This window comes from Neltuma alba, unplaced genomic scaffold (genome assembly GCF_004799145.2).
Source record: "Neltuma alba isolate B1F8T4 unplaced genomic scaffold, ASM479914v2 tig00001164_pilon, whole genome shotgun sequence".
NCBI classification, from domain to species: domain Eukaryota; kingdom Viridiplantae; phylum Streptophyta; class Magnoliopsida; order Fabales; family Fabaceae; genus Neltuma; species Neltuma alba.
In genome coordinates, this window is record NW_021632362.1 from 178 (window position 1) to 69093 (window position 68916).

Genomic DNA, 68916 nt, shown 5'->3' on the forward strand with positions numbered 1-68916 from the left:
TAATTTTTTTAATCTAATCAAATTAGTCAACTAACTTTTATACTAGTATTAAAGACCAAAAGTAATAATACATATTTCTAATTAAAAAACAATCAAGAATGTAGATTACAAAATGAAAGATAAAATAAGGACTAACTGTAGTGGATACTGTTCATTACACAAGACGCAACGTTGTTCTTTTCCTTTGAACCTTAAAAAGCATTTTAAAAAATAATTTTATATAAATTGAGATAACTTTTTTTTTCCACATACTTATATCGTACATGCCATAAAATTATAAAAAAATTGGTAAAAAAATCTCTATTTAAAATTTTAATTAGTCAGAAAAATCTGAATTGTATAAATATAAGTAGGACACGGGAATGCAACATATCAGTTATTGGATAAATTTTGAACCATTTGTCAAGAGAGAGAGATGGCCGTGTTTTATTTTCTTGGGCTTTTTCTGGAGTTGGATCAAATCATTTACCGATGGGTCCATCGAGTTACTATTCGGGTTGTTGGCTCCTTCACAGCCCTACTTTCGGCGCTTCCAAATCACATGAGCACGTAGCATCTCGAATTTCCGTCTGAACACTGTCACATTTACTTTTAGAATCAGTTCGAAATTATACAAGAGACTGCCCCCACAACCTCGTTCCATTTTCGAACATCATCGAAATTTAGATTTACAAAATCAATCTTTTTTTTTTCCCTGTTAAATTGTTTTTTCTGGATAGAACTCCTGATTCCCCATATCGCATTCAACAATCTCATTCTCCCAAATTCCCAGACTCTACTTCCGACCCAATAACATGCCTTCCTTCCGCATGGGTATGTCCCCAGCCATGTCACTACCCCCGTCATCGCCGTCGGTGGTTGCTCCGTCGCCGCCCTCATCCATCGACTTGCCGGTGCGGCCCGTTCCCGGAAGTTATGGCTGGCCGCTGCTCGGCCCTTTCAGCGACCGTTTAGACTACTTCTGGTTCCAGAAGCCGGAAGCCTTCTTCAGGAAGCGGATCGAAAAGTACAAGAGCACCGTGTTCCGTACCAATGTCCCTCCCTCCTTCCCTTTCTTTACCAACGTCAACCCAAGCGTCGTCGCTTTGCTCGACTGCAAATCCTTCGCTCATCTCTTCGACGTGGACCTGATTGACAAGAAGAACGTCCTCATCGGAGATTTCATGCCCAGCGTCGCTTTCACCGGCAACATGAGGGTCGGCGTTTATCAGGACACTTCTGAGCCTCAACACCCCAGGTTCGTATCATCTTTCTTCCTCCACTGTCCCAATTTTTCGTTCCAAACTACAATTTTCCCTTTTTGGCATGCAACTCGCAGAATTTACTTCAGAGTTCAATCCATTAACTGATCATAAAGGCTTAAATTCCAACGATGTAAAATTTTCTAGTTTAGTAGGCATGATTACTGAAGAGTAAATCCATCACAGTACAGAGCGTGTAGTGCTGGCAAGGATCAGGGGAATCAAAGGAATTATCATGATGTGGAGCTTAGAATGCAGAAAAGGGCAAAATAGGCATAACACTTTGGCCCTAAGAACAGAACAGTAGTCGTTTCGTAAATCCAATGTAATTAATGGATATTTAATGGACGCAGGAAGCTAAACTTGGTACTGCAGAGGGTGAGTTCTAGTAAAGACACTGCTGTGATGGGTGACAACTGACAATAATATGAAATGGAAAGTAGTCACGTGTCAGGTCTGGACCATCGTGTTTGCTTGATGAGGACCACGAAAACAATGATACAAATTATCATCTCCCAGTCTAGCCTAGATTTTATTTTCACAACAAATAAAATTATTTTTTTGAAAAAAGGCCAATGATTTAAAATTTTTAATAAATGAACATCAGTTTAGCGTGTGTCTTACGGTCCACTCTTGTGGGAGCTCGACATTTCCCATTAGCGGAATGACGTGCTCGTAACTTCTGGGAAGTGGAGAAGTTGATAAATATTTGACGGTGATCAAAATTCAGAGAAATCTGGGGTTGTCGTGTGATGGGTAAATGAACTGTTGACCTCCTTGAAAAATTGATCCTACGCGGTTAAGTAAGGTAATTACTCCTCCGGTTTTTAATATAGGACCTAATTTTTGGATTGGTCTTAGTTTTAAATATAAAACCCATTTTTCATATTTATCAATTTTCTCTAAATTACCTCTATGGATACTCCCTCAACTATAATCAAGTAGAAGAAAGAGGAGGTATTAAGTGATTAGTGTTTTAGGAAAAATGTGTCACTTTTCTTATAATTAACTAACTTATTTAACTTTCTTAATCTAATCAAATTAATTAAATGGGTGTTATATTAAAGATCGGAGGAGTAGTATTTACGGACTAAGTTTTACTCCGCAGCCAGCCAATGATATGGTGCCACGTGTGATCTGTGTCTGAGGTGAATTCGTGCAGGTGAAGAAGTTCATCATGGATGTCCTGAAACGGAGCTCCGGCATATGGGCAACCGAACTGGCATCCAATCTTGACGTGATGTGGGATGACATTGAATCAACGGTCTCCAAATCCAGCTCCGCCGGTTACATCTTCCCACTTCAGCGGTGCCTCTTCGCTTTCCTCTGCAAAGTGCTCGCCGGCGCCGATGCTTCATGCGACCCCGATATCGCCAAGTCCGGTCACGCAATGCTCGACCGGTGGCTCGCCCTCCAGATCCTCCCCACCGTCCCTATCGGCGTTCTTCAACCTTTAGAAGAGATTTTCCTCCACTCTTTTGCCTATCCTTTCTTCCTTGTTAGCGGGGACTACAATAAACTCTACCAATTCATCAAAAAAGAAGGTAACTTCGCATCAAATATCCAGAACACCATTTTCAACTTGATTTCTGAGCCAAACGAAAGCATGCTTTGATTGATTGTCCTATGCTGATGGTGTGTTTATGGAACACGAGAAACAGGTAAAGAAGTGATCACAAGGGGTGAGACTGAGTTCGGGTTGAGTCAAGACGAAGTGATTCACAACTTGCTGTTCGTGCTGGGTTTCAATGCGTTTGGTGGGTTTTCGGTTTTCCTACCCGGTTTGATAGACACAATAGCAAGTGACGAAACCGGGTTAGAGGAGAAGCTGAGGACCGAAGCGAGGGAGAAGGGCGGGCCCACCCTGAGCCTCGACTCGGTCAAAGAGATGCATCTCATTCAATCCGTAGTGTACGAAACTCTCCGGCTAAACCCGCCCGTTCCGCTTCAATACGGCCGAGCCAGGAAGGATTTCCGGCTGTGCTCGCATGACTCGGCGTTTGAGATCAAGAAGGGCGAGCTGCTCTGTGGGTACCAGAAGCTGGTTATGCGGGACCCGGTTGTGTTCGATGACCCGGAGAGCTTCAGACCGGACCGGTTCACAGGAGGGGGCGTGCAGTTGTTAGACTACTTGTATTGGTCGAACGGGCCTCAATCCGGGTCGCCCAGCGAGTCCAACAAACAGTGTGCCGGTAAAGATGTGGTCACCCTCACTGCGTCCTTCATTGTGGCCCACATGTTTCGCAGATACGATTCCATAAAGGGGAATGCAACTTCAATCACGGCCGTCCAGAAGGCCAAATGATGAAGGGTCAGGATTTGTTGGTTTGGGGTTAGTGTGATGACGTCCGAGATGCTGATGGTCAAGAGATCAGGCGCTGGCTGCTTGTTCTCAATTATAGCGGTTACTGCGAATTTTACAAGCATATGTATTCTTTATAATGGTTGCATTGGCTATACTTGCAATATCAGATTATTATAAATGAGGTGAAATATCATTAAAGGCCTTTGATAGAAGGCATCCTTTTATGGAAAGACGGTTGCTCGAGCTCCAGCCCTGTATATTACCCGCTTAATAAGAAATAAAGTTTCTGAGTATTTCTTTTCCCTCTAAAAATGGACGAGTATAATGTAATACTCCTCCGGTCTTTAATATAAGGTCCAATTCTTGAGTTAGTTTTGATCCTAAATATAAGATTCATTCCTCATATTTATCAATTTTTTCTAAATTACCCCTATGGATACTCCTTCAACCATAATTAAATATAAGAGAAAGGAAGGGTATTAAGAAAGATAACTATGGTATTTTAGGAAAAATATATTACTTTTCTTATAATTAACTAACTTACCTAACTTCCTTAATCTAATCAAATTAGTTAAATTGATCTTATATTAAGGACAGGAAGAGTACATATTTGACAAGGGATTGAGTGATTAATACGAACGAGAGATTTGAGGCTTGGAAGACAAAATAATATTGCAGTTTCAAAACCAGCTTCAATTTCCTATTCTTGAATGAATGAGTACACGGTTATTTACTTATTTGAACCAGTAGCCAATAAAGGGGACTTCAGAAATAAAAAAGAAGTTATAATAACTTATAAGTATACTTACGACGTAGTACCCTTTCATCCCACCTTTTTAACAATTTCCAGCTCACAACATCCAGAGGAGCAGAAGTAACCGAAAAACATCAGCACAAGCTTCTCACACTTGACATTTACGAGGAGCTTGCTTGTATATGGAATCTATCAAGACTTGTAACTAATCTCGTAGCGGAAAAGCTAGTATGCAACAATCATTCCATTGAAGACCATGTAATGTTTCTAAGCAGTCTGTACTTTTCCCTGAGACTGGTCGTTAGACTTGGAGATCCCTTCTTTCCATCCCTTCTGACGAGCCCTCAGTTCCCACAACACTGTCAACTTCTTTTGTGCCGCTAATGCTGCCTCAGCTTTCTCCCTGGCATCCTCGCATGTCTCCATCCCTGAATTACACTTGTCTGCTTCTTTTTGATATTGAGATGTAATTTTCTTAGCCTCAAGCAGAGCCATGTCAGCACGTCGGTGACTTTCCAGAGCTTCAGTTTCTCGTAATTTTAGCTCTTCTGACAATAACTCCGCAAAGTTCTTTTCCGTGTCTCCACTCACCTCTGGATCATGCTTTGCACAATCTGAACATTTCCAATCACGCAAAAACAGGAAACAGTACTTGGTAAAGGGAGTTGGATCAAGAGAATACCAATAAAGCCAAAATGAGAAATGCTCGATCTTTTGTGTCAAATTTCAGGAGACTGTAATCAGTAAATTTCTAAAGTCTAAAATTTCTGTATATTATGTGCATTAGGACAAACTCACTGTGAAGCAATGTGTAATCTGAGCAAGTCTAATTCAACTTCTAAATGATACAGAAATCCTTGCTGGTCTGATACCTTCATTCCCCCCCCCCCCACATTAGATGATTTACGTCTCACAGAGAAACTTTTGGGTCAGTCGTTTAGCACCAAAATATTGTTTAGCTTGTTACATGAGTACCTGATTGACAGACAGAGCTACTGGGCTACAGGCACTGTGTGATCAACAAATGAAGCATGATTATTTGTAGCTATGTTTTAAAAGGAAAACCATCAGTAAAAATGGGAGATTTATGATCCTAAAAGATGGTCCAAGCCCAGCTGGAGAAGAACTAGCACACCATCTTACACCATAAAGTTAGAGGAACTATGTTACTTGTGCTCCTTCCATCATGCATGGGTGAGTCAAACAGAAAAGTTTCAACAGTACCGATTGAGTTGTTTATGCACATTGTACACTGTATCAGTTTGAGAAACTTAAGTGGAGTTTATAAAGGAAAAGAAACCAACCTCCAAATGAAGCATTGCTAAGCCCTGCACAATTAACAGACAACGAGAAAGAAATAAGTACAAGTTCAATTAGCAGCATTACAGCATACCACAACTTGCATTAATAGCCAAAAAAAAAAAAGGAAGCTATAATTTAAGGTGTCATTGATTTGCAATTATAATTATTGAGAAGCAACGAATCAGAAATGAAAATTGATAGGTCAGGGATTTTAGGTTAATATTTCAAAGTAATCACAATTGGGAAAGTAACTGGTTGGTAATCGTTTTGGACACAAAAATGTTTCTCGGCACTTCATTAAGTATTTTCTCTTTCATTAATATCATAGTTCTAAGCTATGCCAACCAGTCTCCTCAAACTATTCGCGTGAAGTATGAAACTTTGAACAGATCAAATCTCACTGAAAAAGGCCGTATTTTTCTGATCCGTATAACATAGAGAAGCGAGCAGTTAGCAAAGTCATCAGCATACTCTTCAAATACTAAATAGATTCTTCTGGATACAGCCTTACTTTTTGGCCCAAAAAAAAAAAAGACACCAGCCTTACACTCTTGCATGATGACACATGATTGAAACCGTTGCGCACTTGACAGCTTTTCGCTTAACTCATAAATTCTTTAAGTGCTGGATATTGCATATTCAAACGGGGATGTTAAATTACAGTGGCTACATTGCCGATTATGCATGACTAAGCTTGCAGAAGACAAGGGTACATATAACAGATTTTCCCCCACGATTACTCATACTCTGTCAAGGATTACATGACGGGACCCGTGGCGCAGTGGGGATGAGCATTAGGTTATCACTTAAAGAAGTGAGACAGACGGCATTAGACAGCATAAGTTTAAGCTAAAGAGAGGCACGATAGTTCGGAAGACCCAAAAATGATTATTTCAATTGTAGTCCCAAAGTGAAAGTTTAAACTGGTCGTGCAACTAGATCTGCCCAAGTCAAAGGAATCTCGATCAATTGAAGCACGCATCCAAATAAGGAGACTTTATGCCCATAATTATATAGAAGTCCCTTAACGCTAGATCTCATAAATTTTATTTTTTAACACTCCTGAATTCGATCAAAACAGCACAGAATTGAATTACCAATGTGTGCCCTAATGTATGACTGAGATCTTCAATCTGCCCCATGATGGTTTATCCAGCAGACAAGAAAGTTACGAGAGCATATACATAATCAGGAAACGTAACTTTATGTAAACTCAAACTGTCGAGAGATAGTTAACAAGGCTAGGATTCAAAATTAACTCCAGCAAGACACAGAACCCCATATCGACAAGAGATCTGACCAGATCCAGAACCAAGAAAGCAAGGATAATATACCATGGAATAAAATTACCTTGGGGTATGGAGAGGGCGGGTTCAGAGGAGCAATCGCAGACGCAGGGCGCACAAGTGGAAGAGGAGTGCTTCAGTGCAGCAACACCTTCCATGAAATGCCAGTACAGAGGAGGACCCAGAATGTAGCCGGCGATGCAAAGCGCCACCACCCCTAAACCCATCTTCAACAGAACTGGACTACAAGATACCCGTGATTGATTCATAGCCATCTATCTGATTCACACACTCCCCTCCTCTTTGAGATGGGAAAAAAATACAAAGAAGAAAATAATAGTTCGGAGTGTGAAAATTGAACTGAAATCGATGCTATTGCAGGGAGCCGCGTGCAGTTTTCACCACCCCAGAAGCTACTTGCCTCCCCTTCGTTTGCTTCCCCCACGATCTCCCTCAATTTATGTCCATCTCTGACTCTAGCCCACTAGTTAATCTATTATTTATTTATACGAAGAGAGACACGCAGTGGAATTGACCCCGTCTCCGACTTGGGTCTCACTTTCCAGCCAACAATTTCAATCTCTGTTACAAATGCAATTAATACGGTGACTTTTATATTTATCTCGTACGTCATAGTTCATCATGACTTCGTTGACTAAACTAATTGATAGGTAATTATCCGTAAATTTTATTCTATAATTTCCTGAGATTTATCAACAATTCATGATAAAAAAAAATTTGCGTAAATCAACAATGAAGGAAACAATTGTAATACTTTAAAAAGAAAAAAAAAATAAAGACAACTAATCTTGAATTCGCTGTTGACGTAGCGGTTTTTTTTAATAAATACTTTGCATTGGAACCTTTTTTCCAAATTCTACCCATATCTATGAGCATTTGAATATTAAGCTTTGGTATAGGTTAAAAATATGCGCTCTCATGAGTTTCTTTAGTAGCGACAAATGATTCAAGACAATGAGAGAGTAATAGCAGGAAAATGTCATCTTTTTAAACAGGTCTTATTATTCTTATTTATCGAACTCACAAGACCCACATTAGTTTCATGAGCTAAGCATATCAAGCATAGTGACGGTAGGAGAGAGATCACAGGAAAAGATCACACTTCCATAGAAAATATACTGCTAAGCTAGTTTGAATTTTATTTTTATTCTAAATATAAAATCTCAATCTATTTTGTCTCTTATATTTTCTATTTTTTTATAGTAATCCTTATAATAATAATAGTTTTAATTAATACACTTTATTAATAAAAATATTTTAATAAAGATAACATCTATTTATTATAAGTAACTAACTTAATTAATCTTTTTAATCTATTCAAATTAGTCAACTAATTTTTAATTACCAGGTAGTATATATCTATTGATTTGAATTAAAAGATGCAACATATTGCTGACCGAGAGACAATGTCATTTGTGTTAGTTTTGATTTTGGGACATAATGTTATGATTTTTTACCTTTTTCTAACTGGATGCTGAATCACACACACACACTCGTTGACGCAAACTTTGAAAAACAAAAATACGCATTGGGCAAATATTGCATGAATTTTCCCGAGTTATTTATAATACATTAAGAATTGTCTCCCCATCCCCCCGGGACACGTTCGGGTATAGTGATTTCAAAACACTTGATATGCAATGAGGAAGCAGGATAGAAGAGAACGTTAATGGAGCAGGACATCAAGTGATGGTGGCAATGCTAGTTCTAGAACAGTGCACGAAGAGAAAAGCCAGAACTGCTGACTTGAAAATCGTCGACATGGGAATCCCATATTGTGCCCTCCCAAACAGCCCTTTCAAGAAAGGCCACAAGCAAACCACCAAGTACACACTGCATAACGCCTCCCCAACCCCACTCCCACTCCCACCCCCGCTCCCGCTCTTCTCTGCTGCTGGACCCAGCCTCCATAATTTCATCACCAGACCACTGAGTTGAACCACTAACATAGTGGTTCCTGGAACAAACATTGCAGACTCGTCAAAGATGAATCTTCCAGCGTTTGTATCAGAACCAGAACAAGCTGGTGCCTCCTTCTGTGTTATATCAAACACTGTTTCAGAAGCCCTCAACATCTCAACTATAGCACTTAGAGAACCCACAAACCAAGGACCCAAGGCCATTATTCTTCTCATTCTCTGATTGTTCCACCATGCTCGGACTGATAACCCGATTGCCAAGTATTCTATTAGACTGTAGATGTTGTATATCACGAAAACTGACACAAAAATCCATAGCCAAGGTTCCTGAAAATTCCATATGAATCTCCTTAATTATTCCTTGAAATTGAGGGATACTGAAATGTTTGGTAGTTAGTGTTGAAAAACTGACCTTGGGTAAGAAAGTGGAGTTGGTTATCAGGCAATATGCAGGCAAAGCAGCATAGGTTGTTTCAGGGAAGGCATATAAGCCCCAGTGGATGAGCCATAGATAGGCCAGACACTGTCTGAAATGCAGCTCACCGAAGAGGAAGCCCAAATAGGGGCTTTGGGGACCCAACAAGACTCTAAGCAGGCCAGAAGCCCATCTCTTTTGTTGGATCATTGCGGATGTAAAACCTCCAGGGGCCCGGCCTATGAAAGCAATTGGGTCGGGCGTGCAACACTCTGACCTCCAACCTCTACTATGAATGCTCAATCCAAGTTGTTGATCCTCGGCCACTGATCCATATAGCCATCCAACCTAAACTTCCATATAATAATTTAATAAAAATAGTAATAAACCAAGATAGCGTATATGATTATGCCGAGATGGAAAGCTTCTTAAGTAGGCTAGCTTTGATGTGAAATTGATTGAATTGATGCTGACCTGTTCCCCCCAGGCTGCGCCATATTCATATTCACAACTAGAAACATAAATAGCAGCCTCCAAGCACGTAGAAGGAGAAATAATATTACTGCTACTAAAATGTGTCTTGTCTTTCCAGGCTTGAGCTGCTAGTTTAATAAATTCAGTCGAAGTTCCAAATTTTGGTTCCAGTTCCTCGTCTGACAATTCCTCTACAAAAGATGCCAAATGATAAGCATTATGAAGTTTCTTGGTTAGAAGCCTGTAGGGAACAAATAATTACGATCTTCTGCAAACCTGATGAAGATATATAGTGAATCTGTAAGTGGTGTGTGTGTGTGTGTGTGTGTACAAGAGTTCAAATCAGACCTTGATTTTCATGCGGAGTGTGATCAGGGTAACGCCCGTAAATAACTTTTCTTCTATGGAAGCATCCGCTTCCGCAGTAAAAGGGTCCCTGAAGGCCTGCATATCCAACTAATATGTACTGCACTTCACAAAACAAGAAACAATACAGGTCCACTTAAAATAACTTATAAGCAGTTTTTCAATTATGATTTATGAAATATAGGATAAATATGTGAGATAAGTTTTATCTTGGCTTACATGCTTATATGAAACGTGCTCATATAATTGCCAACCCAAAGGAGCCCTAAGCTTTCTATAAGCCTCTTCAGTTCTTAAACTTGCTCATTTTAACCGGCAATAGTGCATGCCTCTAAAAAGACAGAAATTAAGGGGGGTTTGTTTCTTTAATGAAAGAGTGCAGTTGAATTTAAACTCACCGAAGAAGCGGCAGCCCACTGGTTTCCAAAAGGATCATCTTTTAAGCCATCATCAAATTGCTGAAAACATTGGACAAATGCGACTTCTTTGTGGCCCTTGGGATCCAAGAATATGCACATGGCGTGCTGAACAATCTGTGGATTGTTCACCATCATGTCACAGTCTACGTTCAGCATGTAGGGAGCATTGCTTATCAACCCTGACACTCTCGTCTACACATTATAATAGTTTATCATCAGGAGAAACCCAAGTTTGAGGATGTTTTATAAGACAAAACAAAAAGGCCGAGGTATTAAAAGACCAAAGAAAAGATGTTACCAAAACATTCAAGGCACCAGCTTTGTGATGATGAGGATGCTGTGGTCTCTTCTCTCTTGATACGTAGATTAAGCTGGGCAATCCATCAGATTGGCCTTCCCTTCTCTCCCATATAACCTACCGATCGATTCATAAATTAAAATGGAAAGAGCAGAGAAAATGATTCATGTATATTAGATGCTTTACTCGATGATACAAGTTTAGATACTTTAATTATGGCTCCGTGATTTCTCCGCTCTGCGTTCATGAAAGCTGCATACTCTCCCTCAAACTTAATCTGCTCTGGTTTCCTGCTCACATCTTCAATTTTACGGCTTAGTTTTTCATACTCTTTCTGCAAAACCGAACACAAGAAACCATTATTCAATACTTTTCCAACACTTAATTGACTCAAATTATGGGATTGTTCAAGTACGATCGATCATCAGTAAGCAATTCTGTGCAATCATACAGAGAGAGTGATAGAGACCTGATGTTCACCGCCCTGTGTTTCTGTTTAACATCATTTTAGCACCCTACCTTCATTTGTAAAAAATCTTGTGTGAATTCTGGAGAGTGTTGCTGGCTATTGGCACCAGTGGGCTCATCAGAAAAGAACTTAAGAGGAGCCCTGAGTTGGACATTGTATTTCTTACAGAAAGGTACCCACAGCTTAGCAAATCGGGCGGCTTCGGCAAGTGCAAAGAATGTAACAGGGGAACACCCATCATCGGAAACGTAACAAGCTAGCTTGTGAGATGGGTAATCAAGTGCCAACAGAGACAACACTGTGTTCGCCGTGATGATGGGTGGCTCCAGCACTGGGTCCGCCGTTGTAGCCAACAGGTCCACCGCCGGCAGATCCTCCCTGGGTACGCTATTCACAGGAGAAGAACTTGACAAATAAGAAAACAAGAATCAGCTAAATGAAGTGAGCGAGCTAATCCATGTATACCGTTGAGAGAGGGAGTGGAGGAACGTATTGACGCGTGCAGGAGTCCATTTGGTGCTCAGGATAATAAACCAGGTGAAGGTGAACCATGATTCGCATAGGAAGGCGAGAAAGCAAGGGGGAGTGAAGTAGGTGGAGAAGGCGATAAGCCTGTGAGCAAGAAGCAAGAGAAGGAGAAGGAAGATGAAGCTATCCATAACTCTCTGAAACCTGCGTTTCAGCCAAATCTTTTCATACAGTTGGACGTCTTCCATTGAATCTTATTCTGCAATGGTTTCGCAAATCTTACAATTGTCGTATGCCCAAATGGGTATACTCGCAGCTCACTAATGGAGAGTAGACAGAAATCAGAGTAGTGAAATTTGCCAAATTTCAAGTTAAAATGGGGAAGTCTGGAAGACGCTTCGGTATCTAATTCCGGGTCGGAATTTGGTTACATGATAAGGCATAAAAGAGGTTTACTGTTTGCGAAATTTGAGGTAAATTGTGGTAGTATATTTTTAATTGTACCATTTATTTTATAGACATTGGAATATTTTATTCCTTCGTCAACTTTCTGTCACGCGTCTTTATCAATAAAAAAGCAGACAAATGTATTTAAGTATTCAAAGATAATACTCAGGCGATTACAATGTGCTATTGCCCGGAGAAAAAGACAGATAATAAGGAAAATAAAGCTTTCATCCATAGAATAAAAAGAATTGAATATCAATCCTCTTTTGAGTAATCCATTCCATCTTGAATGTTTTTGAATCAGCAGTAACTGTAACATTAAGAGAAGGTTTCAAAGTCTTAGTGATTAACAGAAGATAATAGCAGCCAGAGTTGATAATACAAGAACTTTTCTGGGACTCATTCACAAGGAATTCATTGGTGATTTCCAAATCATTAACACTTAGCTGTTTTAGAGGATCCGGTGTATCAAAATAGAATCTGACCACGATCCATGAATGAGTGTTTAGTGACAATCTTTTCAGTGATCCTAGATCTGATATTCAAAGTTAAGAGTCATAACGTGGCTCGTTGTCCCTTGAGGATCATCATCTTCTTGGAATAAAGATTCAAAATCAGTTTCTTTATCTTTAAAGAAAGGAAGAACATATTGTGTTTTTTTATCCTGAGTATCTTGTTCTTCGATGACAGATTCAATATTTTCATCTCCATTGATCATTAAAACAATCTGGAAGTGTTAGAAAAGGTTAGTCATTGACTATAAACCTCTCAATATTTTCCTCCAAGACGACAAATTCCTTTTATCAAAGCCGAGTTCACTTACAGTTCATCTTAGACATGCAAAAATCTTTTCCAAGTTTGATCTTAAAGCTGGTTTTTGGCAATTGGGTATCCACTCAGAAGATCAACCCACAAAGCATTACTATAGAAAGTATAGGTAATATCAACTAGAGCAACTTTAGCAGTGGGTGGAAATCCTTTTCTCCCATGGAGTGTAATAATAAGGTATACAGCACCTATATAGAGATGGGTATAACCTTGAGCTATCCATTCATTAATCAAAGGTTGAAGTATGTCAATAGTGACATAATGTTCAGAGGAAGAGGCAGGAAGACCACAGTTTTGGGGAGCTATCCTTATTGAAGAAATAAATGGAAAGAGATTCTACTGTGGATATGCAAGCAGACAATTCAAGGAGCTAGAAAAGCATTATCATGCTAACTACAAGGAGATCCTTGCTAACCAGATTCTACAGTTGAAAATCTTTTTGATGAAGAACCATTTGTCCTTCATACGTCTAAGCCTAGAAGGACAGACTACAAACCTACTATGGGTCCATGGTTCACTTTTGATGACCTTCCTCCAGAATAATAGAGAGACAGACTTCATGAATTTGACGCATGGATTGACTTGCAGCTTGCTAGGTATGATACAAATCTTGAGAGTCATCACTGGCATTAGTCTGGAGGATCCGTAGTCCTTTGTCAGGGATCTTTAAAGAAAGTGGTTGCTGTGCAATTCTTTTGAGAGTTTTGACAGCTGAGATCTGCTCTGTCCCCCACTGAGAAGTTTGGATAGCTTGCTGGTGTGATTAGACATATGAGGGATAAAATCCCTAAGATAATTAATAATCCCTAAAAATTGTTGAATAGTCCTTACCACCATACTAATCGTGTCACTAAAAACGTTAGAAGTCTGATCTCCACCCAAAGACCTCATGTCAAAGAAATTGTTCAGTCTACTAATTTAGAAAACTGTGGTCCTCCTACCTCTTCCTCTAAACAATATATCATTATTGACATACTTCAACATTTGATTAATGAATGGATAGCTTAAGGTTATACTGGGGGGCAATAAAATACACTTAAAAATTAAAACAGTCACAACCCAAAAAAAAGGACAAATTTTCAGAAAATTTCAATCATTAAAATCTCATTTCATAAATTGAATAAAATGACCATATTGCCTCTCTTTGAGGGCAAGAAAAAAAAAACAGCCTCGCCCGTCAGCAGGGGCTGCCACCAATGGCGGCTAGGCAATTTGCGACAGAGGTCAATAAATGCAGGCTTTGATCCCATCATTTTAGTTTCTAAAAAATATATAACCTCACCAAAATATATACTCCTCCGGTCTTAAATATAAGACCTTTAGTATAATGGTCTTATATTTAAGACCAGAGGAGTATAAAACTATTAAGTCGCTAAAATTTTTCAATAAAATAGCACAAAATAGTATAAAAGATAATTGCAAACTTTGACCATAACCATAGGTTAGGTATGAAGCACAATATAATAGCTACTGAGCATAACATATTAAGTTATTAACACTTATTAATTACTATAATTATAAAAGTTAGTTGATTAATTTGAGAAAATTAAGAAAATAAGTTAAGTTAGTTATTTGTAATAAATAGGTGTTATCTTTCCTCAAATATCCTTGCTAATCCAGTATATTGGCTAGAACTGTCATTATTAAAAGGATTACTTTAGAAAAAATGTATAAATATTAGAGATAAAGTAGATTAAGATCTTATATTTCTGACCAAAATAATCGTTAAAGGAAAATTTTTGCCAATAAGATATTTTCAATAAAATTTATTAAAAAGACATTTTTAAAAAAATAACGCAAATTTTTTTATAGATAACTAGTTTAAATAATTTTTTAGATTTTGATGAACTTGTAATAAAATTTTAAACCTATTGGTAAAAAGAGCAACTAATGGGGGGGTTGTGATATGGTCAATAGCTATTGGATTGAAAAATATCTTATTGACAAAAATTTTCCTTTAATATGTGTCATAATAAGGATAGTTCAAGAAAAAAAAAATATAAACTTAAAAGAAAAGGTATGTTAAAATTTTATGCTTAGTACTAGAGGGAATGCGTACAAATATCTTGGGATCACGGGACAGTGCCGCTTTCTAGCCAAAAAGACGAAGCAAATCTGAATATTTTAAATTTTCCTTCTCAGTGCTTCTTACCATGTCATTATATATATTTTTTTTCTTTGTTGTGTGAAAACGGTGTGATCATTTTATTAACTAGTCATTCTATCTAACATATGCAGCAAGTGTGCTTAGTCTTCGATTAGCAATAAGCATTTCCATGTAAATGTTGTGCGATCAATAGACTTAGGATTACATTATATATTTTCCGGGATTGGATCCAAGAACCAACTCTTTTTTCTGTCATTATTATGAACCTCATCAAATTTACATCATATCTACATATGACACAAATTTATTAGTTGAATTAGGAGTATTTACTATTTACATAAATGCAAATTTATAACTGACGAGATATTTAATACTATTAGCTAAAGTATACATCTGGTCCTTTAACTTTGTACAATGTTTCAATTTGATCCATTAACTTTAAAAAACATATATTTAGTCCTTTAACCCTAAAATCATTAGGTTTTAATGATGATTTTTGGTAACAATCATGGATGTTTTGAAAATTAAACTTAATATGTTAGTATTTAAGAATATTTTATCAACATTTAAGATTTTAATATTATCATTTTTTGGGAAAAAAATTTTAGAGTTAAAAAACTAATAATTTAATTTCTAGCCTGATTATTCAATTAAAAATCAGCTGATTCAATATATTAAATTTAAATTTATCAAAATTAATTTGATCTTTCAAAATCATAAATTCTTATTGTTTTCAGAATCATTGTTAATCCGAATTCCGAACGAATCCTTGGTTAAGACATTTTCTATTTAAACGACTCGCCATTTCCATCTCTTGATATCTTTTGGGGTTATGCCTAGAAGCTCCCACCCCCAGTGGCTGGCCATCGATTGCCCCCATTCAAAATCCTGCACCCTGTGATTCTGTCCCCCACCGTATCAATCTTCATTACCAAACATACTCATTAAGATCCATAATGATTAAAATTCTATTACGTAGCATTGCCTTACATTGCACAGCAGATGAGATCCAAAATCGAGTGAAAAGGAGCTTTAGCTTTTATGAAGTAAAGTAAAATATACTGCTGAAAAAATGAAAGTGAAGAGATGAGAGAAGAGATTGAGATGAATAAGAGGGATCAGCAACACATAAAGTAGTGATGATAGAAGTACAAAGGACCACAAAGAACACGGCCAGAGTTGCAGACATTAAAACCCTTGATCATGGCATTCCATATTCTCTCTTTTCAGAAAAGGCCAATAACACACCACCATGCACGAACGACAAAACAACTCTCTCCATTTCCATTTCACTTTCTTCGCTGCTTCCAATAACAAGAAGGAAGTAGAACATAAACAAGAGATTGTCAATGGACCAACATATTAATTGATGGTGGCAGTGACGCTTATAGAACAGTGCACGAAGAGAAAAGCCAGAATAGCTGACTTAAAGATTGTTGACATGGGAATCCCATATTGTGCTTTCCTAAATAGTCCTTTCAAGAAGGGCCACAAGCAAACCACCAAGTACACACTGCACAATACCTCCCCAACCCCACTTCCATTCCCATTCTTCTCTGCCGATGGATCCAACCTCAATAATTTCATCGCCAAAGCAGTGAGTTGAACCAGCAACATAGTGGTTCCTGGCACAAACATTGGAGACTCGTCGAAGATGAACCTTCCTGCGTTTGTATCAGAAGCCGAACAAGTTGGTGGCTCCTTCTGTGTTATGTCAAACACTGTGTTAGAAGCCCCCAACATCTCAACTATGGCACTTAGAGAACCCACAAACCAAGCAGTCATGGCCATTACTCTTCTCATTCTCTGATTGTTCCACCATGTTCGGACTGATAACCCGATTGCCAAGTATTCTATTAGACTGTATACACAGTATATCACGAAAACTGAAACATAAATCCACAACCAAGGTTCCTGAAAATTTAATATGAATCTTCTTAATTATTCCTTGAAATTGAGGGATAAAAAATTGTTTGGCAGTTAGTGTCGAAAAGCTGACCTTGGGTAAGAAAGTGGAGTTGGTTATGAGGCAATACGCAGGCACAGCGGCATAGCATGTTTCAGGGAAAGCGTGGAGGCCCCAGTGGATAAGATATAAATAGCCCAGGCACTGCCTGAGTTGCAGCTTACCGAAGAGGAGGCCCAAATAGGGACTTTGGGGGCCCAAAAAGACTCTAAGCAGGCCGGAAGCCCATCTCTTTTGTTGTACCATTGAGGATATGAGATCTCCAGGGGCACAACCTGTGAAAGCAATAGGCTCAGGTGTGCAGCACTCTGACCTCCAACCTCTTCTATGGATGCTCAATCCAGTTTGTTGATCCTCTGCCAATGACCCATATAACCATCCCACCTGAACTTCCAAATAATTAAGTCATAATGCAGAGTATGATTCTTCTGAGACGATAGTTGTGTGATTCTCAGAAGAAAATTTCAACCTTTTTCTTTGTGTTGAGAGCTTCTTATGTAGCAATTGAAATTAAGTTAATTGGCATATTTATAATATGCTTTAATTGATGAATTTGATACTGACCTGTTTACCCCAAGCAGTGCCATATTCATATTCACAACTAGAAACTTGGATTGCAGCCTCTAGAGACGTGGAAGGAGTAATAACATTACTACAACTAGAACATGGGTTGTCTTCCCAGGCTTGGGCTGCTAATTTAAAAAATTCCTTCGAGCTTCCGAACTTCTGTTCCAGTTTCTTGTCTGACAATTTTGCTGCAAAAGATGTAAAATGATAACATGTCCGAGATTCTTAGACAGATGCCTATAAAAATTATTCCCTCTAATTCTTAATATAAAAACTTGTTTGACTTTTATTTTAGTTCTAAATATAAGATCCTAATTTATTTTGTCTCTCATATTTATCTTTTCTTTAAGGTAGTTCTTATAATAATAGTAGTTCTAACCAATACACTTAATTAGTAAGAATATTTTAGAAAAGATAATACCTATTTGTTAGAAATAATTAACTTAATTAGTTTTTTATTCTACTCAAATTAGTAAATTAGCTTGTATGTTAAAGATAAGATGTAGCAATTAATTAATCACGACTATCATGCATGTACTAGAGTTCAAATAATTAATGACCTTGATTTTGAAGCTGCGTGTTATCAGGGTAACGGCCGTAAATAACTTTTCTTCTGTGGAAGCAATTGGTTCCACAGTAAAAGGGTCCTTGAAGCCCTGCAAGTCCAACTAGTACGTACTGCATTTCACAAGGACAAGGAAGAAAATTAATACGCGTTGCATGGCTGTGAATTAACAGAGAATCGATGATGTCCTTTTGCTTTTGAAAAGTGAATATGAATTTAAACGCACCGAAGAAGCAGCGACCAACTGGTTTCCAAAGGGATCATCTTTTAGGCCATCGTAAAATTGCTGAAAGCACTGAACAAATGCGACTTCTTCGTGGCCCTTGGGATCCAGAAATATGCACATGGCATGCTGAGCAATCTTTGGATTGCTCACCATCATGTCACAGTCTATGTTTAACATGTAGGGAGCGTTGCTCATCAACCCTGACACTCTGGTCTACACATGATAATCATCATATCACACTTTTTTATAGTAGGAGAAATGAAAATTTGAGGGTGTTTGCGAATATGTCATTTTATAAGAGAGAATAAAGATGCCAACGTATTAAAAGAAGAAAACAAGGTGTTACCAAAACATTCATGGCACCAGCTTTGTGGTGATGAGGATGCTGTGGTCTCTTCTCTCTTGATACGTAGATTAAGTGGGGCAATCCACCAGATTGGCCTTCCTTGTTCTCCCAAATAATAACCTGGTCCTCATGAACCATAATTTAATTAATCAATGGCAGAGAACTAACATCGATTCACGCACGCATGCCATTAAATTTACTCCCAAGTACGGACCGTTCTGAACCATAACTTAATTGATCATCTGATAGAGAACACTATTTGATTTTGTTTTATTCGAGAATGTGCCATTGTCCTTCATTTGTCATTGAGAACAAATAACAGGAAATTTGTGTTATGCCATATGTATGACTCAGGCCCCCCACTAATAGCATGTTCCTTTTCAAGAATTGTCTGTCACATATGAGCATCATCAGACAATCGAAACAGCTCGACAATGATATACTAGAAGGTTAAGATACCTTAATTATGGCTTGGTGATTTCTCCGCTCTGCATTCCTGAAAGCTGCAAACTCTCCCTCAAGCTTAATCTGCTCTGGTTTCCTGCTCACATCTTCAATTTTACGGCTTAGTTTTTCATACTCTTCCTACAAAACCCGACACACAAAGTCACTATTATCATTTTTCTGACAATTGACCACGAAATAACCATTTCAACACTTTACCTTCATCAGTAGGGAGTCTTGTGTGAATTCTTGGGAATGTCGTCTTTGGGCACCGTTAGGCTCAGCAGAAAAGAACCTATGAGGAGCTCTGTGTTGGACGTTGTATTTCTTACAGAAAGGTACCCACAGCTTAGCAAATCGAGAGGCTTCGACGAGGGCATAGAAGTTAACAGGGGAACACCCATCATCGGAAACGTAACAAGCTAGCTTGTGAGGTGGGTAATCCAGAGCTAACAGAGATAGCACAGTGTTCACGGTGATGATGGGTGGTTCCAGCACTGGGTCCGCCGTCGTCACCAGCAGGTCCACCGCCGGCAGCTCGACCTTTGGTACCCTATTCAAAAGAGTAGAACTTGACAAATAAGGAAACAAGAATCAGTTCAGTGAAGTAAGTGGGGTCATTTGTACAGCTACCGTTGAGAGAGAGAATGGAGGAAGGTGTCGATGCGTGCAGCTGCCCATTTGGTGCTGAGGATAATAAACCAGTTGAAGGCAAACCATGATTCGCATAAGAAGGCGAGAAAGCGGGGGACAGTGAAGTGGGTGGAGAGGGTGATAAGCCTGTGACCAAGAAGCGAGAGAAGGAGAAAGAAGATGAAGCTGTCCATAACTCTCTGAAACCTGCGTTTCAGCCAAATTTTTTCATACAGTTGGACGTCCTCCATTGAATCTTTTGCTGCAATGGTTTTGCACGTTCACCAAATCCTGCAATTGCTAGATTCCCACGGGTTTGGGAGTTCTCGAAATGCGTTTATGGACACAGACGAATCACTGTCGTACTATTTGCCTAACGTCAAGTTGGGTGATGGAAGACGTCTCAGCATCTAACTTCATTCATTACAGCATTTAACTTCATTCATTATAAGGTTATAAAAATCTTCTTATTTTAGATGCAACACTAGAATATGAGCTTTGTTTTGTACAGCATTTTTAGTATAATACAATGATTTTTTTTATAGATTTTATATGATATATAAATTTTTTTTGGTTTCATGTACAACATGTGAGCTAGGCAGATGCATGTGATTGGATCCTGTTTTGGTGTGTAGAGCAATTTGAATTTGGACCATACAAATTTAATATTTTTAATTAATTATTTTTAAATAAAAATATTTTAAAAAAATAATAATTAAGAGATTATCTTTTAGATTTTATACTCATTGAAATAGTTCTTAAAAAAAAAAAGGTACAGATCTGATAAGTCCCATGTGGTTTTAGGGCGCAGCCTCTCTCCTCTGCCCCTTTGCTAGCCCATTCCTCTTATTAAAATGTTACACCTGTACCTCAAGGCAAGAGAACAAAATAGGGGGGAAAAAATGAAAAAGGGGCATTCCAATTTGCTAATTTTGATTTTTTTTCTCAATTAAAAGTAGTAGTTCAAAATAATTATGCCTAATGTGAATACTGATTATAAGGTACTACCCCTGATCCCATTACACTACCTTATACAAACTATGGTTCTAAATATAAGAAATTACTTATCCATAATGATTAAAATTGTATCACTGCCTTATATTGGCGAGTCACATACTAAATAAATTCATAATGATTAAAATTGTATCACACTGCACTGTCTTATACTAGCTTCGGTTTAAATATAAGAAATTATATCATAAATTAGATTTTAAATTTAGGACTCAGAATATTATTATTGCCTTGTGTGTGGGATCCAAAACTGACGTGAGGTGAACAGGAGGGGTCACCAAAAAAGCACAATTCCAAATAGTCCTTTCAGAAAAGGCCAATTAAAAGCTTGTCAGTGGACCAAGACATTAATTGGTGGTCACCATGCTAATTCTGGAACAATGCACAAAGAGAAAAGCCAGAACTGCTGACTTGTAAATCGTCGACATGGGAATCCCATAGTGTGCTCTATCAAACAGCCCTTTCAAGAAGGGCCACAAGCAAACCACCAAGTACACACTGCACAATACCTCCCCAACCCCACTCCCATTCCCCCTCTTCTCTGGTGGAGGATCCGACCTCAGTAATTTTGTCACCAAAGCAGTGAGCTGAACCAGTAACATGGTGGTTCCTGGCACGAACACTGCAGACTCGTCAAAGCTGAACCTTCCTGCGTCTGTATCACTATCATCAGAACCAGAAGTTGGTGACTCTTTCTGTGTGACATCAAACACCGTGTTAGAACCCCACAACATCTCAATTATGGCACTTAGAGAACCCAAAAACCAAGCATTCATGGCCATTATTCTTCTCATTCTGTGACTATTCCACCACGTTCGGACTGATAACCCGATTGCCAAGTATTCTATTAGACTATATATACTGTATATCACAAAAACTGAAACAGAAACCCAAAGCCACGGTTCCTGAAAAATCCAAATATGAATCTAAATCAGTTATTCCTTAAAAATGAGATATACAATAATGTTTGGCTGTTAGAGTTGAAAAGCTGACCTTGGGTAAGAAAGTGGAGTTGGTTATGAGGCAATACGCAGGCAGAGCAGCATAGCATATTTCAGGGAAAGCGTGGAGGCCCATGTTGAGGATCCATAAATAGGCCGAGCACTGCCTGAACCGGAGCTTACCAAAGAGGAGACCCAAATAGGGACTTTGGGGGCCCAGCAAGACTCTAAGCAGGCCTGAAGCCCATCTCTTTTGTTGGACCATGGAAGAAATGGAATCTCTAGGGGCACAACCTGTGAAAGGAATAGGCTCAGGTGTGCAGCACTCTGACCTCCAACCCCTTCTATGGATGCTCAATCCGGTTTGTTGATCCTCTGCTGATGACCCATATAACCACCCCACCTAAACTTCCAAATAATTCAATCAAGGCAGAATATATTACTATATATGATTCCTCTAGAATGGATGTTGAAAGCTACTTATGTAGCAATTTGTTATGAAGTCAATTAGGCATATTTATAATATGCTTTAATTGATGAATTTAATTCTAACCTGTTTACCCCAAGCAGTGCCATATTCATATTCACAACTTGAAACTTGGATTGCAGCCTCCAGAGACGTGGAAGGGGTAATAACATTACTACTACCAGAATACGTGTTGCCTTCCCAAGCTTGGGCTGCTAATTTAACAAATTCCTTCGAACTTCCGAATTTCTGTTCCAGTTCCTTGTCTGACAATTTTTCTGCAAAAAAAAAAAGATGCAAAACAATGGCATTTTAATGTTTCTTTGTTAGACGCTGGTAGGAATTACGGCGACTACTATGATGAATATATGGATCTGTGTACAAATTATATGAAGACTATAGTTCAAATGACGACCTTCATTTTCAAGTTGGATGTCATCAGGGTAACGGCCGTAAATAACTTTTCTTCTATGGAAGCAGTTGGTTCCACCGTAAAAGGGTCCTTGAAGCCCTGCTACACCACCTGCAATGTACTGCACTTCAAAGACAACAAGACAGAAAAATTACTGTTTAATTCATACGCGCTACTTGGTTCTAGATATAGACAGAACTTATGCTTCTTCTTCTTCTTCTTCTTTACGCACCATAAAAGCAGCCACGAACTGGTTTCCGAAGGGATCATCTTTTAAGCCGTCGTGGAACTGCTGAAAACATTGAACAAAGGCAACTTCTTTATGGGCCTTTGGATCCAGAAGAATACACATGGCGTGCTGAACAATCTTTGGGTTGGTCACCATCATGTCACAGTCTAAATTCAGCATGAAGGGAGCGTTGCTCATCAATCCTGACACTCTGGTCTGCACATGATAATCATCACATTACACCTTTTTAGTAGGAGAAATGCAAATTTATTTGAGGGTTTTTATGGATATGTGGTTTTATAAGACAGAATAAAAATGCCACCGTATTAAAAGGAAAGAAAAAGGTATTACCAAAACATTCATCGCACCAGCTTTGTGGTGATGATGGTGCTGTGATCTCTTCTCTCTTGATACGTAGATTAGATTGGGCAAACCATCAGATTGGCCTTCCTTGTTCTCCCAAATAATAACCTGGTACTCATGAAAAACAAGTTCCCGTTGTGAACTAAAATTGGTTCACATATGCATGCCATATATGAAACCTGCTCGGGTACGAACCATTCCAAGGCTCAGTATATTAAAATTAGTCTTTGAGGAAAACACTATTTGATTTAGTTTTATCTGATAAAGTTTCCTTCATTTGCCATTGTGAACACATAACTATACCAACCTCATAAATGACGCTTACATATAACACTAAATTTGTGTGATGCGAAATGTTGGAAGCAGGCCCCCATTAATATCATGTTCCTTATCAAGAATCGTCAGTCACACATGAGCATCACCAAACAACCAGAAGATAACAGCAGCCAGAGTTGATAATACAGGAGCTCTTCTGAAACTCATTCACGAGGAATTCATTGGTGATTTCCAGATCATTGACACTTGCCTCTTTTAGAGGATCCTGTGCATCAGAAATAGAATCTGACCACGATCCACAAAAGAGTATTTAGTAACAATTTTTCCAGTTATCCTAGATCTGGTATTTAAAGCTGAGAGTCATAACGTGGCTTGTTGTCCCTTGAGGATCATCATCTTCTTGGGATAAAGATTCAGAATCAGTTTTTTCATCTTCAGAAAAAGGAAGAACATATTGTGTTTCTTCATCCTGAGTATCTTGTTCTTCGATGACAAATTCAATACCTTTATTTTCATTGATCATTAAAACAATCTGCAAGTATTAGAAAAAGGTTAGTCATTGACTATAAACCTCTTAATATTTTCCTCCAAGATGACAAATTCTTTTTACCAAAGCCCAGTTCACTTACAGTCCATCTTAGACATGCAAAAATCTTTTCCAATTTGGTTCTTAAAGTTGGTTTTTGGCAATTGGGTATCCACCCAGAAGATCGACCCACAAAGCATTATTATAGGAAGTATATGTGGTATCAATTGGAATAACTTTAGCAGTGGCTGGAATTCCTTTTCTCCCATAGAGTGTAAGAATAAGGTGTACAACACCTGTATGGAAATGGGTATAACCTTGAGTTATCCATTTATTAATCAAAGGTTGAAGTATGTCAATAGTGACATAATGTTCAGAGAAAGAGGCAGGAAGACCACAGTTTTGGGGAGCTGTCTTAATTGAAGAAATAAATGGAAAGAGATTCTACTATGGACATGCAAGCGGACAATTCAAAGAGTCAGAAAAGCACTATCATGCTACCTACAAGGAGATCCTTGCTAACCAGATCCTACAGTTGAAGATTCTTTTGATGGATAACCATTTGTCCCTCATACGTCTGAGCCTAGAAGGACAGACTACAAACCTACTACAAGTCCATGGTTCACTTTTGATGACATTCCTCCAGAAAAATTGAGAGACAGATTTCATGAATTTGGCGCATGGATTGACTTGCAGCTTGCCAAGCATGATACAAATCTTGAGAGTCATCACTGGCATTAGTCTGGAGGATCCGTAGTCTTTTGTCAGGGATCTTTAAAGAAGGTGGTTGCTGTGCAATTCTTTTGAGAGTTTTGACAGCTGAGATTTGCTCTGTCCCCCACGCAGGAGGATTCTTTTTTAGAAGTTTGGATAGCTGGCTGGTGTGATTAGACACATGAGGGATAAAATCTCTAAGATAATTAATAATCCCTAAAAATTATTGAATAGCCCTTACCATCGTACTAATCGTGTCAGTAGAAACATTAGAAGTCTGATCTCCACTCGAAGACCCCATGTCAAAGAAATTGTTCGATCCACTAGTTTAGAAAACTGTGGTCTTTCTGCCTCTTCCTCTGAACAATATATCACTATTGATATACTTCAACCTTTGATTAATGAATGGATAGCTTAAGGTTATACCAGGGGCAATAAAATACACTTTAAAATTAAAACAGTCACAACCCAAAGAAAGGACAAATTTTCAAAAAATTTCCGTCATCAAAATCTCATTTCATAAATTGAATAAAATGACCATATTGCCTCTCTTTGAGGGCCAAAAAAAAAAGCCTCGCCCATCAGCAGGGGTTGCCACCAATGGTAGTTAGGCAATTTGCGATAGGGGTCAAGAAATGTAGGATTTGATCCCCTCATTTTAGTTTCTAAAAAATATATAACTTCACCAAAATATATACTCCTCCGATTCTAAATATAAAACTCTTATACCTTTATACTATAAGGGTGACCGGAGGAGTATAAAACTATTAAGCCGCTAAAAATTTTCAATAAAATAGCACAAAATAGTATGAAAGATAATTGCAAACTTTGACCATAACCATAGGTTAGGTATGAAGCACAATATAATAGCTACTGAGCATAGCATATTAAGTTATTAACAATTATTAATTACTATAATTATAACAGTTAGTTGATTAATTTGAAAAAATTCAGAAAATAAGTTTAAGTTAGTTATTTGTAATAAATATGTGTTCTCTTTCCTCAAATATCCTTGCTAATCCAGTATATTGGCTGGAACTGTCATTATTAGAAGGACTGCCTTAGAAAAATGTATAAATATTAGAGATAAAGTAGATTAAGATCTTATATTTCTGACCAAAATAATCGTTAAAGGAAAATTTTTGCCAATAAGATATTTTCAATAAAATTTATTAAAAAGACATTTTTAAAAAAATAACACAAATTTTTTATAAATAACTAATTTAAATAATTTTTTAGATTCTGATAAACTTGTAATAAAATTTTAAACCTATTGGTAAAAAGAGCAACTAATGGGGGGTGTGATATGGTCAATAGCTATTGAATTGAAAAATATCTTATTGACAAAAATTTTCCTTTAATATATATGTCATAATAAGGATAGTTCAAGAAAGAAAATTATAAACTTGAAAGAAAAAGTATGTTAAAATTTTATGCCAAGTACTAGAGGGAATACGTATAAATATCATGGGATCACGGGGCAACAGTGCCACTTTCTAGCCAAAAAGAAGAAGCAAATCTGAATATTTTAAATTTTCCTTCTCAGTGCTTCTTACCATGTCATTATATATATATATATATATATACTACCTCCGGTCCTAATTATAAGATCCAGTTGACTTATTTGAGGAGATTAAGGAAGTAAGTTAAGTTAGTTATTTGTAATAAATAAGTGTTGTCATTCCTAAAATATCCTTACTAATTAAGTATATTGGCTAGAACTATCATTATTAGAAGGATTATCTTGAAAAAAATGTATAAATATGAGAGACAAAATAGATTGGGGTCTTATAATTAGGACCAAACAAAAAGTCAAATAAGATCTTATAATAAGGACCAGAGGTAGTATATTTTTTCCTTGTTGTGTGAAAACGGTGTGATCATTTTATTAACTAGTCATTCTATCTAACATATGCAACAAGTGTGCTTAGTCTTCGATCAGCAATAAGCATTTCCATGTAAATGTTGTGCGATCAATAGACTTAGGATTACATTATATATGTTCCGGGATTGGATCCAAGAACCGACTCTTTGTCTGTCATTATTACGGAGCTCATCAAATTTACGTCATATATACATATGACACAAATTTATTAGTTGAATTAGGAGTATTTACTATTTACATAAATACAAATTTATAACTAACGAAATATTTAATACTGTTGGCTAAAGTATACATTTAATCCTTTAACTTTGTACAATGTTTCAATTTGATTCCCTAACTTTGAAAAATATGCATTTAGTCTTTTAATCTTAAAATCATTAGGTTTTAATGATGATTTTTTGTAACAATCATGGATGTTTTGAAAATTAAACTTAATATGTTAGCATTTAAGAATATTTTATCAACATTTAAGATTTTAATGTCATCATTTTTTGAAAAAAAAATTTCAGAGTTAAAAAACTAAAAGTGTATTTTTTAAACTTAAGGGATAAAATTAAAACCTTATACAAAGTTAAAAAACTAAATATGTACTTTAGCCAATACTGCTTACCAATCAAACAACACAACACAAGTTCAATGTAACCATAAGTGTTTACTGCCATTCCCCCCCCCCCCCCTAATAACTCACGTATCCATTGCATTATTTCCGTTTAAAGTTGCAACTTCACACTTAAGACTGGGCTACAAGTGCCGACTCATTATTAATCATTTTTATAAATAAAAGATTTGTGAATTCGGTCCATACCTATAATTATCTCTGACTTATAACTAGTTCATTAACAAATGTTAAGTTATGAAAATTATTAAATAATGCTCCTCATTAAAAATATGTATACTCTCCATTATTTCATTGTAAATTGAAGAGAAGGACTTTTGTTTTAATGATGTAATTATTATTTGAAAAATTCTTGCAAAATAACTTATACTTTAAATTATAGAAAAAATTTCTGAAAAATGACTGACAAAAAAAATGAAAGGGATTGAATCAGTAATTAATTTTTGATAAATTGATTCAGACAAGAAAACTAATAAATTAATTTCTAGCCTGATTATTCAATTAAAAATCAGCTGATTCAATATGTTAAATTTAAAGTTATCAAAATTAATTTGATTTTTCAAAATCATAAATTCTTATTGTTTTCAGAATCATTGTTAATCCGAATTCCGAACGAATCCTTGGTTAAGACATTTTCTATTTAAACGACTCGCCATTTCCATCTCTTGATATCTTTTGGGGTTATGCCTAGAAGCTCCCACCCCCAGTGGCTGGCCATCGATTGCCCCCATTCAAAATCCTGCACCCTGTGATTCTGTCCCCCACCGTATCAATCTTCATTACCAAGCACACTAATTAAGATCCATAATGATTAAAATTCTATTACGTAGCATTGCCTTGCATTGCCAAGCAGATGAGATCCAAAATCGAATCAAAAGGAGCTTTAGTTTTTATGAAGTAAAATATAATATGCTGCTAAAAAAATGAAAGTGCAGACATGAGAGAGGAGATTGAGATGAATAAGAGGGATCAGCAACACATAAAGTAGTGATGATAGAAGTACAAAGCACCACAAAGAACACGGCCCGAGTTCCATATTTTCTCCTTTCAGAAAAGGCCAGTAACACACCACCCTGTACGAACGACAAAACAACGCTCTCCATTTCCAATTCTCTCTCTTCACTGCTTCCAATGACCTCCAAAATTTCACAAACAGACCTGTGAGTTGAACCTCAAGAAGGAAGTATAACATAAACAAGAGATTGTCAATGGACCAACACATTAATTGATGGTGGCAGTGCCACTTATAGAACAGTGCACGAAGAGAAAAGCCAGAATAGCTGACTTAAGGATTGTTGACATGGGAATCCCATATTGTGCTTTACCAAATAGCCCTTTCAAGAAGGGCCACAAGCAAACCACCAAGTACACACTGCACAATACCTCCCCAACCCCACTCCCATTCCCATTCTTCTCTACCGATGGATCCAACCTCAATAATTTCACCGCCAAAGCAGTGAGTTGAACCAGCAACATAGTGGTTCCTGGCACAAACATTGGAGACTCGTCGAAGATGAACCTTCCCGCGTTTGTATCAGAACCAGAACAAGTTGGTGGCTCCTTCTGTGTTATGTCAAACACTGTGTTAGAAGCCCCCAACATCTCAAATATGGCACTTAGAGAACCCACAAACCAAGCAGTCATGGCCATTACTCTTCTCATTCTCTGATTGTTCCGCCATGTTCGGACTGATAACCCGATTGCCAAGTATTCTATTAGACTATAAATATGGTATATCACGAAAACTGAAACAGAAATCCACAACCAAGGTTCCTGAAAATTTAATATGAACCTGCTTAATTATTCCTTGAAATTGAGAAATACTAAAATGTTTGGTAGTTAGTGTTGAAAAGCTGACCTTGGGTAAAAAAGAGGAGTTGGTTATGAGGCAATACGCCGGCAAAGCCGCATAGCAAGTTTCAGGGAAGGCGTGGAGGCCCCAGTGGATAAGATATAAATAGGCCCAGCACTGCCTGAGTTGCAGCTTACCGAAGAGGAGGCCCAAGTAGGGACTTTGGGGGCCCAAAAAGACTCTAAGCAGGCCGGAAGCCCATCTCTTTTGTTGTACCATTGAGGATATGAAATCTCCAGGGGCACAACCTATGAAAGCAATAGGCTCAGGTGTGCAGCACTCTGACCTCCAACCTCTTCTATGGATGCTCAATCCAGTTTGTTGATCCTCTGCCAATGACCCATATAACCATCCCACCTGAATTTCCAAATAATTTAGTCACAATGCAGAGTATGATTCTTCTGAGATGATAATTATGTGATGCTCAGAAGAAAATTTCAACCTTTTTCTGTGTTGAAAGCTTCTTATGTGGCAATTGAAATTAAGTTAATTAGGAGTATTTATAATATGCTTTAATTGATGAAGTTGATACTGACCTGTTTACCCCAAGCAGTACCATATTCATATTCACAACTAGAAACTTGGATTGCAGCCTCTAGAGACGTGGAAGGAGTAATGACATTACTACAACTAGAGTATGTGTTGTCTTCCCAAGCTTGGGCTGCCAATGTAACAAATTCCTTCGAACTTCCGAACTTCTGTTGCAGTTCCTTGTCTGACAATTTTTCTGCAAAAAAAGATGCAAAACAATGGCATTTTAATGTTTCTTTGTTAGAGGTTGGTAGGAATTACGGCAACTACTATTATGAATATGTAGATCGGTGTACAAATTATGTGAAGATATATCCTATAGTTCAAATGACGACCTTGATTTTCAAGTTGGGTGTCATCAGGGTGACGGCCGTAAATAACTTTTCTTCTATGGAAGCAATTGGTTCCACAGTAAAAGGGTCCTTGAAGCCCTGCTATACCAACTACAATGTACTGCACTTCAAAGACAACAAGACAGAAAAATTACTGTTAAATTCATCCGTGCTACTTGGTTCTAAATGTAGACAGAACTTATGCTTCTTCTTCTTTACACACCATAAAAACAGCCACGAACTGGTTTCCGAAGGGATCATCTTTTAAGCCGTCGTGGAACTGCTGAAAACATTGAACAAAGGCAACTTCTTTATGGGCCTTTGGATCCAGAAGAATACACATGGCGTGCTGAACAATCTTTGGATTGTTCACCATCATGTCACAGTCTAAATTCAGCATGAAGGGAGCGTTGCTCATCAATCCTGACACTCTGGTCTGCACATGATAATCATCATATTACACCTTTTCATGGTAGGAGAAATACAAATTTATTTGAGGTTGTTTATGGATATGTAATTTTACAAGACAGAATAAAAATGCCAACGTATTAAAAGAAAAGAAAAATGTATTACCAAAACATTCATCGCACCAGCTTTGTGGTGATGATGGTGCTGTGATCTCTTCTCTCTTGATACGTAGATTAGGTTGGGCAATCCATCAGATTGGCCTTCCTTGTTCTCCCAAATAATAACCTGGTACTCATGAAAAACAAGTTCCCGTTGTGAACTAAAATTGGTTCGCATATGCATGCCATATATGAAACCTGCTCGGGTACGAACCATTCCAAGGCTCAGTATATTAAAATAAGTTAGTCTTTGAGGAAAACACTATTTAGTTTTATCTGATAACGTTTCCTTCATTTGTCATTGTGAACACATAACTATACCAACCTCATAAATGACGCTTACATATAACACTAAATTTGTGTGATGCGAAATGTTGGACCCAGGCCCCCATTAATATTATGTTCCTTATCAAGAATCGTCAGTCACACATGAGCATCACCAAACAACCGAAACGGCTCGACAATGATATACTAGAAGGTCTAGATACCTTAATTATGGCTTCGTGATTTCTCCGCTCTGCATTCCTGAAAGCTACAAACTCTCCCTCAAGCTTAATTTGCTCTGGTTTCCCGCTCACATCTTCAATTTTGCGGCTTAGTTTTTCATACTCTTCCTGCAAAACCCAGCAAACAAAATCATTATTCATCATTTTTCTAACACTTGACCACGAAATAACCATTTCAGCACTTTACCCTCATCCGTAGGGAATCTTGTGTGAATTCTTGTGAGTGTCGTCTTTGGGCACCAGTGGGCTCATCAGAAAAGAACATAAGAGGAGCTCTGAGTTGGACGTTGTGTTTCTTACAGAAAGGCACCCAGAGCTTAGCAAATCGAGAGGCTTCGATCAGTGCATAGAGTGTAACAGGGGAACACCCATCATCGGACACATAACAAGCGAGCTTGTGAGGTGGGTAATCCAGTGCTAACAGAGACAGCACAGTGTTCACGGTGATGATGGGTGGTTCCAGCACTGGGTCCGCCGTTGTCACCAGCAGGTCCACCGCCGGAAGATCTACTACCCTGTTCTTGAAAAAACACAGACTCATGATAAAACAGCGATCACTTATTCATATACAGAACGTGCAATAAGTTGTAAGTGGAGTAGTGTACCGTCGAGTGAGAGAATCGAGGTTGGTGATGACGCGTGCAGGGGTCCACTTGGTGCTGAGAATAATAAACCAAGTGTAGGTGAACCATGATTCGCATAAGAAGGCAAGAAAGCAAGGAAAATTGAAGTGGTAGGTGAGGGAGATGATTCTGTGGCCAAGAAGCAAGAGAAGGAGGAGTAAGATGAAGCTATCCATTATCCTTTGAAAAGTTCGTTTCACCCCAATCTTTTCATAAAGGCGGTCCTCCATTGAATCTTTCAACGCTTTGCACCGATCTACCATTTGTTACAGCCAAAACTGCAACGTCTTGTTTATATATTGCAGGCAAGGCGGTGTCTGCTTGACAAGATAGAAATCTCCGGTAGTGTGGTCCAGTCGCCTACGTTATCGATTATTGGTGAAATGAGTTTTAGAAACTTGTATTTTGTTTCTTTTTTTTTACCTTTATATTTTGTTCTATTGAATTCATATAATCACGGGTTTATAACGGTAATCTTATAGCATCGTGTATGACTCTGCACGCGCGCGCACAGCCTACCAAGGCAGGACACGATACCTTAGCTTTGGAGGTTCTTGTGCGGTTTTTGTCCTTTACTGCCTATTTTCTACAGCCTTCAAATCAGAATCTAAATAATTGAAGCCGTCGTCATAATGTCTTGAGGCTGCAATGGCCCGTGAAAGATGGACACGAAGGAAATTGCATCGCATTAGGATTTCGCTGAGGTACCGAGACACCTTTGCTATGCTACTGACATTCATTTGGATTCTAGTGCCTTTGCGACAATTTCATTTTGGTTTTGTTTTCTCACTGGCCAATGGGCATTATTTTCCACATCGTATGTTTGACTGCATATAGCCATATATTGAATTAATATCATTACCACGTCCCGAATATATATATATATATATATATTTGCCAGCTACCACGTGCCGAATATTCTCCAACTTTGCCCCACACATTATTTTTCTTTTTTCTCGGTGAGCTCCTGCTCGCCTGCAATCGTCCTTAGCTTTTTTTTTTTCCATGTATGGTCCACAAAGGTAACCTCCCTCTCATTGAAGGAATTAACAGAGAAAAAATCATAACAATATTGCACAAGGGCGAACAAAGCCAACAAATTATTTTGCAAAGACAAAGTAATTACAAGATACACTCACAGATAACAAGGTTCCAGCCTCGAAGGAAACAGTTAAAGATAAAAAATTACACACAACTAGAAAGGACAAAAATATTAGAAAATTCAAGACCAGAGAAGCATCATGAACCCTTAATGGTACCTTCTACAAAGGTGCACGAAAACGAAGGACAATCCTGCTGACCTGAACACAGTGGACAAGGGAATCCCATGTTTTCCTTTCTCAGATAGCCCTTTTAAAAATGGCCAATAACACAGTATGATATATGACACACAGAAGAGCTCGCCTCCGCCTGAGCCATCCCCACCCTGCGCTGCTGGTTGCAACCTTAACAGCTTTATGGCCAAAGCTATTAATTGCAGAAGCAAAACGCTGGTGCCTGGTATGAACATTGGAGAAGTATTGAACGTGAATCTACCGGCATCTTCATCATCACTAGAACCGGATTGCTCTTTCTGTGTCACTACAAATACTGTGTCAGATATTCCCAGGAGCTTCAGTATCACGCTCAAAACAGAAAAAGGCCAAGCAGCATGGCTACTATTCTCGACATTCTTTGGTTGTTCCACCATGCTCTCAGTGACAGTCCAGTCGCAATGTACTCCGATAAAGTGTGTGTGTTGTAAACAACAAACAGCGCAACATGAATCCAGATGCCTTGTCCCTAATAGTCATTTGAACAAATTAACAAAAAACATAAATTCATTTGAAGTCTAAGCTTCGCAGAAGTACGATAATAGGGTGGGCTCGTTCATGTGTGCTCACCCTGGGGAAGAAAGTGGAGTTGGTAATGATGCAATAAACAGGAAGAATAGCATAGCACAACTCAGGCACACTGCGAGCAGCCCAGGTAGTGCTCCACAAATACGCCATGGCCTCTCTAAACTGTAGCTTGCCAAAAATTATGCCCAGAATTGGACAGTGCTTAGTGAAAAGGATTTCAAGGAGGCCTATGCCCCATCTTTTTTGTTGTGTCAGTGAACCAGGCCCACCTTCTGGGGCACACCCCGAAAATGCAGTTGGGTCTGGCGTACACGTTTCTGATCTCCAACCCTTCGTATGGATTGTCAGTCCAGTAAGCACATCTTCGGTCATTGATCCATACATCCAACCCACCTGCAAATATTCAGATATGTTTCCACAATCAATGTGAAGGACAAGATATAACACTTTGTTAGATTGAACGTTTATAATTTTAGAAGGATACGTTAAGAGGAAAGTTAGATTTCAGTTAAGGGACTAACTCATGTATTTAGTTGCGTAAAAGTTTATTATATATTTAGTTTATGTTGCAGACCTGTTTACCCCAGCCACTGCCATATTCATATCCACAAGAAGCGACCTGGTGGGCTTCCTCAAGAGATTTTGAAACATTTGGATTAGGAGAATATGTTTTGTCCTTGAAAGTGAGAGCAACTGATTTCACCAACTCCTTTGAACCTCCAAACATTTGAGCCAACTCCTCATCTGAAATGTTTCCTGCAAACAGCCATTGTAGGAAATGAATCTTTCCTTAGCTTTTTAGGAATGCTTAAAAGTTGTATTTATTATTAGATACGTACAACATAACATGGCTTATAAACTTCTCAAAAACCATCAATCGATCATTTATATTATCCGGCTATATATCTATAGTATGTTCTAAATATAATGAAGATATCATCTTCTAATTTAATGAATGTTTCACTAGTACCAGTTTCTACGTCTTCTGGAGAAAGACCATATAGTACTTTCCTTCTATGGAAGGCATTTGTTCCCGCATAGAAAGGTCCTTGGATTCCTCCCAATCCACCCCCATGTACTGTATAAGTTAAAAAGTAGAAAACGAGAAAACATGTAAATTATAAGACAGATGGATGGTAATTAAGAAAGTCGGAAGACTATAATGTTGGTGGGTAGCTTTGATATTTGATTGAAGTTGGACGCACCTTGTACAAAACCACCATCTGGTTTCCGAAAGGGTCGTCCTTTAACGCACCACAGAAATGCTGGGGACATTGAACAAAAGCAACTTCCTTTTGGCTCTTGGGATCCAACAGAATGCACATGGCATGGAGAGCAATCATTGGATTGTTCACAGACATGTCGCAATCAAGGTTCAAAGTGTAGGGAGCATTGGTCATCAAACCAGAGACTCTCGCCTGTATCCATCACAAAACCGCATCAATGAACGTCTAACGTGTTATTAGTGAATAAATCGAAGATAACGGAGAGGACAATGGCAATTTAATTACCAGTGTATTCATAGCACCCGCTTTGTAGTGATGAGGATACTTTGGGCGCTTCTCTCTCGATATGTATATCAAGTGTGGCAACCCATCTGAAGTTATTTTCTTGTTCTCCCATATAACCTACAAATTGAAAAGGAGTAAGTGTGTGTTTTGGATTAGCATGGGTTATTATTTAACTTTTGTGGAACGCGATTATTATGATTTATTAAAAGCAAAATATAGATGTTTTCGCAAACACAAAGCTCAAGTACCTACCTTGATTATGGCTGGATGATTTCTCCTCTCTGTATTCGAGAAATCTGCCAAGTCTCCGTCAAGCTGAGCCGGGCCTTGTTCGATTCGGCGCCTAAGATCCTCATACTCATCCTGCTCCGCTCCCCACAAACAAACAAAATATTATCGTAGGCGTATTTGTACACATTTACCACTGAAATAGTAGCAACAGTATAGATCATTCTAAATTTTTCATTAAATACATTTTCTCTATATTACCCACAATTCTTTGATAAATATGTCATGGTGTATTCAGTCCAAAAAAAATGTCATGATGTTTATTTATCCTATTATAAAATTTACATATATTGATATTAAATTAATCATATTGAGGTCGATATTTTTTTGTCAAAAAATAACGCCCATTATTTTTATTATTTATTTATTTCCACCTCTTTCCTTGTCCTCTTACACTATTTCTTATCCCACCCCACCCCCTCAGCTCTGGCTATGGCCAAGGTTCCGATGCGATAATCTCGATTATCAGATATTGAACTTATACGGTGCTTGGTGCATATCATGGAGAGACAGATTGGAGCCGACATTACTTTAACAAGTACTACCTTTTTTTTATAACATAAGAAATATGAAACTAATTTGTAAATATTAAGAAAATTTATTGAGTTAGTTATTGTAATAAATAGTTGTTATTTTTTATAAAATATTCTTTTTAATTATATTAAATAGATAAATATCAGAGACAGAATAAATTGAAATTAAATCTTAAATTACACGTATGCCAAGCACGGGAGCCACTAGTGATATATTATAACGTTCCACTTTATGAGCTCTTAACCCTTTCGTTCTTAAGCCACTAACCTTCATTCTCAACCATTCTTGTTTGAACTCCGGTGATTCTGCGCCAGTGAGTGTTTTGTAGTGGGAGAAGTATCTCAAAGGAGCTCTTAGTTGAACATGGTGCTTTTTACAGAAAGGTACCCAAAGCTGGGCAAATTTGCAGGCTTCAACGAGGGCGTGGAAGGTGAGAGGGGAACACCCGTCATCAGAAACATAGCAAGCTAGCTTATGAGATGGATAATCCAGGGCTAGCAGAGACAACACAGTGTTGACGGTTATGATGGGTGGTTCAAGCACCGGGTCCGCCGTCGTCACGAACATGTCCACCGCCGGAAGTTCCATTTCCGACACCCTATTCACATAACCCAGCCACAAAAGCCACGATAATCAAAACCCCACATATTACAAGCTTATGTATGTGAAATGGCTAACAATATGCATAAGCAGATATACCGTTGGAGGAGGCGGCTTGGGCAGGTTGTGACAAGGGCCGGAGTCCATCTGGTGCATAAGCAGAGAAACCAAGTGAAAGTGAAGCATGATTCGCAGAGGAACGCGAGGAAGCAGGGGAAAGTGAAGAAGGGGAAAGCTAATGTTACTAAAAAAAATTAAATGGTTAATCAAGAGGAAAAAACACATAGGTACCAAATTAAAAATGAGAAAAAGTAGAGGTATCTATGATATGGTTTTCCCGTTTTAAAAATTTGCTAACAAAAAATATAAATGAGTCATCAAGCGAAAAACATTTTTATTTAATTATTGATAATATCAGAAGAACTACGAATATTATTTTGTACTGCATTCTGATGATAGCCGAAAGGTAAAAAGAATATACTCCTTCATCCTTAATATATAACCTAATTATTAAGTTGATTTTAGTTATAAATATAAGAGATATTTTTTATATTTATCAATTTTTTTAAGTTATCCTTTTGGATACTCTCTCAACTATAATCAAGTAGAAGAGTGAGGAAAGATATTAAGAAAGATGATTATAGTGTTTTAAAAAAAAACATATCATATTTTTTATAATTAATTAACTTATCTAACTTTTTTAATCTAATCAAATTAATCTTGTCCGTTCTTGTTTTCCAAAGGTGAAGGCTTCGATAATGGCCTTGTAACCAGTGATATTCTTCTCGCAGCAGTGTTGTTATTGGCGGCGTGGGAATCTCTCGCGTGAGTTAAAATCCCATAAAAAAAACAAAAAAAAATACGCGATACATTTTAATTATAAAATCTTATTTATAAACTATAAATTTTATTTATAAAAAATAAGATTTTATAATTAAAACTGGATATTAGTATTTAATTCTCAGATTCTTACATCATGCAGAAGAGATAGTTAAAACCCTGATCAGCAATAGGGGGAAAAAATCAGCCAAAAAAATGCTGAAGATTCAATAAGCGTCTCCTACCTGTATGGTAGAAACGTAGATTAGACATGAAGGGTGGACAGTTTCTTATTTTAAAAATCATATAATAAATTGATAAATATTTGTTACTTACTTTAATTATAAATTTGTGTTGTGTGAATATTAAATGTTTACTAGTTTATCGGAAAATTTTAAGTTATATGTATGATATATTTAAAAGCTTCCTTAATAATTAATTTATAAATTTGGTTATAATTCTCCCACTTAATAAATAATCTAGCATGCGCGCGAGACCGGGAATGCAGTGGAGTGAAACCCCAGCGAGGAATGTTCACTGTTGTAGCTGCTTCCAGAGTCCTCAGAGCAGTCCCTCGCCAGTCTCCCGCTCCATTCCCCGTTTCCCGCTCCATTCCCCTCTTCGTTTCCCGCTTCTCAGTCCGTTCCATGGCTGATTCTGCGTCTTCCCCTTTCAAGAAAATTCAGATTCAGAGGGACGACACTGTGAGTATCCCTCCTTCTTTTCGTCTTTCTTGCTCTTTCTCTTGTTTGCATCCTGATTTCTTTTTCATTTCTATTAATTTATCGCAGTTTGTGTTTCTCGAGTGTTTCATTCACGACTTTGACTTGTTTACTGTTTTTTCTGGGTAGATTCGGAACTCATCGCCCGACTTATATCGCGGCCAAATTTGTCTTTTCAGTGTTTGGCTTACGCCTATGGATAAATATTTTTTGTCATTTTCTTTTCTCTTTATATTATTGAGTCTGGGTGCTGTTGGGAATTGAGAATTAATCTGATCCATAAAAATTTGGCTTGGTGACTCTAGGCTTTTAGTACTAGGTCGCCGTGCTTTCTTTTAGCGGTCAAAATACATTATTTTGCATGTCGGTGTGCCAAGACGACCCCATCACTAGTATGCGTACATCCATTTGCAACGTTATTCACATTCCGTCTATATGGTTGTCTGTGGACCAACTTCGAATGAGAAAATACTACTACGAAATTGTTCCTTTTGCTCCATTGAACATCGAGGAAGTAGTTTCTAAACCTAGTCAGATGACTGACTGATGCCATTTACCTGGTGTTAAGTGTGTTCTCTGTTTGGAAACGGCTATATTTACCTAAGAGTTTCTGTTTAACGACTCGGGCTGATCAAGTAAGTAACGGAGTAGGAACTGATGGTGATATCTCATATGCTATGCTAATAAGACCCCATGCCCAATTTTTAATTATGCTTTTTAGCTGTAATGCGGTCTGTTGTGCTTTAGATCAAACTCCTTTTTAACCAATGTCATCGTGTCGTACCTAAAGTTTTATTGTGGTATGCTATCACGTTTTGCTATGTTATTTTACATGCAGTAGAACTTCATTTTCTTTTTTTCCTTTCAATGATCAGACATTCGATGCTTATGTTGTTGGCCAAGAAGACGCTCCTGGAATTGTTGTGCTCCAAGAATGGTGGGGTGTGGACTATGAAATTAAGAACCATGCTGTGAAGATTTCTCAGCTTGGTCCTGGATTCAAAGCTCTTATTCCAGAGTAAGATGTTGGTGCTTACTAAAGATTTAAAATTTCATTATGCATCAGTTCATATTATAGGTTGCACTTGGATTGACCTGTGGGGGGTTTTTCCTTCTTTTTCAGTCTTTACAGAGGAAAAGTTGGTCTGGATGTTGCAGAAGCACAGCATTTGATGGATGGTCTTGATTGGCAAGGTGCTGTGAAGGATATCGGTGCTTCAGTCAACTGGCTTAAAGCCAATGGTTCAAGGAAGGTTTGCCACTGTTCATGTTTTGTCCGGATAAAAGCTCATTTATTTAAAAATGTCCTGTCTTGGGCCATCTATGAAACCACGGTTACTGTAAATATAAATTTTTTATCAACCTTTTTATTTTCAGTTCTGAAGAATTTGTCACTTCTTAGTGCTTTTACTGCCGTGTGGATTCCATAGTTTGGGAAGGTTCTTCAGGTTTTCATCCGTCCATGCAGTAGTCATGGCATAAGACTCGAAAGCAGATTATTGTGGGTCTTACTTATGACTTGACTTGTACAGTAGTGAATGGTTAGCTGCTGTGGGCTGTAAGTATTGCTTAAAAAGGGTGAAGTTTCTAAGAATAATGCCTTGTTAATGCTGCAGACTGCAATGTCTTTATCCCAAATCTGTATTTTCCTACATTTAAATCCAACAAGGCAGCAATGCTGAGCCTCTAAACAATTTACGCTTGTGGTCTTCCAAAGCCTCATTCTTTTCTTTGTTAATTTAAAAAATAATTTAGTGATCATAATATCGTATTGATATTGTTATACAGAAATTTACTGGCTTAAATAATTATGGGTAGGGAACAATCTGTCACAAGTCTTAAATCTGACTGTTGACATGCTCATATTTTCAAATACCGAGCAAATCATTAGTTTGTCTTTTTTTCTTAAAGTTATGATTTGATCAGTGCTTTTTACTTTCATTTTATAGTACAAACTTTAAATTAACATACTGGTTATATTGAAGCTAGACCTTTTTTTAAACGAAATGTAAAATCATTGCCACAGGCTGGTGTTACTGGATTTTGCATGGGTGGGGCTCTCTCTATTGCAGGTTCTGTTTTGGTTCCAGAGGTTGATGCTGTTGTAGCTTTCTATGGAGTCCCTTCTTCAGAGCTTGCAGACCCTTCCCAAGCCAAGGTTCCTGTTCAGTCTCACTTTGGGGAGCTGGATAATTTTGTCGGCTTTTCGGATGTCACGGTATGGGATTATCTATGTCCTCTGTTAGATACTATCTCCGGTCCTTATTATAAGATTTTATATTAAGGACCAAAGGTAGTATTGCTTCTGTTTCCGGGAGTATTGTCATCCATTGCTTTAGCTTACCTAGCGCTACTTAGAGATCATTGCATTCGATAAAATATAGGATGGTGTATAATGGGAATGTTCACAATTGAGGGTCAAAGGAATGGAAAACTATTAACTATCCAAGCTACTTATGCTGTCTTCTGTCATCATTTGATGTCTCAGGCTGCCAAGGCCTTAGAGGAGAAACTGAAGGCTTCTGGAGTTCCATACGAGGTACACTTGTATCCTGGCAACGCACATGCATTCATGAACAGGTCTCCAGAAGGGATCCAGAGGAGGAAGAGCATGGGACTGCCTGATGAAGATGAAGCCGCAGTTCAGCTGGCTTGGTCTCGCTTCGAGTCGTGGATGACTCGTTATTTGTCTAACTAAATGACCTGGATATGGCTGCCATGTGCTATATTTTATCTCTTGACACTTTCTATAGTTTGCGTGTTTGTTATCCGTGCGTTGTTTCCCCATGCACGGAAGCGTCTTTGAGAAATTTAGCAGTATTTCTGAGCAGCCTGTGTCTCAGATAATTATGTTGATAGATAGCCTTGGCTAGTGCCTGTGGCGTTGTGCGTAGTTCCTGTTCTCGGCTCTGCATGCCATGGATATTTGTTCAGACTTGCGGAGTGCGGTAATAAATATCCTCAGAGAAGTAAACTTGCATGGACAAAGCCGACCCACTCTGTTGTTTCATTGCATTCACACACGTACATATTTTGTCTGAACTAAGCTCAGTTTATAGATATAAAATAAAAGGAAGTTATTTCTGTAGAATGTTTCTAGAAGTTTACGCGCATCATATAAATTATTTATGTTTTTCGCTGAACGTACACTGTTCCAAATTGTCGCTGGAGTGTTTGGATTGTCTTAAAAGTACTTTTAAAAAAGACTTTTATATAAATGGGGATAATAAAATTATTTTTAAAGTTATGATTTGATTTTTACTTTGGGGTATTTGGATAAAACTAAACCATAATTTAAATAATAGTTTCTGAGAAAAAAGTTATTTTTGAGAATGGATCTTGAAAAAATAGATTTTGTGAAAAAGTGATTCTGAAAGTGAGTGTTTAGATAGTTGTTATCAGAAACACTTTTTATATATGTACACTACTAAAAAAAAGTATAAGTTAATACGATAATTACATAAAAAATAGATTTTATAATATATTTTAATTTAAAGAAATAAATTTGTTAATAATATATTTTTTACCAATATAATTAATAATATATAAGAAAATATAATTAATAAATAATTACTATGTGTGTATATATTTATAAAATATAAGAATAAATCTGTTTATAGAAAAATGATTATTTTTTCATATATTATTAATTGAATAATATATTATTAAAACACTTTTGGAGGATCAGGCAGAAGGAAGTTTATAATTGAATAATTGAATATGGGGTGTTTTTTGTCATATATTATTTGATAGCAATAATCATCACACAATGGTCTTCAAAATTTTGCCCAGAAGCAAATTCATTTTGCTTCTCTGGTTTCGGCTGACAAAACCTTAGGTTTGGTCCAAACTAAGGTTTTGAAAAAAAATGTAGGTGTTCAAATAAGCCCAAACCATAATTTGGGCCTAGAATCACTTTTCTTCGATCTGCCAAACACTCCCCTTAAACACCTTTCTTTTACCCATAGACTCGTAGTTATGATTTGATCTCTGATGATGCTTCTATGGTGCGGATTATTTTGTTAATTTGGAATCCATTCTCACCCAAGGAAGGGGAATGATTTGTTGTCTAGACGGAAAAAAAATATATTGTTAATTTTATTCTAAGTTATAAAATATTTTGAATATTTTATCTATTCTTGACCTAAAATATTTTTAATTTCAATTTTTTAAAAATATTTTTTTTAAAATATTTAAATGTCATTTCTTTTAAGAATATTAGTCATATGCTTTATATTAAAATAGTGCTTATGATTTTAAATGTTTAATTTGAAAACACTGGAGGAACTTTTCATGGAAGTCTTCTCCCCTTTCCCAATTTTCCCATAAATGACACTCATCCTCCTACCAAAGTGAGCCTTACAATCGTGTTATTTCTTTGAACTTTTTGTGATTTCATATTTGAACCCTGAAAAAGAAGAAGAAGAAGAACAATAACACTATTTATGTTTGAAATAGTCAGCAATATCGGCCACGAGGGAAGACCATGAGACTCGAAAGTTATAACAATGTCGGTTACCATAGGAGCGTAGTCCCAGAATGCAGAGTCGCGGTATAACAACATTAATGTGATTGCCGACCATTGTTGAGGATGCCCCCAACGCCACAAAAGCCAAAAGGCTCTGCCTCTGCTCTCTCTCTCACTCTATATCTGATTCCTCTTGCTTTCAACATACTGCCAATGAAAAGTGAAATCCATTGAAAATTGCTGCTGTTGAATCAGTTATCACGGCTCCTCAAAAAACACAAACTTGGATCAAATTTGAACAACAATTAGCGCAAAGAGGCGTGGGTGGCACAGAGCTGGCAAGGGTGTGTTTGTGCGTGTGAATGGAAGATGATGCCTTTTAATTTAATTTGGCAACAAGAAAGGACCCCAGAGTATTCGAAAGTCAGTGGCCATTCCTTTGTAGAGCTGCATATGAATCAATAATGTCGTGTCAGCTTATGATTCAGACGTCTCGTCCATTTCCCTTCCCCGCAACACACACTACGCCCAAGCCCGTGTATTCACGCGTCTCACGAAGAATACGAGAGATCCAAGAAACACTCGCACCGCAATAAAGTGCCTATTCGTTTAGTATAACTACATTTTTCTCAACATGCGCATATATCACAAGTGGCTTGTACTCCCTCAGTCTTATATATAATTTTATTTTTGGAATATAAATTTCATTTTTTTAGCTTTTTTAGCATTTATTACCTTTTTTTTTTTTCTATTTTGCCCTTAGTTAACTACATTTAGTGTTCCCTCTCTCATATTAATGTTACCCTTGTATATTCTCTTTCATCACTTTCTTATTTATTACCCCTCTCACTTACTCTTTTAATAAATAAGGACAAATTTTTTTTTAAAAATTATATTTCTGACCTATTTATTATTTTTAACTAATTTTAAATGTTAGTTCTTTTAATATGATTCAGCTATTTGAAGCTTAAATATATGATCGGGGGAGTATTAAGATTTGGAGTGGTAGAAGAAAGAATAACCATTACTATTTTAGGGTGGTTTGATACATGCAAAAAACACATTTTAGAAGTACTTTCACATTAGTCATGACAAAATTATTCTTACATATTTACTTCGTATATCATAAAATAAAAAGCATGGTTGGTTTCATTTAAATACCTCTTTTTAAATAAATTACTTAGGGTGTGTTTGGTATGAGGGATTTGGGAGGGAGGGGAAGGAAGGGGAGGGATTTTAATCATTTCTCCTTGTTTGGCAACACACAAATTTTAGGAGGGGAGGGAAAATTTTAAAAAATTTTCCCTCCCCTCCCCTCCAAAATTGGGAGGATTTGGAGGGAAAGGGCAATATTTTGTCATGTTGTGACCATTATACCTATATTTTGCTATATTGTGACTATTATGCCTATGTTTTCTTATATTGTGACCATTATACCCATATCTTAAATAAAATAAAAACAAAATTATCTATATTAAAATATTTTTCCCTCCCCTCCCCTCTCTTTTTATAAATCCAAACAAGATAATATTAAATCCTTCCACTCTCCTCCCCTCCCCTTCCCTCCATTAAAATCCCTCCCCTCCCCTTCTTCTCATTGAGCCAAACATACCCTTAATCTCATATAAATCTTTTGAGCAAAAAAAATCTCATATAAATCTTGGTTTGCGAAATTTGACAACAGCACTTGATTATTAGCACCTTTTGAAAGAAAATACCTAATTCTTACTTATCTTTATATACACAAGTATTAGAAAACGTCGAAGTTTGTGCCTTACTTGTTCACTGGGGAATTTAAAAAGAAAAGTAAACGTATATCTTGGTCCTTCTGTCTGGTTAGAAGGAAAAGTGTGAAAGGCATCTCTTGTAGGCAGACTACACGTGTTATTAACACATGTGAATCACGTTTTAATTTCCTTTTTAAAATATGCTTTTCAATTTCATGAAAAACAAATTATAAAAAAACATTTGCAGCTTCCCGGTAGATATGTAATAGATCTTGATTTGCGCTTATTTTTACTAAATTCCTCACAATTAATTATGAAACTACGGTTAACAAGTAAGATGATATGTTTGGATTCATATAATCAGTGTGCACGATATGTTTGACATGAAACAATTAATATTAAAAATTAGGAACAATAATGCAAAATAATCATCAAATTAGTTACAAATAGTAGTAGTAGTAATAATTTTTATTTAAATACTAATATTTTTAGGGTTATATTATTTTTATGTATTTAAATTTGATTTTACTAGCTCCAGTCCTTAATATAAGACCTCGTTTGATTTTTATTTTAATCCTAAATATAAAACCTAAATCTATTTTATCTATCATATTTATCCATCTTTTTTCAAAATAGTCCTTATAATAATGATAGTTCTAGCCAACACGTTTGATTAACAAGGATATTTTAGAAAAAATAATATTTATTATAAATAACTAACTTAACTAGTTTTTTTAATCTACTTAAATTAATCAATTATTTTTTATATTAAGAACCAGAAGTAGTATTATTTTTAGGTCACACCATGGATATTGACCTCGTCCAATTTAAATCGATGACATTTGAATCCCCACCAGTTTGATTTTAATACACTGAATTTTTTGGTTTTAGTACCTTGTTTAAATGTAGCCGCCTAGACTCCTTCTTTTGGGGAAGAGTAAAGCCACATTTATTTTATTTTAATTAAGAAGCTTGAAAATAAGGGAGGGAAAAGTTTTTACAGCTAATAACAGAGCTAGAAAATAGCCATATAGAAACAGGTGTAATATGTGTGGACGGAGATAAAGATATATGAGGTTACCTTCAATTTTAATTATAAAATCTTATTTATAAATTATAAGTGAGATTTTATAATTAGGATGGGAGATAATAATACGGCAAGGCTAGATCTTCGGAAAAATGGGAGAAGAATGGGTTGGTGATGACGTGGAAGAAGAAGAGAGGAGGGGGAGGGTTGACTTTGACCGGCGGTTGCTGATACTTAAAATACTTGGACAGACTAATTACAGCAACACGAGCTAGTAGTAACAACATTTAGCGCAGATGCGATTTTTATGTGATCGGCTCAACTCGAATCGATTCCACACTTCTCACGCGTCCAAAGTCCAAAATTATAGTGTTATGGGCCCCGCTTCCTGTGAAACCGTTGACTACGACCCACGCGCCTTCCCCTTCCCACTCTTGTTAATTATTACTCTTTATTAATTAATTTAAGTAGATTAAAAAAAGATAAATCAGTTATGTAAAATAAATAGGTATTATTTTTTTAAAACATCTTTATTAATCATGTATATCAGGTAGAACTAATAAGTGTAACTATTACAAAGACTATCCTTAAAAAAATAAATAAAAATAATAGACAAAATGAATTGATACCTTATATTTAAGGCTAAATTAAATATCAAATTATTTCTTAATACTCCTTCAGCTCTAAATATAAGACCCATCTTATAGTATAATTTATACTATAAAATAGATCTTATATTTAGAATTGAAAGAGTATTAAAAATGATAAATAAGCAGTACATATGTTTCTCTCAAAACATACGTGTTGTGCCAATTAAAAAAAAAAAAATGAGACAATATAACTAGAACATTTAAAAGTCATATTTTTTTTCCAAATATTTTGAAGTTTAAAATTAATAGAACAGAAATCATTTAATTCAGTACACGTGTAACGAATTGATTTGTGGATTTTTTTTTAATTAAAAAGAGAGAGAAGTTTTCTTGTTGAAAATCTCCAATTTTAAAATATTATTTTGACCAAACTTTCAAAGAAAAGCATTTTAAAAAGAAATGGAAGACTAGGAATTGAAATTGAGAAAGAAATTAAAAAAGGGTGTAAGAGAGGCATGGGGAGGGTTTGACTGTTCAACGCAAGACACAAACAAGGTCACAATCACTTGAGCCTCTTCTTGGGAACACTTGATGGGACTTGCTCCTCCATTTTTAATGCCGAGTCCATTGCTTAACTTTTCAAGACTTCTCTTCTCTCCCTAGTCTTCGTCGATCTGTTTCCCTTCTCTCTCTCTTCATCTCTCTATAGAAACTCATGGCCAGAGGGGGTGGACTCTCCATTGATTCCGATCCAGCTTTGAGGAGCTCCTTCCTCTTCAATCCCATTGTTCTCAACTCTTTCCCTCTCGAAGACGCCTTTCAACCTCCCATGGACTCTTCCCTCCCTTTCCCTGCAGAGATGGACTTCTTCAGTAACAGCAATCTCAAGCCTTCATCTTCCAACGATGATTTCTCTACCCCTCCCCATCCTCTTGAATTCAAAGTAAACGTGAGTTCTTAATTCTCACTTCTTCTTGATCTAACCTTATTATAACTCTATATATGTTTCATATTCACTCTGGTTCTGCTTCTTGTTCCGTCATATAGACTGGTCTCAGTCTCTTGACCACTAACACCGACCAATCCTTGGTGGACGATGAATTTTCCATATATCCTAATGGTAACGTGAAACGAGCCAATATTGAGGTGAGAAACCTAGATGTGACAGTGAACTGAATGACCTTTTCTTTTGGGTGATTCTTGCTCTTTGTTTTAGGGTTTAAATATATCGTTTACGTGTATGTTTCAGATTGATGAGGTTGCTGTTCTTCGCGCTGAGTTAGACCAGATGATGGGAGAGAACAGTAAGCTGAGAGACATGCTAAATGAGGTCAATACTAATTACAATGCCTTGAAGATGCATACAGACTTCATCGAGTCTCTTAAGGGCAGGGAGGACGCTGAGAAACCAGAAAACCAAGTGCCTGATGCGAGTTCAGAAGAAAAGAAACAAACAGATAGTAACAGAGGAACATTAGTGTCAAGGCAATTTATAGATCTTGGATTAGCTTCAATCAATGATGGTGAGGCTAATAGTGATGAACATTCGCTTTCTTCGTCCGTCAGGAGAAGCAATGACAGATCAAGATCACCCTTGGAAGTGGAATGTAGGGCCAAGATTGGTTCTGATGAGAAGGAATTCAACAAAGGAACTGAAAGTGAACAAGAAGCTGACAAAATTAATCAGAAGTATAGTCCTCCCAGAAACGTTGATGATCAGCTGGAAGCCACCATGAAGAAGGCAAGAGTTTCAGTTAGAGCTCGATCAGAAGCACCCATGGTGTGTCGTATATATAGCATTATGTCTGGATTATTTTCTTACGAACTTGCTAATTTTTTTATTGTGAATTTAATAAGCTGCTGATTAAATAATGCGATAATCAGATTACTGATGGATGTCAATGGAGAAAATATGGGCAGAAGAAGGCCAAAGGGAATCCATGCCCTCGAGCTTATTATCGTTGCACCATGGCTTCAGGTTGTCCTGTCAGGAAACAGGTATTTATCTATCCATTTTCTTTTAATAAACCATTGCAAGTGCCCAACTCAGTTTCTTTCAAATCCAGGGACAGATTCAAAAATGAATTAACAATGAGCCCAAAATTTAAAATAAATTAAATGTGGGCAAATTTGGTTTCAGCATTTTTTAAAACATAAATATGATCAAATCAAATCAAGTGTATATGATTATTCAGAATTTTTCAGTCAGATTAATTAAACGGACGACTGCATCTTTTCTTCCTGTAATTACTTGTTCTCATAACTATAATTTCTTGTTACTGATGCTTCATAGTTATAAGAAATTTGTTACATACTACCTCCGGTCCTTAATATAAGACCCTGTTTGACTTTTATTTTAGTTCTAAATATAAGACCCCAATCCACTTTGTCTCTCATATTTATACATTTTTTTTTCTAAAGTAGTCTTTCTAACAATGATAGTTCTAGTCAATACACTTGATTAGCAAGAATATTTTAGGAAAGACGACACCTATTTAGGACAAATAACTAACTCAACTTACTTCTTTAATCTCCTCAAATTAGTCAACTGACTCTTATAATTAGGATCGGAGGTAGTATTATCTTACAAATAGATCAGATAATCTTCAATGTATATGAGTCTCACTGCCTGTGCATTTTATAATTTAATTCTTGAAACTCTCATTTCATTCGAATTCAGATTTTCTTTGTAAAAGAAAATAGAACACTATTTTATTAATCTTGGGGATAAAATTACAGGTGCAAAGGTGTGCAGAGGATCGAACAATTTTGGTAACAACATATGAAGGAAATCATAACCATGCACTGCCTCCAGCAGCAATGGCGATGGCACAAACAACAGCAGCAGCGACAAGGATGTTGCTTTCAGGATCAATGTCAAGTAGTGATGGTTTAATGAATGGAAGCTTCTTGATAAGGACGACATTGTTTCCTTGTTCTTCAAGTAACATGGCAACTCTCTCGGCCACAGCTCCATTTCCAACGGTTACATTGGATCTAACCATTCCTCCAACAACACAACCTTCTACCCAATTTCAAATGCCTTTCTCAAATAATTCCCCTAATGGTTTTACCCAGGTGTTGGCTCAAGCACTTTACAACAACAATCAATCAAATTTTTCAGGACTTCAAATGAATAATAAAGACCCCTTGCAATTGAGTGCAGCTATAGCAGCTGACCCTAACCTCACAGCAGCTTTAACGGCGGCCATTACTTCTATCATGGGTTCTACCCTACCAAAGAATGTTAACAGTGATAATAATGGCAATGTTACTAGTGGAAATAACAGCGGTTTAAATTTTTTTGGAAGCTAGATAGGTGATTAGGTCTAGATTGACTTAATTTCTTTTTTCTTGAGTCAGGCTCAAAAACTTGAGTTGATTCTTTTCAGTTCTTATTATATTGACATTATTAACTTGAGCTCGTTTTTGTTGTTCTTTGTGTTAGATATCCTACGTATTAATTATATTTTTGTAATATTATAATCATGTCAGAATATTTTAGATACTACGAAATCTTGATTTAAATAAAATATTTCATGAGTGTGGCCTACTGGTCAATTATGCTAGGGTCGGGGTTTAGAATTTACTCAATCCATTTAGTTATTGAATAGTCCTGATGATGTGAGGTTATAAATAATGGTAGGTTAAGTTAGAGCAACATCTAAAAAACCTAATACTATCTCTGATCTTTAATATAAGATTTTATTTGATTTTTATTTTGATTATAAATATAAAACCCCAATCCACTTTATCTCTCATATTTATATATATTTTTTTCAGAATAGCCCTTCTAATAATATTAATTCTAGCTGATACACTTGATTAGCAAGGATATTTGAGAAAAAACAACACATATTTATTACAAATAATTAACTTAGCCTATTTTTTCAATCTTTTTTAATTAGTTAACTAACTCTTATAATTAGAATGGATGTAATATGTTCTTTCGAAGGTTTTTTAACTCACGACGACTCTTTACTAATTCCCATCACCATGCCGGCACCCCAACTAAAAAATTCCCCAACATCCTTTTTCTTATTACTATGTTTTGGCGTTTTGTGTTTTGCCATTTATAAGATTCACAGGGACAGAAATGACGTGACTTGTAACCCCATATTTAGATGGCTCACATGAGATTTTATAAATATATACAAAAAAGGCAGAATGTGTACTTAAGTAGGGTTTATCTTATGCTTTACCAAAAAAAAAGTAGGGTTTATCTTTCAGTTTGTAAAATCCTCTCTGCGGTTTTTAAGATTCCGAATTGAGGGATGAATTTTCAAATTCTAATATCTCAATCTCATGACCTATTTGATGCACATAATTAAATAGAATAAACATAATGAAAAATTACTTTTGAATAAGAAATAAATCTAATTACTATCAAGTAGTTATAATATAATAAATATTTCAATTTTCTGCTGACAATTTTTTTTCAATTTTTATTTTAAAAAAAGAATTTTTCTTTTTTGCGGCCTGATCTCTTCATATAAATAAAACGGACCTCGGTCCCACTCTATGGGCTAGTGGCCAGTAACAAAGCAAAACTAGTACAGTAAAAGGCCCAAATACTCCCAAAAACAAACTAGAGCAATGACGATTCTGAATTTGCGTTTCGCGGTAGATTGACAAACAAGAATGGCGGATAAGCGTGGGACTGGTAGCTGATATCGTTGGTAAGAGGGGTTAGCAAACAAGTTTCCTTATTACTCTCTGTTAGTGTTTTCTGCTTCAGTTCTCTCCGTGTATTCTCAGGTGGGTGACTCAAGAACTTCGTCATTCTTTTCTTTTCTTATCTTTGCTTTCCATTCTCCATGTTTTTATCCTTTGCGCTGGTTGGAATTCTTTTTCATGTCTGTGTTTAAAGTTCTGTTCTTTTGCCGGGGCTGTATTCTAACTGATTCATATGCTACAGAACTCAAAAATGGCTTCAAAATGCAGTTCTTTGGTTGCTCTTCTCTTTCTGCTTCTTCACCCAGTTGTTCTCTCTGCACCCAGTAATGGGTTAATCAGAATCGGATTAAAAAAGAATAAATTGGATCAAAGCAATCTGCTTACGAGACAAGCTGAATCTAGGGAAGGAGTATTATTTAAAGTAACTGAAAGATACCATTCCAGTGGAAGATATAGGAGTTCTGATGACACAAGTATTATTGGACTAAAGAACTATATAAATGCTCAGTATTTTGGTGAGATTGGTATTGGAACTCCTTCTCAGAAGTTCACTGTAATATTCGACACTGGGAGTTCCAATCTCTGGGTGCCTTCCTCTAAGTGCTACTTTTCAGTAAGTATTCTCAATGTTTCTTTCATTATTTACATTTTCCATGCTGAAGCGTTTGTTTTTAGTTGGATAGACATAAGAAAAGCAAATGATTCTGTCTCATCGCAGATTGCTTGTTATTTGCACTCAAGATACAAGTCAAGCCTGTCTCGCTCTTACAACAAAAACGGTACAAACCTATAGCTCATTTCTCTTGAATTGCCAACAAAAAATCACCTTGTGGTTTCCTCCATTGGTTCCCCCCTTATCCTTATGGGCTATTTCTAACTAGAACACATATTGAAATTTATTTCTTGGACATCCATAAGTCGGGGTGTGCTTGCATGTGACTGAAGAAATCCATTGACTAAACCCCTCTGACCATCAGATTCGTCAAGAAAAGAAGAGAACTTTTAGATAATAATATTGATAAAGGATATTATTATCTATTCATTTCTGTGATGTTTACCTCATACTATGATACTTTGTTCATAAACTTTTGTTTGGGGTGGGGGGTTAAAAGAAGAGGAAGCATAGACTGTCAGTTTTCCTGGAAGCAAGCTAAGTTACAGTCCAAAAGATTCTTAGCAACCTATGTAGAACTCTAAGATTCTAAATGCCTCTAGCATTCTCCTATTTACTGGACTCATGCGGATGACAATATATTGAAATATGTCCTTTTTTTTTTGTTATTTTTTTGGTGCAGGAACATCTGCTGAGATCCATTATGGTACAGGAGCTATTTCAGGTTTCTTTAGCCAGGATAATGTTAGACTCGGTGATTTGATTGTTAAAAACCAGGTAAAATTTTACTGAATGGGAACCTTTGTTGTCATCAATTTCATTTACTGAGTCAGGCTTTGCAATATTGTCTTCTATTTAGGATTTTATTGAGGCAACCAGAGAGCCTAGCATCACATTCTTGGCTGCCAAGTTTGATGGCATTCTTGGCCTCGGATTTCAAGAAATATCAGTCGGTAGTGCTGTTCCTGTATGGTAAGTTGGCAGGTAGATTTTGTTTACCAAAGGTTTATAGACATAGTCGATCATAAATAAAAACGGAAGCATGTGAAACATAGTTTTCACTTTTCATTGAGTCGCACATATAATAGACTTACCTTATTAGCTTGATCTAGAACTTTATACAATGGGATGTTTGCTAATAACGTGATGAGGATCATTTAATGGAAGTTTGAAACCTCTTTATGACAGAGTCCGAACTTTGCTCTTCATTGCTCTGCCCAACTAGACATGTTTTCCTATATATTGCATGGAATCTAAGGAACAAATCACATTTTTCATAACTTATGCATCTTGCTATTGATTTTATATTTTATATTGATTGAAGCTGTGTTTTTTGTGATATCTGATAATCATAGGTACAACATGATTGATCAACAACTTTTGAAAGAACCGGTTTTTTCATTCTGGTTGAACCGCAATATTGATGGGGAAGAAGGAGGTGAGATTGTATTTGGAGGGGTTGATCCGCATCATTACAAAGGAGAACACACATATATTCCAGTAACCCAGAAAGGCTATTGGCAGGTTCTTCCTTTTGAAACTTCGACATTTTTTCAATAAATTACATGTTTCAGCTTTCATCTTGTCTTCCTCCTTACCATTTCCCCTTCAATGCAGTTTGAGATGGGAGACGTACTGATCGGTGGTGAAACAACTGGTATTTATGACTATTATTTTATATTCTTGAAAATTTTCTTGCGCAAGTTCATTCCATCTGTATATGTGGGCCGCAGACCAATAATAATAAATATAAAATATGTCAGACATACTTTTTAGCGCCACACTTATAATGGATTTATCTGTGAATTCATAATTGATCTTGTCTATCCATCTAAACTAAATCTTCTTAATAATCTCTGGTATTCTTGAGAATAGAGACTGTTCAATGAGATGCATACTTCATGTTTTTCAGGAGTATGTGCAGCTGGTTGCTCAGCAATTGCAGATTCTGGAACCTCTTTATTAGCAGGCCCAACGGTATGAAAAGAGCGACTTTCACTATTTCGAAACAGAACAAAATCAAATATATTGCGATTGTTCTAATGCCATTCTAACGTATGCAACTATATTAGTCTCGCTTAAAGTTCCTGTGGAAGCTATTTTGTTTCTTACAGTGTTCAGTTTTCAATCAACTTTCGGGATAAATAGTGGTTTCATAGAAGTTTTTGGTTATTGCATCAATTTTTGTGTGAACATAAAACTTCATATCTTGTATTTCCAGACTGTGATTGCTCAGATCAATCATGCAATTGGAGCAGCTGGACTAGTAAGCCAAGAATGCAAGACATTAGTCAACCAGTATGGAAAAACCATAATTGATATGCTGATAAATGAGGTATCATGATTTGCTTGCATTTCTTATGTTTGCTGATGAAAATCACACACATGTTTTGTTTTCCGACACTGGGAGTGGAGGAATCTATCTAATACGTCAATCAACTTATGTTTTCTTCCTCTACAGGTTCTCCCACAACAAATTTGCTCTCAAATTGGTTTCTGTACTTTTGATGGGACTCACAGCGTAAGGTAGAATCAACCAACCATATCCCTGGTAAAAAAAAAAAAAAAAAGAATCAACCAACCATATTGTGATGACAAATGACTGCATTAACATTACCAACTTATGAAGATCATATTAAAATTTCACTAAAAGTTTAAGCTTTTGAATTTGAAGGATTCGTTAATATGGTTTTACTAAGTGATCAGGAAGGAGTTTGATGCTTAACACCCATGTTTTTAGAAGTCAAATGAAATTTTCAATAGAAGGTAGGTTGGCCTGTGTTTTGCACATACTGTAGTGGAAGGGAATGCATTAGAGATCGGTATAAAAAAATATTGATGAGTCTTCACTTAAAGCTTAACCTTACGAGGATGCCTCAGACACTTCCTCCGTAGCTTTGAATCACTTTGATCATCTTTGTGCAGTATGGGCATAAAGAGCGTGGTGGACAATAACACAGAGAAGGCATCTGAAAGTGCTGAGGATACTGGATGCACTTTCTGTGAGATGGCAGTGGCATGGATAAAAAATAGGCTGAAACTAAACGGGACAGAAGACCAGATCCTAGACTACGTCAATGAGGTTAAGTAAAACATCCTTAGTTTGATGTCTCCCAGAAAATAAGCTTCCTTTCAGCAAAAACCTCAAACCCTCAATCTCACGTGCAGCTCTGTGATAGGCTTCCTAATCCAAATGGAGAATCAACAGTTGAATGTGGAGGCTTATCTTCCATGCCAAACATTTCATTCACCATTGGTGGGAAAGCTTTTGAACTCTCACCAGACCAGGTATCTTGACTTCCAAACCCAAGCATTTTGCATATAACATAGTTTTCCGCTATGACTAATGAGACGTTTTCATGAATCAGTATGTCCTGAAAGTGGGAGATGGAGAGGCAGCACAATGCATTAGTGGATTTACAGCCTTGGATATAGCTCCTCCTCGAGGGCCTCTATGGTACTATCGTTACTTCTTAATCATATAGCTTTTAGCTTATCTTTGACATTCTTTTCGGTTAAGTATCACTGAATAGAATTTTTCAAAACATTCTCAATAAAGCAGAGAATTGCTTATGGATTCTATCTTTTCTCCTCACTAAAACAATAAGATGCATATATCAAGCCCTAAAGTCAATGGTGCTGATTCTGAAATGCAGGATTCTTGGGGATATTTTCATGGGTCGCTACCACACGGTGTTTGACTATGGGAACAACAGAGTTGGATTTGCTGAATCAGCGTAGTACGCTTATATATGATATGTGGTGTAAAAATGTGCAATAGTGTGAAATATAAGCTTCAATATCATGCTTTTTGACTGTGCAATAAGGACTTTTCAAGAAATAGTATCCTGTTCTCTGAGTGCTAATTCGTAGACACACAATATATCGGCACTGTAATATTTAGTGGCACACTTAAATGTTGTCTTAGGTTGTAGACTCTCACATTCTCTAATGGCTGCACGAAGAGTTTCTACTTTTGTGTCAGCATTACAAGTTGAAAACAAGTGTTTTTGTGGGCCACATAAATATAGAGAGTGAGGGCCGCATTGAGATTTTGTCAGATTGGGCATGCCGACTTATTTAATAGGCTGGACGACAAAGAAAGACAATGGTGTTTATGGGATGCAGAATCATGTTTCAAGTAATGGAAGGATTAAAAAGAAAAAGAAAAAAAGAACAGCATATCAGAAATCACAATATGCCGAAAGGCTTATCAGAGTATTAGACTGACTCAGTCTTTTTGTCTATTTCATTCCATTCTATATGAAATGAACCAAGCATCACACACAGTTCTGCTTTGTTGCTATGGACACCACTACTCAATACTCATACTATGCCACTCTTAAATTATGTCAATTTGTTATTTTAGTTCCGTTGATCTTGCGTGAAGATTTTTAGGCGTTGTTGGCGCAATTTGAAATGAGATGGAAGAGACAGAGGATTAAACTCACAAGGTATCAAAGGATTAGATGTGATAATTAATATGGATAAAGATAGGAGTGATGATTATGATAGTAATTGATGGAAGATGCGAAAAGAAAAAGGTGGAGATTGCAGAGGGCAATATAAAGGGCGTGTGTTTTGGAATGCATTGAGAAGTCATTGTACATCACTTGTACGTGGCTGAGAAAGAGAGGGCCCGAGAATTGCGAGATTTAAGCAATTTAAGGAGCATCCAACGAGTTACAAAACAAGCAACATAACCACCGTCTTGTTTTGGATAAGGAAATATTATATATTAATTAACTACTCCATCCCATCTTATATACAGATACACAGGTGTTTGATAATTATTTTTTTAAATATTTAAAAAATTAATTAAGTTAATTGTTTGTAATAAAATCGTATTGGGTTTTTGAAGGGTCATGATCTTGTCACTTCATTTTATACATGCAATCAAGAAGTCATATATTTAGGATCAAAGTAAGCACCTTAATTAGTTCCTACATTTAAAATTGGAGATACTCCTGCGGTCCTAAATATAAAATCTATTTTGTAGTGTAATTTACACTACAAAATAGATTTTATATTTAGGACCGGAGGAGTAGTTATTAACACTCTCAATATCTTAAGATATATATATACTACTTCAGGTCCTTAATATAAATATTTGAATTGCGGGACATGGGAATTTAAGAAAATAATTGAAGATATATGGAGCAGTGAAAAAGGGATAACGGAGCGTCTAAGGAAGAATGAAAGAAAAGGAAAGGAAAGGAAAAGTACAGTTGCTGAATATGCCGCCAAGCATGCCTTGGCCAATGAAACTTGCTTCTTTTGCCCTTTTTCTCTCATGAAAGCCAACTCCATCTATATTATATTAGCAACCTTTGTTTCACGTTTTCGTTTCAAAATCATAATCATAACTGCTTTCCTTTTTTTCCTTTCCTCGTCACCATCGCTATTATTACCTGCTCCTTCTTTATTTCCTCCGACTTCATTACCAGTTACCTCTACTCGATCTTCCCTATCCTTTTTTCTTTCCCAATAATTCAGGTTTTTCAATGATACAATAATATATCTATTATGATCTGACAAAGAGGTTACATTAAATATAGAAGCAATCTACGTTTTAATTTTACATATTATTGATTTTGTCACTGTATAACATTTAAATTTATCTTTTTAACTAGTGTGAAACAGTCATCCATATTTTATCTTCTTGTTATAGAAGCCTTGTCGTGATGTTGATTGAAAAAGCAAATGAATGTGCCAAACTAAAAACATGTCGAAATTAAAAATCAGTTGATTTGTAAAATAAACTCAGATTGCTTTCTCGAAACCACGTCAAATTTCGGTGTTGTTTCACATATTAATGTGTTTCCATGTCAAATTAAAAAAGGGACAGTTCTCAAGATGTGAGTTATATAATGACACGTTCGCAATGTTAGTTATATATAATAATGTCAATTAGTCACATGAATGCATATATTTTTCGCTAAGCAGAAAGTTATAGCTTCGATCTTATTTATAATCTTACGACATTAATATATATATGTGTGTGTGTGTGTGTGCTTCTCTTGTTAAAATATGTTTTCCTTCTCGTTGCTAATAAGAAAGTATTGGATTAATTAATTTTGATAGTCTAGAGGGACCGTTGTAGCTGTAGAATGAGTCAATAATCTGAACAAGAGCAAAAGTTCAATTAGATTAATACGACACGTAGCTGCTTGGTTGACCAAACAAGAAAAAGTAATATTCAAGACAAGTTACATTATGCGAATTAATTGACCTGTCCAAGGGATTAATATATTTGAGGTGTGGTTACTCCCTGTACCATTTAATATATATATATATGAAATATCTGAAATATGAGTAAAAGTATATGGGAGGGTAGATGGAGAAAGAGGCAGGAAGGATAAGAAGAAAATATAAGAATAGTAGATAGAATTACAAATACTAATTGATTAGGGAGTTGGAGGACACCAAACACATGGAAACGTTAACGTGGTGACTTTGACGACCACATATATTTGCACAAAATTAAAAAACGTGCTGTTTATGACGCTGTGTTCACACGTGTTACCTTCCTACGTGGTCGTAGGTCCTGACAATGGACCCCACACTTTTGCCTTTTTGAACCAAAACTTACTCTTCTTCCCCTGTCGTCTCCAGAAGCTCAGAGAGTGGGGAAAAAGAGAGGTCCACGTGAGTTGCGTGTGCCCTAAGCCTCTCCCGGCATTAACCATCCATACGTTATACCTTCCCCGCTAAGCCAAACCCCGACCATTCTCTGCTGTAATTAGTTGCACTAATTGGAGGGGTTCAACGGCAGGGGACGGTTAGCGAGTAACCGGGTAGCCCGTTTCATTGGCCGGGTGGTGCTGTGACATGGCACGTAACCCTCTCATCTCAACCTCCCTCAACATTCACGCTGAACTCTGCGTGTGTGCGTGTGTGTTATTAATTTGTTCCTTGTTGGTGATCACGAGTTGTAAGGTCCCTGTTATGTCTCTTAACACTTTAATCATTTCCATTCTTCATTGCTTGTGTTGGCTTCTATTTCACACCATCCCAACCTTTATTTATTTATTTGTTTTATTGTTAATTAGGTGCACACACACACACATGTGTGTGTGTGTGTGTGTGATTGATTAATTGAGAATATAAAAAAAAAGAAGGAATGGGGATTAGAGAGGCATGATTATGGAGGTAGATGAGGGAGAGGGGGGATTGGTTAACGTTTATGTCACGCCTAAGATTGGACAAACCATCAAAGCTAACGCACGCAATCATAGATTTCGTTAAGTTAAAGAGTGTGGTCTTTGTCAATCCATTTCTTCACTCTTCACTCCCCTTTTATCCGTCCAATCTCTTTTTATTTTTAATAAACCACTATTTATTTGATTGGGTTGGATTTAAGTTTTTTTTTTATTCAATTGGCAATAATTTTTTTAAAAGCATTTTTGTATTCATATATACATTGGGATCAAGCCGATGAGTGTTTATTTATTCAGGGTGTGTTTGGATGAAACCAAACCGTGGTTTGAAAAAGTGATTCTGGAAAATAGATTCTGGAAAAAATAGATTCTGTGAAGAATAGATTTTGTAAAAAAGTGATTCTGAGAAGTGATAGTGTTTGGATAGTTGTTATCAGAAGCACTTTTTATATATACAAATTACTAAAAAAAAGACATAAGTTAATATGATAATTACAGAAAAAATAGATTTTATGATATATTTTAATTTGAAGAATAAAATTGTTAATAATATGTTTTTTACCAACATAATTAATAATACATAAGATAATATAATTAATAAATAATTAATGTCTATATATATTTATAAAATATAAGATTAAATATATTTATAAAAAAATATGTTTATAAAAAAAATAACAAGATACATATCATATAGATCCTCACACTCTCCCTTTTTTCTCCAAAAGCAAAAAAATTTTGCTTTTTCCAAAACCATGGTTTTGGAGTCAAAACCATAATTTTGACCCAAAACCATGGTTTTGGTTTTTGGAGAGGCTGTTTGGGTAGCATTTTCCCCAAACCATGGTTTGGGTCCCCAAACCATGGTTTGGGGTGCTATCCAAACAGAGCCTCAGTCTTTTGTCTCTTCCTTTTTTTCATACAATTTTAAGGGAGAATTGCAATAAATTTTTTTAGAAAAAATATGATTATTATAAAATCTTAATGACAATTGAGTAACTTGTGATAACAAGTTTCTCCTCACTTATTATTATTGAGATTTTTTAAAAGTTATTTTTTGTAAGACAAACTATTGCAATTCTTCCCGATGTTTAACTATTCACTTTAACTCTTCTTTTTCCCTCATAAGCTACATTAACTGCAAAACAGTGCCAGTTTGTACTTTGTGGGGCCGCCCCCTTCTGTAGGCTGGTTCTTTTCAGTTATTATTAAAAAGTTCGCTCTCCTTTTTTTTAGTTCGAGAAGATCAGAAATTCACTCTACTGAATTAAGAATCAATCATAGTAGAAACAACAAAGAGAAAATTCTAACTCAATGATGCCGTCTTATGAATTTATATGAACTAAATTTTTATGTGTATGGATCTAGAGAGGAATTTTTTTTTATTATAAGATTCTCGACATGACTCTCATAATCTAAACTCAAAAACATTCAATTTTTTGTGGCCTCAGATTATTACTATAAAAATTAAATCAGATTAGATGATTTTGTTTGGCAAGTGTGGAATATAAACAACATATTCTAATGAGAATAACCATAGCCTTAATTACTACTCCCTCCGTTCCTTATTATAAGAGAAATAACTAAATTACATTGATAAAAAAAACAGTTAAAATTAGTTGAGGACAATTAATATGTAAAAAGTATAATGTTTTTTCCAACAATACTCCCATTAATAAAGAGAGAGAGTATGAGAGAACAATTAAATTATTAAAAGAAAGAGAAGTGGGAGAGAAAGAGAGTATGAGTTGGAGACAAAATAAATAGGAGTAAAATAAGAAATCAATACAAAAAAATAGAGACAACTTTTAAGTGTCTTTTATATATGGGAACATGTCATAAGCATCAAATGTCTCTTATAATAAGAAACGGAGGGAGTAATAATTAACATTAAATTAATAAAATGGACGAGTGAAAATATGTGATGAGAAGAGGTTGCTTGTGTTTTGCCCATTTACTGACTTCATGATGACGATGATCAAATGGAACGAAGCATAAGCACTAAATATTAAAATATTAAATATACATTCCATTTATGGTGGCGAAAGAGGTCGGCGTCAATATTATAAGGAAGTGTTGTTGAAATGATACATTTTGAGAAATGTGAGGCTGATTTTGATTGGCGGAAGAGCGACGTGAGGGGGGATCACCATCGGTCCGATGATCTCGTGCGGCACACATGACACGACAACAAGCAGCATTGAAAACAAAAAGAAACACTTTTTTAAAATAATTTTTTTTTAAAAAAAGGGTGAGTCCCTGTTTGTCAAATTGTAGTAGTATCATGATTGCTTCCCCTGAGGACATATCATATGGCCTCCTTTCTAGAAGCGGCCATGAAAATGGAATAATAAGAAGTATATCCTATTTTTTTAATGGCCATTTGGTACTTTTCGCCTTCCGATTTTTCACCCTCTCCTACGTGGTCCATTCGTCATCTCAAACCTCAGTATATTGTATACCCACCTTTTTAATAATCCATTTAACTAACTTGTATCATAAATTCATGCCATTTATTTCAATAATTTACGTCATCTATGATTTTATCTTCCGTCACTCCTAACTTCATATTCAATATCATCGATTATCTCAATATTTAAACAATTCTTTGCTGGTAAAATTAAAATGCAACTCATGTCCTCAAGATAACATGTATTTGAATCAGGACTTTGTGGATCAACGACATGTGTGGAAACATTTGTAGGGTTAATATATTATTTAGTTCACAAAATTTAATCTTGTTTTAATTTTGATTTATGAAATCTGAAACTAGTGTTTTTGTTATTGAAACTTACTCTGTCTATACATGTTAATCTCCATAAGTTAAATCTGGTTTCAAACTTGAAGAACTAAAAACACAGATTTCACGTTGGCAAAAAGAAGAAAAACACTCATTTCAAATTTTAGAGACTAGAATTAAAATGAGAAGAAAAAAATTATATTAACCCATATTTTTGTAAATACTCTTTTAAGCTTTTGTTAATTAAGAAAGGGAATTTTTTTTAAATATAATTTTGTTAATATTTATAGAACTCGAACATGAAATTTTGCTGAGGAAAAATTAAGTTTCAAAGTAAGCATAAATGCCATCTGGGAATCTTCCAATACTAATTGCAGAGTAGTGGAACGTGAAAAAAGGTTAGGAGAGCACTCTTATGGATGGAGTCAACGTCAACGAAAAGACCCACAGCGTGTTTCAATTTCAAATTGGAGGAATAGGAAACATCCATATATGGATGGCCAAACACTGTATCTGCACCCAATTGACCATTACCGTATACTCTTTCTCCTCCAGAAACACACTCTTAATTTGTCAGCCTTTGTGTGTGTTCACATTACAAAGTTGAAGTCTTATTATGATGCCATTAAAATTAGAAAGCAAGACATTAAAGATACCAAGTTTCATCCGTGTGTGTGTGTTATCGGTAGTGGTTCAACCCACACCCTTATATTATGATGACCTTTCACACTCCAACTTTAATTTCAAAGTTGGAGCCAACGAACTACGAAACAAACCCCAGAATTTTGTTTCAATTTGATTGTCCACTCCAGCTACCTTATCCACGCTCTAACCTCCACATCGCATAATCTCATACCTTAATCTTCAAAACTACACACATCTCTGTCTCATCAACTCATTAAACCGAGGTTAGTTAATTATCAATTAAAAATTATTTTTAAATTTATTTACTTGTACGCCTCCCAAATTTCGAATGACTATTTTCAAACTTCTATATGATACAGTGTCTTGAATTTTATGTTATAAGCACGGTACATAACTCTGTCGCAGTTAATATTTAAAATATTCAATCATGACAATAATTAATTAATATTGTCTCGTAGATATTTAGTGGATTTAACAATAATTGATAGATATTTCCAGCTATCCACACACACAAGATATGCATCTTATCCTTTTTTTAGAATATTACATCAATTTGATTCGATAATCGCTTTCTTTAACGAAGAAAAAAGAAAAACTTGAGCCCGTGATTCAACGAATAAGATTGAGAAATACAAGTTTCCTTCAGAATGATAAAGAGAAAAATTAAATTTTAAATAACTACAAGTTATTTATCATAATGGGGTTTAGGGTTTAGTAGTTTATTATATTGGGAGAATTACAATGAGGTCCCAAGTAATTAAAAAACAAGTCCCAGAAGTTGTCATTCTCACTGTAAGACTTGTTATTTCAAGCTGCTCAGGTTGTTACTTGAGACTTTATAGTGATTATTTCTCTTGTGTGGGACTTGAATGTAATTCTCCCTTTATTATATTGTACTTATATGTCACAGGACAGATAAGTGGCGTCCATAATCTCTTTTATACATGATGTGCAATTTAATTTAAATACATTATATAAAAGGATGATAGATTTTATTCGATTATAAGAAAGAATAAAGAAATATATCTTGTTCAATTACCCTGCCAAGAAGATCCCAGTTTGATCCACCCGTTTGGTATGATGGAATTAAAATTAAAAAAAAAAAACTGGCAAAAAGATATGAGGGCCTGTTCACGAGATTTAATAAGGGTTGTGAGGTATTGTATATCATATTTTTAAGTAAATTGAAATACAAAAGCCTTTCTTTGGAAATATACTGTAAATACTGAATTTAAACAATTAAATGGAGGCAGGACCAGCTCGTAACTAAGGAACACGAAACAAATACCACGTGGCGATTAGCAAGCCATTGCCGACCGGGTTAACCTGATGCCTAAAACGCCTACCAAATTTTGCCACGTGGAGGACTCCCCTTGAAGCGACTCTCACCTCCGGAGAGAGAAAAAGGGCTCCAAAAAGCTATGGAGAGAAGGAGAGAGCGCCAACCATTATAACCAACCCCTTTAAAAATTAAACGCCCTCCATCGCCTTTAACCGTGCCCCCGTTTCTCCTTCAACACATATATATACTCACACCCCACCCATCAGCTCCTTAACTCGTACATTCACAAGCCTTTGCTTTCCCACTATGGATTGGAGCAGAGGCCATATCTTAGGCTGCGGCTCCTCCGCCACCGTCTCTCTCGCCTCCTCCTCACGCTCTGACCTCGTCTTCGCCGTCAAGTCATCGGGGCTCTCTCGCTCTCAGTTCTTACAGAGAGAACAGAGTATCCTGTCTACTGTGTCCTCTCCTTATATTGTTGCCTATAAAGGGTGTGATGTTAGTAGAGAGAATAACCAGCTCTTTTACAATCTCTTCATGGAGTACATGCCCTTCGGTACTGTTCTTCAGGCGGTTCAACGGCACGGTGGCCGCCTCGACTTAGGGTTGGTAGGGTTCTATACGTGGCAAATTTTGCAGGGGCTGGAGTATTTACATTCCAACAAGTTGGCACATTGTGATATTAAGAGCACCAACATATTGATCGGTGAAGATGGAGCGAAGATTTCGGATTTTGGGTGTGCCAAGCGGGTTGATGACACGGCAGCGCCGATCAGCGGGACGCCGATGTTCATGGCGCCGGAGGTGGCGCGTGGGGATGAACAGGGGTATGCTGGTGATATTTGGGCACTTGGGTGCACAGTGATTGAAATGGCTACTGGGGATTCGCCGTGGCCGAACATGTCGGACCCTTTCTCGGTTCTTCACCGGATAGCATATGCCGGCGAGACGCCCGAGATTCCAGGGTCTCTACCGGAGGAAGCAAAGGATTTCTTAGACAAGTGCTTGAGGAGGAATCCGACAGAGAGATGGACGGCTACTCAACTGTTAAAACACCCATTCGTCACGGAATTCAATTCGAAATCCATCGAGAAGGAAATTGAAAAACTCAATTCGAGTTCACCCACATGCGTACTTGAGCAGGGGTTTTGGAATTCCATGGAAGAACCGGAAACTCACGGAAATTTGATCCGTACGAGGTTCGAAAATTCTGCTTCTGATAGAATCAGAAGGCTAGCTGAGTTCTCAGGGGAACCCAGATTGACGAGTGATGATAACTGGGTCACAATCAGAGGAATCGATGAAACATCAGCTTCAACCAGCGACGATGACTTGGAAGAGTCGGTGAAAAGCAACGTTAGAAGTAGTAGAATTAGTGGGTGTTTTACCGGAAATTACGAATTTAGTGAAATTAGTGATATGATTAGTACTCATTACAATTTTGAGAGAGGCACTGTTAATAGGGTGATACAAGCTTCCATGTCAGCTTATTCGTGATTAATTTATTCAAGATTCAATCTTTCCTCTCCATCTCTTTCTCTATTCCTCTGTAGTTAATTTTACAGGACAGACTTTTCAGTTGAGGCCAAACTCCATTAATTACATTGCCTTGAGCATTACATATTTGGCTGGCAGAAAGAGTAGTAGTAAATTCTAAGAACAAAAACCAAACAAGGAGGTAGACATGTCGCAAGAGTTTATTTCCATCTTAAAAACCTCCCAAGCTGTCTCTAGTTGTACCGGTCGATTTCTATGAACGCAAGGGAACCACGGTGGTCACCCACATTTGCTGCAGTGTCTCACTTTGCTCTTTGGTGGCTCTGCTTGTCCCTTTCTCATTCGCTCCTTTGTAAGTTCATGTGTCTATTATGGTGGGTATAGGATTTAAATTCTCAGAACTCTAAACCAACTTAAATAACAACATCAATAAAAATAAAGGTCCCAGTTTTGAACGCATCGCAAGAATATGCTCATGTGCAGCAAAATATCACATTAGGTTAGGCGACCTTGTATGCAAGATATGGTCATAGATTTAATAAATATTGATTATTGAAGCACTAATTTTGATTGATTTTTTCTTGCATATTTATCTTGAAGGCAAGAGTCCTGTCAAAACCCAGTGGATGGTATAGGATTGCCGGAATTGAAAGTTCAAAGTAAAGTCAATACCAATACTCAATCAAATCTTATTAATATTGTGTAAGCAAGGAGCAGGTTATAAAGACACTTGGTCAATGAAGGCTCTTCTTGGAAAAATTCGATTTTGTAGACGCACTTCCACTGTGTCAAGACTCTGTCCATAGAGAAGCATTTTTTTTTAAAAAAATTATTATTATACTGGGCATACCCTTTTATAGTTTTGTCGAAGCATCTGCGTTGTTTGGGCCTCAGAATGGAGAACAATTTGGGTTTGATCTTGTCAGCATGTCCACACGAAATATCTCAAGATTATTTGGACATGCTGTTTATTCAAACATAATAGTAGGTCCCAACATGATGACTAGCCACAGAAAGGTTAAAGCAATACAAAAAGTGAGTGAAAAGAGAGAGACTTCGAACCGCAGGAACCAGAATTGGTAGAATCTGCTTTATGGTTTGGTTTGATACGTTGGAGCCATGAGACTGGTTCAAGAGTCCACCCTCCTTTTTTCTTTGTTCTTTTCCATTTTGATCCAGAATAACTCAATGTTGCCTATTTTCCGTATAGAAAATGATACAAAAAGTAATAATTTTTTTTCCTCAGAAAATTAGTATTGAATTATAAAGTATGGTTCGATCAAAATATGATAGTGCCGGGAAGATCAAGGAATGAAATAGCAGCCCCCCCCCCCCTTTTTCCCCGAAGTATGAGAAATTGAGGAGTTCATCCAAGGCCTGAAGTAAAATATTGCAAGAGGATGGCGTAAAATGCACAAATAGAAAAACTTTTCAATTTTTTTTTTTGGTGTCCATCGCAACTGGCAAAGGCCGAGTTTTGACTTGTTTGGGCTTCTTTTGTAGTCCACTTTTGGTTTCTTCATAATATACTCGGTTCTTTTCGGCCCAAGAAAAAGTCCTGGTACTGCGGGATGTAATTCTTTTGCGGAGGTATATTTGTAAATTATAATAAACATTAACGAAATATTTCCTTGGGAAAGAAACTCAGAATATGAATAAATAAAAAAAATCCATTTAAAAAAAACCTGACTAAGAATAAGAGTCAACCTGTAACCGCAAGCGAACTGTGGGTTCGGTGGGCCAGGTTGGAAAAGCCCATCTGAATGAACTAACATTTTGCCAATGAAGACAACTCGTTTGAACCGCCAACCCACGTTTTCTTTCTTAAATTTTGTTTATTTGATTATTCCTTTATATTCAATTCTTTTTCCCGTGTATGAAACCATAAAATCCGTTTTGTAGGTGTAAAATAGGGCAAGTTATACATTTATTCTTTTAATTTCATACATAGTTTTAACTTGGACCCTTAACTTTAAAAGTTTTTTAACCCTGAAATTGTTAACAAAAATGATGACATTAAGATCTTAAATACTGATAAAATATTCTCAAATGCTAATATATTAAATTTATTTTTTAAGACAACTACGACTGCTGCAAAAAATCATTATTTAAACCTAATAGTTTTAGGATTAAATGACCAAAAATATATTTTTTAGAGTTAAAAAATTAAATTGAAACATTATATAAAATTAAATGATGAAGTTTAACATGTAAAATAATTCTCCATCATTTTTTTTTGATTTGTTAATGAATCTATTTCATGTTTTTTGTAAAGAATTAATCCGTTTTGTTCATATGAATGATATTTGGTTAAATCTTTATTTTGAGCCACATGGCGTTCATTCATTTTATTTCGCCATTTGTGGGATACTAATCTAAGACCATCCATTCTGAGATAAATCGTATTGATAATGACCTTTTAACCAATTTGTCCATTGATTCATTACAGAATTGGGAGCGCTCTTATGTTTTAATTTGGAATGAGATATTCCTTGTACTCCAAAAAGATAATCCTTTAGTTCATTCTTAAGAAAAAGAGGTGTTCCATGATATTCAAAAACGGATCTTAATTTATACTTATATAAGTTAATAACTTGGGTTTGTGATAATTTGTAAAATACATATGCTTGTGACAAAGAGGATACATCACAAAAATTCTGTGAATTCGTATTCCTAATATTACAAATTGATTTTTTTATAGTAGAAATAAAGTGAATTAGACTTTGATTTTTTTTATCACTTCTTTTTCTTTCTTCATTTGCCAATTGATTCAATTCCTCAAACCTAATTTTGATGACCAGCCCATGTCAGATTCAAACCCCATTAATTTCTACAGCCTCCCTTCCCAAAACGAAATATAAAAAATGACATAATTCTTGAGACTGTCTGTGAAGCAGAAGAAGCTAGCATGTTGAAACTATAATTGCATTCCAAGATGATCTATTTTCTAATTTTGACTGGTCCATGGAATAAGTAAATGAAGATTACAGCAGTCTAGCACATAGGAGAGAGGCTACTGGAATGGGCAGAATAGAATGAAGACAACAGCATAAAAGAGCGTGGAAAGAAAGCATATACTTACTAATATCACTCAATTATTCATTTCAAGGAGATCCTCTAAACATGAGCAGCCAATAATATACTCCTCCGATCCTTAATATAAGACCCATTTAACTAATTTGATTAGATTAAGGAAGTTAGGTAAGTTAGTTAATTATAAAAAATGTGATATGTTTTTTCTAAAATACCATAATCATCTTACTTAATACCCCCTCTTCCTTTTTTACTTAATTATGGTTGAGAGAGTATCCATAGGGGTAACTTAGAGAAAATTAATAAATATGAGAAATGACTCTTATATTTAAGACCAAAACTACCTCAACAATTAGGTCCTATATTAAGGACCGGAGGAGTAATTCATTTTTAAGTCTTGTTATATAATGTGACCTTTTGATTACACAAGAAAAACAAGTGTGAAAGAAATAACTCATAAAGAAAAGCAATATATTATTCCCGTGCACACTGCAACAAAAAATTCCATTAGAAATGGAAACCATATATCCCAACTAGGACGGGGAACAAATATTCCATGCATAATATCAGGGTAGAAGGGGACACTCACTAAGATTTTTAACCAAAAATGTCTGTCAATGCGCAAAAACACACACAGAGAGAAGGGGGGGGGGGAAATGAAGCATCGAATCAATATGTGGGAAGGTTATCGACACTTTCTAATTTAAAAATTATTGAAACTACGTACATTGGCATCCCCAAAAACTAAACCAACAGAAAAGAGCATATAATGTTTCATAAGTAGCGAGGGGGGAAAAAAGAAGAAGCCCTAAACAAGATTAAATAACGCATATTGTGGATCATAGGCGACAACGAGCTTTAGCAAGACTAATTAACTTAGTAACCTCTGCACATTAAGAATATAAATAATTTCCTCTCCCTTCCTTCCATTCCATTCCCCTTGAACCAAACACATCATAAAAACATTTAGGATCTTCTTGTTCCATACTGCAAAAATAACTTGTTTTGCTTATTTATTATTCATTCGGTCTTTAATGTAAGACTTAATTAACTAATTTGAATATATTAAGAATGTTAATTAAATTAGTTAATATGATTTTTTTAATATTAAGAATGTTAATTAACATGTTGATTAAGAAAAATTTCTTAATTCTCTTCCCCCCCTCTTATTTAATTATTGTTGGAAAATATCAATAGAGTTAATGTGAAGAAAAAAATTAGTAAATATATGAAATAGGTTTTACATACACGACTAACACTAACTTTTCAATCATGTCTTATATTAAGTATTGTAAGAGTATTACCATATGCGTGTAAATAATCACTTCTGATGTTTCGAGATTTTTTATCCTGTGTATAATAAAGGTATAAATAACACCTTAATGTATTTCAGAATATTCATACGCTTGCAAACTAAAAATTTACAC

General features: G+C 36.4%; 10 protein-coding genes across 11 annotated transcripts; 5 read left to right on the top strand and 5 right to left on the bottom strand.

Annotated features, from left to right (window-relative positions):
- Positions 1–733: 733 nt before the first annotated feature.
- LOC114752606 (fatty acid hydroperoxide lyase, chloroplastic-like) lies at positions 734–3841 on the top strand. Its single transcript, XM_028941366.1, has 3 exons — positions 734–1241; positions 2404–2785; positions 2903–3841. The coding sequence occupies exons 1-3, from the start codon at positions 795–797 to the stop codon at positions 3544–3546; spliced, it is 1473 nt and encodes a 490-aa protein (XP_028797199.1). The 5' UTR covers positions 734–794; the 3' UTR covers positions 3547–3841.
- Positions 3842–4218: 377 nt separating this feature from the next.
- On the bottom strand, positions 4219–7475 carry LOC114752595 (uncharacterized). Its single transcript, XM_028941359.1, has 3 exons — positions 6953–7475; positions 5605–5628; positions 4219–4914 (listed from the first exon to the last, which is right to left on the bottom strand). Exons 1-3 carry the CDS (start codon positions 7161–7163, stop codon positions 4568–4570), a joined length of 582 nt encoding a protein of 193 aa, XP_028797192.1. The 5' UTR covers positions 7164–7475; the 3' UTR covers positions 4219–4567.
- A 973-nt stretch (positions 7476–8448) lies between these two features.
- LOC114752550 (cellulose synthase-like protein H1) lies at positions 8449–12132 on the bottom strand. The gene is made up of 9 exons (XM_028941291.1): positions 11735–12132; positions 11320–11656; positions 11009–11134; positions 10801–10917; positions 10482–10694; positions 10066–10183; positions 9718–9908; positions 9241–9591; positions 8449–9155 (listed from the first exon to the last, which is right to left on the bottom strand). The coding sequence occupies exons 1-9, from the start codon at positions 11983–11985 to the stop codon at positions 8592–8594; spliced, it is 2268 nt and encodes a 755-aa protein (XP_028797124.1). The 5' UTR covers positions 11986–12132; the 3' UTR covers positions 8449–8591.
- LOC114752588 (protein usf-like) lies at positions 11176–41018 on the top strand. The gene is made up of 7 exons (XM_028941346.1): positions 11176–11180; positions 23698–23708; positions 37809–38012; positions 38906–39048; positions 39154–39283; positions 40057–40248; positions 40519–41018. Exons 2-7 carry the CDS (start codon positions 23700–23702, stop codon positions 40726–40728), a joined length of 888 nt encoding a protein of 295 aa, XP_028797179.1. The 5' UTR covers positions 11176–11180; positions 23698–23699; the 3' UTR covers positions 40729–41018.
- On the bottom strand, positions 16064–20161 carry LOC114752561 (cellulose synthase-like protein H1). 2 transcript variants are annotated; one of them, XM_028941309.1, is made up of 9 exons: positions 19867–20161; positions 19453–19786; positions 19249–19374; positions 18790–18909; positions 18444–18656; positions 18213–18330; positions 17650–17828; positions 17119–17469; positions 16064–17033 (listed from the first exon to the last, which is right to left on the bottom strand). In XM_028941309.1, exons 1-9 carry the CDS (start codon positions 20115–20117, stop codon positions 16482–16484), a joined length of 2244 nt encoding a protein of 747 aa, XP_028797142.1. In that variant the 5' UTR covers positions 20118–20161; the 3' UTR covers positions 16064–16481. The 2 variants fall into 2 exon arrangements, with proteins under 2 accessions (XP_028797142.1, XP_028797134.1); XM_028941301.1 differs by having other exon boundaries at positions 17650–17840.
- Positions 21225–23600, bottom strand: LOC114752520 (cellulose synthase-like protein H1). Its single transcript, XM_028941259.1, has 7 exons — positions 23596–23600; positions 23277–23430; positions 22929–23141; positions 22700–22817; positions 22372–22562; positions 21871–22221; positions 21225–21782 (listed from the first exon to the last, which is right to left on the bottom strand). Exons 1-7 carry the CDS (start codon positions 23598–23600, stop codon positions 21225–21227), a joined length of 1590 nt encoding a protein of 529 aa, XP_028797092.1.
- On the bottom strand, positions 28160–31952 carry LOC114752575 (cellulose synthase-like protein H1). Its single transcript, XM_028941321.1, has 9 exons — positions 31698–31952; positions 31280–31607; positions 31075–31200; positions 30594–30713; positions 30244–30456; positions 30024–30141; positions 29694–29884; positions 29164–29514; positions 28160–29078 (listed from the first exon to the last, which is right to left on the bottom strand). The coding sequence occupies exons 1-9, from the start codon at positions 31943–31945 to the stop codon at positions 28527–28529; spliced, it is 2247 nt and encodes a 748-aa protein (XP_028797154.1). The 5' UTR covers positions 31946–31952; the 3' UTR covers positions 28160–28526.
- A 5539-nt stretch (positions 41019–46557) lies between the features above and the next one.
- On the top strand, positions 46558–49280 carry LOC114752528 (probable WRKY transcription factor 31). The gene is made up of 5 exons (XM_028941273.1): positions 46558–46791; positions 46890–46988; positions 47092–47622; positions 47727–47840; positions 48582–49280. Exons 1-5 carry the CDS (start codon positions 46558–46560, stop codon positions 49155–49157), a joined length of 1554 nt encoding a protein of 517 aa, XP_028797106.1. The 3' UTR covers positions 49158–49280.
- A 1190-nt stretch (positions 49281–50470) lies between these two features.
- On the top strand, positions 50471–55133 carry LOC114752580 (cyprosin). The gene is made up of 14 exons (XM_028941334.1): positions 50471–50600; positions 50761–51132; positions 51238–51298; positions 51815–51909; positions 51992–52104; positions 52488–52656; positions 52750–52789; positions 53045–53109; positions 53354–53467; positions 53594–53658; positions 54058–54214; positions 54301–54420; positions 54501–54589; positions 54789–55133. Exons 2-14 carry the CDS (start codon positions 50770–50772, stop codon positions 54871–54873), a joined length of 1536 nt encoding a protein of 511 aa, XP_028797167.1. The 5' UTR covers positions 50471–50600; positions 50761–50769; the 3' UTR covers positions 54874–55133.
- An 8129-nt stretch (positions 55134–63262) lies between these two features.
- On the top strand, positions 63263–64548 carry LOC114752621 (mitogen-activated protein kinase kinase kinase 18-like). The gene has a single exon (XM_028941369.1). It carries the CDS (start codon positions 63266–63268, stop codon positions 64454–64456), a length of 1191 nt encoding a protein of 396 aa, XP_028797202.1. The 5' UTR covers positions 63263–63265; the 3' UTR covers positions 64457–64548.
- Positions 64549–68916: the final 4368 nt, after the last annotated feature.

What these genes read in the sequence shown, in the direction of transcription:
- LOC114752528 (XM_028941273.1), top strand. Translation starts at nt 46,558, where the DNA reads ATGGCCAGAGGGGGTGGACTCTCCATTGATTCCGATCCAGCTTTGAGG. An exon ending in CTCTTGAATTCAAAGTAAAC is followed by an intron (nt 46,792 to 46,889) that starts GTGAGTTCTTAA and finishes TCCGTCATATAG; the next exon opens with ACTGGTCTCAGTCTCTTGAC. An exon ending in GTTGTCCTGTCAGGAAACAG is followed by an intron (nt 47,841 to 48,581) that starts GTATTTATCTAT and finishes ATAAAATTACAG; the next exon opens with GTGCAAAGGTGTGCAGAGGA.
- LOC114752621 (XM_028941369.1), top strand. Translation starts at nt 63,266, where the DNA reads ATGGATTGGAGCAGAGGCCATATCTTAGGCTGCGGCTCCTCCGCCACC.
- LOC114752575 (XM_028941321.1), bottom strand. Translation starts at nt 31,945, where the DNA reads ATGGAGGACCGCCTTTATGAAAAGATTGGGGTGAAACGAACTTTTCAA. An exon ending in GTACTGCTTGGGGTAAACAG is followed by an intron (nt 29,515 to 29,693) that starts GTCAGTATCAAC and finishes TTGGAAATTCAG; the next exon opens with GTGGGATGGTTATATGGGTC. An exon ending in ACTCCTCTTTTTTACCCAAG is followed by an intron (nt 29,079 to 29,163) that starts GTCAGCTTTTCA and finishes TTAAATTTTCAG; the next exon opens with GAACCTTGGTTGTGGATTTC.
- LOC114752595 (XM_028941359.1), bottom strand. Translation starts at nt 7,163, where the DNA reads ATGGCTATGAATCAATCACGGGTATCTTGTAGTCCAGTTCTGTTGAAG. An exon ending in CGCCCTCTCCATACCCCAAG is followed by an intron (nt 5,629 to 6,952) that starts GTAATTTTATTC and finishes TTAATTGTGCAG; the next exon opens with GGCTTAGCAATGCTTCATTT. An exon ending in TAGCAATGCTTCATTTGGAG is followed by an intron (nt 4,915 to 5,604) that starts GTTGGTTTCTTT and finishes GGAAATGTTCAG; the next exon opens with ATTGTGCAAAGCATGATCCA.
- LOC114752561 (XM_028941301.1), bottom strand. Translation starts at nt 20,117, where the DNA reads ATGGAGGACGTCCAACTGTATGAAAAAATTTGGCTGAAACGCAGGTTT. An exon ending in CTCCATTCTCTCTCTCAACG is followed by an intron (nt 19,787 to 19,866) that starts GTAGCTGTACAA and finishes TCTTTTGAATAG; the next exon opens with GGTACCAAAGGTCGAGCTGC. An exon ending in AGTTGGTCGCTGCTTCTTCG is followed by an intron (nt 18,331 to 18,443) that starts GTGCGTTTAAAT and finishes TGTGAAATGCAG; the next exon opens with TACGTACTAGTTGGACTTGC.
- LOC114752588 (XM_028941346.1), top strand. An exon ending in AGATTCAGAGGGACGACACT is followed by an intron (nt 38,013 to 38,905) that starts GTGAGTATCCCT and finishes TTCAATGATCAG; the next exon opens with ACATTCGATGCTTATGTTGT. An exon ending in TCGGCTTTTCGGATGTCACG is followed by an intron (nt 40,249 to 40,518) that starts GTATGGGATTAT and finishes TTGATGTCTCAG; the next exon opens with GCTGCCAAGGCCTTAGAGGA.
- LOC114752606 (XM_028941366.1), top strand. Translation starts at nt 795, where the DNA reads ATGCCTTCCTTCCGCATGGGTATGTCCCCAGCCATGTCACTACCCCCG. An exon ending in AGCCTCAACACCCCAGGTTC is followed by an intron (nt 1,242 to 2,403) that starts GTATCATCTTTC and finishes GAATTCGTGCAG; the next exon opens with GTGAAGAAGTTCATCATGGA. An exon ending in CCAATTCATCAAAAAAGAAG is followed by an intron (nt 2,786 to 2,902) that starts GTAACTTCGCAT and finishes CACGAGAAACAG; the next exon opens with GTAAAGAAGTGATCACAAGG.
- LOC114752520 (XM_028941259.1), bottom strand. An exon ending in CATCCAACTTGAAAATGAAG is followed by an intron (nt 22,563 to 22,699) that starts GTCGTCATTTGA and finishes TTTTTTTTGCAG; the next exon opens with AAAAATTGTCAGACAAGGAA. An exon ending in GCACTGCTTGGGGTAAACAG is followed by an intron (nt 22,222 to 22,371) that starts GTTAGAATTAAA and finishes TTGGAAGTTTAG; the next exon opens with GTGGGGTGGTTATATGGGTC.
- LOC114752550 (XM_028941291.1), bottom strand. Translation starts at nt 11,985, where the DNA reads ATGGAAGACGTCCAACTGTATGAAAAGATTTGGCTGAAACGCAGGTTT. An exon ending in ATCACGGAGCCATAATTAAA is followed by an intron (nt 10,918 to 11,008) that starts GTATCTAAACTT and finishes ATCGATCGGTAG; the next exon opens with GTTATATGGGAGAGAAGGGA. An exon ending in AGTGGGCTGCCGCTTCTTCG is followed by an intron (nt 10,184 to 10,481) that starts GTGAGTTTAAAT and finishes TGTGAAGTGCAG; the next exon opens with TACATATTAGTTGGATATGC.
- LOC114752580 (XM_028941334.1), top strand. Translation starts at nt 50,770, where the DNA reads ATGGCTTCAAAATGCAGTTCTTTGGTTGCTCTTCTCTTTCTGCTTCTT. An exon ending in GATCGGTGGTGAAACAACTG is followed by an intron (nt 52,790 to 53,044) that starts GTATTTATGACT and finishes CATGTTTTTCAG; the next exon opens with GAGTATGTGCAGCTGGTTGC. An exon ending in TCCTAGACTACGTCAATGAG is followed by an intron (nt 54,215 to 54,300) that starts GTTAAGTAAAAC and finishes TCTCACGTGCAG; the next exon opens with CTCTGTGATAGGCTTCCTAA.